General features: G+C 31.5%; 2 protein-coding genes across 2 annotated transcripts; both read right to left on the bottom strand.

The window, feature by feature from the left end:
* Nucleotides 1–38,995: 38,995 nt before the first annotated feature.
* Nucleotides 38,996–45,212, bottom strand: LOC137819710 (uncharacterized). The gene is made up of 5 exons (XM_068623654.1): nt 44,806–45,212; nt 43,703–43,814; nt 39,618–39,683; nt 39,334–39,531; nt 38,996–39,239 (listed from the first exon to the last, which is right to left on the bottom strand). Exons 1-5 carry the CDS (start codon nt 44,999–45,001, stop codon nt 39,209–39,211), a joined length of 603 nt encoding a protein of 200 aa, XP_068479755.1. The 5' UTR covers nt 45,002–45,212; the 3' UTR covers nt 38,996–39,208.
* Nucleotides 45,213–59,015: 13,803 nt separating this feature from the next.
* Nucleotides 59,016–61,469, bottom strand: LOC137809163 (protein CURLY FLAG LEAF 1-like). Its single transcript, XM_068610300.1, has 2 exons — nt 61,305–61,469; nt 59,016–59,528 (listed from the first exon to the last, which is right to left on the bottom strand). The coding sequence occupies exons 1-2, from the start codon at nt 61,467–61,469 to the stop codon at nt 59,016–59,018; spliced, it is 678 nt and encodes a 225-aa protein (XP_068466401.1).
* Nucleotides 61,470–72,089: the final 10,620 nt, after the last annotated feature.

Raw genomic sequence — 72,089 nt, 5'->3', positions numbered from 1 at the left:
TTCTAGGGTTTTCATTAGGCTTAGAAGTAGGAAAGGGAAATTAGTGAGAGAATCAGTCTCAATTATGAATACTTCATTCAATTAATGCAAACTTGAACACATGGTGATCATTTGAGATGAAGGTAGCTTGCTCCTTAAGCTACTATAACCCTAGTCAAGCAAGCTTAACTATGGTGAGGTTTACTGGCTTAAGGAGGTGTCGTGTAGGTCCTCTTAAGATGCTCTAGAGACACTTGCTTATATGTCAAGAGTTTCTAGAGTGTCTTTATTTACAAAGTACTTTTGAAACTAGTTTAAAATACAAATCTTGAGCATCACTACTATACTATTTGTATTTATTGTACATATAATTCTTCTGCCTTTATTCTTGTATATGATGGCTTGGATGGTCCCCCATTAGGCTTTCTCCCTTCAAAAGGATCTGCCCTCAGATCCGGTTAAATTGATACCTTATTTGTAAACACTGGATTCAATATCCACTCGATTTGTGGATCCACCTAAAAAAGATAACAAACACAAGGAGCCTATCAAATGCTCTAGAATGGATTAGAAAAAAACAAATATTCTAGAATTGACTAGTAGTGACTGTTCCAAAAATTATGTAAATTTTTTACATTGTCTTTTATGATTAAATTTTATGGTATTTTTTCATCTCAATAAGGAACGAAATGCCAAAAATTTGAAGGAAATTGGATATGTATGTTGAGTCTATTAATGTCTAAGTTCAGGAGGGGAGGGGTGAATTGAACATATAAAAATTTTCGCAAACACAAACTGGTTTTAGTATATCAGAGGTAAAAGAACAGATTGATTTTCGAATGAACAGATTGATTCTTCAAAACAGACTAACACAAACAGAACTGCACCAGATTGAGATTAAGATCAAATAGTGAAAGATAGCTAAATCAGATTGGTTCACTTTTACCAGTTTTGAAGAACACACACTATACAAAAAGAGCAATCAAATTTATTCAACACAAAGCTTTAAAGGCAATGAATCTTTAACATGAATTTTATGAAAAACTGTTAGTTCTTAATTCAATTGCAAACTTATATTCAAAAGCTTTGTTTATAATTGGATGCCATTTCCAGATTTAGAAGAACAGTTTTTATTAAGCCCAAAATTAACAGATTTGGTTTCAAATGAACAGATTTCGTTCTTGACATAATTAAGCAAAAAACCAGAAACAAGTGCAGGGATGAGAGGAAAAGTACAAGCAAGTTTTTATATTGGTTCACTCATAAAGAGCTACATCCAGTTTCACCTTACCCCAAGGTGGAATCCACTAAAATCAGTTTCAATCACTTACAAACATAACAGTTCTTGAACACTACAAGAACAATACAATCAATGCTGAAAAATCCTATTTCAGAACACCTTGCACTCCAAGAAACCCTATCAAGGAGTGACTAACACTTACACCTTTACAAACAAGAATAAAGGAAAGACAACACCTGAAAAGAAGATGCAAGAACTCAAAACCAGGAGTTCAATTTGCTGCAAAACTGCACCAGCACCTTTACCAAGATCAAGGTTTTCCTAGAACAAGCACACTTTAAGATTTCTTTGAAAAACCCTTCAAAAATTCTTTTCAATCCTTTTTCTCACATAGAAAGTGTTTGATCTCAGTCAAAAATGTGATTGCTCAGCATCCTTTCATGTGAGAAGTTTTTCTTTATATAGAAAACAGTTTCTAACTACTTTTCAAAAAAACAGTTGAAAAGCTGTTGTGAGAACAGCAAATTCATTTTAAACTAAACAGATTTATTTTAGGGAAAAACTGCCAACTCAGCTAACTGATATAACTGACTGAGTTTTACCTTTGGTGCCCTAACCAACTTTCGAAAAGCCTTTTAGCAAACCAAAAATAAACATATTCTTTTACAGAGAAACAGATTTATTTTTGTGCAGTATCCTGATTTTTGGGAAAACTGTAAAAAGCTTTTAGAAAAACTTTTAACCACTTAATGTGCTTGATCTAAGCTTGATTAGGCATCTAGGATAGGTCATGTAGCAAAAGGCAACCTTACACATACACTTTGCATAGCTTTGAAGAACCTGTATAACACTAGATGTTAAAACAGAATATAACAGATTCAAGTATTTATGTACCTCCCTGCAGATTTAATATCTAAATCACATCAGCAACTTATATGAATTATTCCTCAACTGCAAAACCTGTATCTATCTGAATCACATCAGCAACTTATATGAATTATTCCTCAACTGCAGAACCTGTATCAAGCTATTCTTCTCCCCCTTTGGATTCATCAAACAGAATGGGAGCACAAGAAGAAAACATACTTAATTGTTCAAAATAAAAACAGCATATAGTTCCATTACAAACCAGAAAACAAACATAAGCAGGGAAGAAAATTAGAAACCAAATTGTTCAACAGGACATAACGGAAATAGATTTGGGAAGGATCACATGTGCTTATAGTGTAACTCAGCTAGCTGCTCCTGGACTCCTGCAATCTTGTAGTCTAAGTGTTGAAACCTTGCTTGAGTCATTTTGAAATATGTCTTTTGATCATCTGTGAGTGTGTCCATCCTGTCCAGAACCTGTCTTTCAAACATTGATAGAGGTTCACCTCTATTTTCAGGTGCTTGATATGCAACAAATGCATTGTAATTTGTGGCAGCAACATCTTCATTCACGAAAGAATGAATAGGTGATTCATCCATGTGCTGCACATGTTCTTCTTCTCTATTTATCTCAGCATTCTCTTCCTCTCCATCTTCATGATGAGCAGTATTTCTTCTTAAAACCCAACCATCTTCCTCCTTGTGAAAGCCCATTTTCATGAGAGTAGAGTTGTCTATTTCACTGACTGCTTTAATAGTATCATTCCTTTCATTTGTAGTATCCACTTCAAAGTAATCAATTAGTTTGGACACAAATATTGCAAATGGAAATCGATAATCAAGAAGCCTTGTGGATTTCAGCATGTGTTCAACCATAGTACTCACCCAATTTACCTTAAGCTGATTCATTATGCAGAACAGCAGTATCAAGTCTTCCTCATGAAGAACAACATGATTACTTCCTCTTGGAGTGAGTTGCCAAGCGATGATATGTGCTAGGAGTCTTGGAATTAAAGTCAAGCTACCTGCATGAAACCTAGCCACTGGTTCAGTAGGATTCCTCACACAGCTTCTGTAAAACTGCATCTTGTTGAATCCTTCAATTCCAGCAGTGTTCCCTTTGCTCACTTTCAACCCTAAGTACTTGATTCCTCCGACACTGCTTCATATTTCCCTAGTGACTTTCAGCTTTACTCCTTTCACATAGGAGACAAGATTCTTGCCATCTTGTACAAGGTTGTTGTAAAACACCTTCACTGGGTCTAGATATACATTTCCAGTCATTTCCAAGAAGTTTTTCAGCTTTTGATGCTTGAGCAAGATTTTTGCTCCTATCAAATTTTCATCCTTCAGCCATGAGAATTCCAGCACCTTAGGTACATTGATTTGCTTCCTGCTTGTCCCATGAATGAACCTTGTCATGGCTTCAGAATCTCCAGCAAACCAATTTTCCAGGATGTCTTGGCTGCTGTTAGATTGTTCATTGGACTTCTTCTTTCTGTGTGAAGAGGATGCCATTGCTTAATCAGTTGTTACCTGCACCTAATCACCAATGGGCAATTTCAACTTGAAAGAAAGTTAGTATGCAGTTTATATGAACAATAATAACATAATCAAAACTCATAGAAAATCAGATTTTAACCTGGACAGCTTATAGCAGAAATGAGAGATGGTGAAAAGTAATTAATGTAGATCAGATTTATATAGAGTGCAATTCAAATTCTAGGGATCACGTATTTTAAAAATCAATTCAGGCAGATAAACTACAGATTTTATTCTTGTGTGGTACAACAGGTATAGATTTCGAATGATGCAAGAATATATTGGAAACATATTTTAGCTTAGCAAATCAAAAATCTGTTGCACAATCAAGATATCAAATCAATTAGAATATCCACATATGACCGTCATAAAACCAGTGGTCAATAACCATAAAAGCAGTCAATGGTCAAGAAGAGAGAGAACGTAAGTCATTTCTCTTTCCTAGTCAGGTCTGAGAATCTGTAACAGAAAAACAACACGTTAAAGCATAAAATAACAGATTGAAATTATTACTACAGGGGACAATTTAAGCTAATGATACCCAATTCATTTAGAAGAAAGTAAAACCTATCTTTAGCAAGAGGTTTAGTAAAGAGATCAGCCAATTAAGATTCAGTGCCAATGAATTTAATATCACACGTTCCATTAGCTATATGCTCTCTTAGAAAGTGATGTCTAATTTCAATATGTTTAGTTCTTGAATGCATGACAGGATTGTTAGACAGATTTATGGCACTAGTGTTATCACAATTTATAGGTATCTTGTTTAAGAGAATTCCAAAGTCACTTAGTTGTTGCCTTAACCACAATGTTTGAGCACAACAACTTACAGCTGGTATGTATTCTGCTTCTGCTGTAGAGAGAGCAACACAAGCTTGTTTCTTACAATGCCAAGAGATTAGACTTGACCCAAGCATGTGACAAGTCCCACTTGTGCTCTTCCTATCAACTTTGTACCCTGCAAAATCAGAATCTGAAAAACCAGTCAAGCTTAAGGAAACATTGTTTGGATACCAAAGTCCAACATCCTTAGTTCCTTGCAAATATTTCAGGATCCTCTTAGCGGCATTGTAGTGTGATTCCTTTGGATTAGATTGATATCTTACACATAAACATACAACAAACATAATGTCAGGTCTGCTTGATTTATGAAGATTCCATCCTTAAGTTGTTTTACTTGTAGTCCAAGGAAGAAATTCATTTCCCCTAACATTGACATCTCAAATTCACTTTTCATTGCTTTTACAAAATCTTCACACATTTCCTCATTTGTGGATCCAAAGATGATAGAAAGAGGTGAGACCAACTTTCTAGGGTTTTCATTAGGCTTAGAAGTAGGAAAGGGAAATTAGTGAGAGAATCAATCTCAATTATGAATACTTCATTCAATTAATGCAAACTTGAACACATGGTGATCATTTGAGATGAAGGTAGCTTGCTCCTTAAGCTACTATAACCCTAGTCAAGCAAGCTTAACTATGGTGAGGTTTAGTGGCTTAAGGAGGTGTCGTGTAGGTCCTCTTAAGATGCTCTAGAGACACTTGCTTATATGTCAAGAGTTTCTAGAGTGTCTTTATTTACAAAGTACTTTTGAAACTAGTTTAAAATTCAAGTCTTGAGCATCACTACTATACTATTTGTATTTTTTTGTACATATAATTCTTCTGCCTTTATTCTTGTATATGATGGCTTGGATGGTCCCCCATTAGACTTTCTCCCTTCAAAAGGATCTGCCCTCAGATCCGGTTAAATTGATACCTTATTTGTAAACATTGGATTCAATATCCACCCGATTTGTGGATCCACCTAAAAAAGATAGCAAACATAAGGAGCCTATCAAATGCTCTAGAATGGATTAGAAAAAAACAAATATTCTAGAATTGACTAGTAGTGACTATTCCAAAAATTATGTAAATTTTTCACAATGTCTTTTATGATTAAATTTTATGGTATTTTTTCATCTCAATAAGGAACAAAATGCCAAAAATTTGAAGAAAATAGGATATGTATATGCTGAGAAACCAATTAAATGAACTTGTAAAATCGTAAACAAGTTGGTAACAAAGAATAAACTAGTTTCAACATTAGCAGAGTGGAGCGTAAGATTTATGGTAATTTTTCTACTGCGAATTGGAAGTTGATATTTTAATCAGTGATAGGTAACTTTATGAGTCATAATATGTTAAATATTTCAGGCTAAAACACCAAGGGAATTAGGTGCTGAAAATATAAATCCGAGAGAAAAACTTGCACTAAAACTATGTGTTATACAACAAAAATGTCATGGCTTTGTGATTTTTAACCTTTTTTGTAGTTGAGTTTAGGACATGCCTTTTTTAATGGGTTTTGTAAAGATGTTAAGGTACATAAAAAAAATGTTCACAATATTCACAATATTTGGATGCTTAACAAGATCAAAATAATTTTTAGAAAATAGGGAAAATCATACAATTATGAAAACTTAGCAGAAACCAAATAAGCAAAGACCAATTGAACAAAACTTCAAGACAATGATTGAAAAAATAAGTATAAACTTACTAATGAAATAATAGAAAGTAGAGGGACTCAAGAATTGGAAAAATAGAAACGCTCTGAAGCATATATTTAGGAAAAACACAAAAGAACTTTTAAGAAATACTAGGTGTGCACTTGTTCAAACACTTAGCATGCACAAAAACACTTGAATGGATTGAAGAAAAAAAAAGCAAAATTTGGACGTGACATCGAACATGCAGGGACTAGGAACACTAAACAAAACCTGAATACTTGGGATTGAACACAAATACTGGTAGCCCTAAATCGGTGGAGTTGAAACCTTGACCACCATTTTTTGTGAAAGTTGAGTTCTATGGATTTTTTTTATGTTTGTTTTTTAATTTGGAATTTGATTTTGTATTTTGAAACTTTTTGTTGGCACTGACCTAAGTGTTCATAATAAAGTATAAATTTTGTTTAAACTATTTTGTAAATTATCTCAACTTGTTTCATAGGTAGTTTTGTCAATTATGTGAACTTGTTACATACTAATTTTGTGAATTATTTGAACTTGTCTCATAGTTAGTTTTATCAATTATGCGACCTTAACTTAATTAAGTAATGATTGTGGGTATTAGCATAGAAGAAAATTACTTTGTTAAATTAAAAGTAAATAATGATTCTTCACATTGGTTTTTCATATTCATATGTAGGAGTTTATGTGTGAGTTATTAGAAATGGAAAGAGAGAGGCCTATGTAAAGGTTATTAGAAATTGCATTATGTAGAATAGTTTTGCACTTTTCATTTGGATAATATATATCTAAAAGTAAGACTATTAAATTATTAAAGTAATTAAATTGATATTTTTTTAAATTAAAAATTTTAATTAATAGAATATTTTAACAAATTCTATTAGGTTTTTCAAGATTAAAGGTAATCAAAGTGAAATCGTTAAAAAAAAATAAAATTGAAAGTTTTGGTGAATGGTTTACATGTATTTTAAAGGTATTGATTTGCATTTAAATTTTTATTATTATTGTTTTAAATGAACTAATTTGTGTGTAAATTTATGTTTTACTATTTTTATCAAAATGAAAATATGACACACTTCATTTTAGTATTCATTGATAGCACAATGTTAAGTTTTTTGTTTAATCAACATTAAAAAATAATATAAATTGGAGTATTGGAGGTACTTCAACCCATGTCCAGAAAGCCAATTCAATAGAGGTGATATTGTTCGAAAAAATGGCCAAACATAACCATATTCTGGATATATAAAGTTCAAAATCTTAAACCTCAAATAAAAATATGCACATATACAACATATTACATTTACCAAAAAAGTTCAACAACATAATCCATGTCTAAGATATAAAGCATGGTAGTTCCAAAAAGGTATGTTGCTTCCTTGGTACCTATTGTATCTTCCCACACAACATCTGTGGTTGGTTATACCCAATAAAATGTCCTCTCATCCAAATCAGAAACTAACAAAAAGAGAAGGAAGAGCATTAACCGTCAATGCATTGATTTTAAGCATTCATATACATTAACCCACCAATCTTAATGTAAGATAAATTTGACTTTAAAAATTTATAAGTTACTCATGTTCATGCCTTTACTTGAGCCATAATAATTAGATTTCAGTAGTTATTTCCAAAGTTCCAATTTTTGATATAGTGATGATGTATTGTTAAATGGTAGTTATGGTGCTATTAGTGATAGGGTAATATTAAATTCAATAGTGTTTACTAAAAGAGTTAAATATGTTTTTTATTTTTTATTATAATATAAAATTAATTTTTGTTTTTCATTCAAACTTTTGAACATAGAGTTCCGTCCTTGACCGCATATAGCGTCAAGGTTTAACAGATTGCCAACTTATTGTATTATATTTTATATCTTATAATTATAATAAATATTATAATTAATATAAATTTTGTGTTAATTATTATTCATTAAATTTATAACTTTATTATACCCTCTGCTAACTTATATATTTTAGGATTTTATTAACTGAAACCAAATTTTTGACCATACCTAACGGGTGCAGATTCATTTCTTCCACATTCCCATCTCTCTGTGGTTTACTCGGAACCTGGTAAACCATAAATGAACATGAACCATTCAACTTGAGAGATCGATAGGTGACTGCGCACTTCAATGCATGGTTTGAAGGAGGTGTTTCGAGAAGTGTAAAAAGGTGACGGTTGAAGCAGGTATTACTATTGAGGAGAAGAAGCTAGTGCAACATTTCCTCTAAGTTGTGGAATGTACGATTTTCGTATTACAGGTGCACACTTCTTATGTCTATTATATTAAAGAGAAGAAACATTAATAAGGCTCCATCTTCTTCTTACTCCAGCATTGCTTCTTCCTTTACCTTACTGCCCCCACTCGGGTCACAAGCTATCGTTACCTAGCTCAGCAACAACTGGTGTTTATCATTGCTTTATATACACTAAATAATTACATTATCTGTAAGGTGTGGGCTAATCTTCAAAGCTAGCCAGCCATGTGTGTTGTTGGGGTTGTTTGCATGGCGTTTTTCATCTGCCCTAATTCTCACCAACCTACCAATGAATGAGATTCTGCATTACAAGAGCTCAAGAATGTCACAGGGATCAAAGCTGTCACAGGGATATAATTAAGAAGCAATGGATCTTCCATAGAAAGAAAACATACAAAGTTGAATGAATTCCAGAAATCTGGAAAGTTATTGCGAGGAGAAGAAGATCATTTTCGTTGAGAACTTAACTTCAGACTTCCGCAGTGAATAGATTAATACTTTTAAATTATATCAACTTAACTATTTTGACATCTCTTATAATTTAAATATTTTAATTTATATTTAAACTTTATGTAAATTCAAAAAAATTCTAAATCTAAATCCAAAAACAATTGTACAAAATACTTGCTGATAATGTCAATGGATGTACAACCGTATATAAAAGGATATAATTTGGCTAAACACCTTCAAAAAGAAAGAAAAAAAGTTAATTCGATTTAAGAATATGTTATTTAATATTCTTATTTTTATTTCCTTCGCTATTTTTAAATATTTCTCAAATAATATATAAAAAATAAATTGTTTACCCACAAAGTGAAAACTAGGAACAATTCAAAGAAATTAATTGTTTACACACTAATCATTATAATGTTATGATGTAAAATAATTAGTTTTTTTAATCCGCTTGTAATATAATACATGCTCTCTGTTATTAGATCAATTAACCATTAATTTATAAGATTCGACAATGATTAGCATATTTATGTAAAATATGGCTGAAGCAATATTCTTAATGTTAACAGGAGAGAGACCTCGAGTGCATGAAAGGGTTTCGCATGATAGGGTTAGCTGAAAGTAGAACCGTTTCAGAGTTATCAGAGTAAATTTTGGGCATGGTACAAGAGATATGGAGTTCAGTTAATAAAGATTGAAGCCATATAATATCAACCAGGACAACAACAATTCCACGATACTCTGCTTCAGTGCTGTTTCGGGAAACAACCTTTTGTTTATGAGAAGACCATGAGACAAGATTAGAGCCAAATACACGCAGTCTCCTATTGTAGACTTTCTGTCATCTATATCACTAGCCCAGTCTGAGTCACAGAAGCCCTGGATTGTATTATTGGTGTTGTGTTTGATAAGAAACCCATGATCTAATGTGCCTTTGAGATACCGTAGGATCCGTTTAATTGCCTTCCAATGATGCTTTTGAGGACTGTGCATGAACTGAGAGACTTTATTCACAAAAAAGGTGAGTTCTGGGCGAGTGATGAGCACATATTGAAGAGCACCCACTGTGGATCTGAATAAAGAGGGATCAGAAAAGGATGCAAAAGCATTTTGTGGAAGCTTTAAGTTGGTAATCATAGGTGTAGGTTGTGGATGAGACTCAACCATTTGCGTTCGTTGAAGAAGGCTTGGAACATATTTACGTTGTGATAAGTGCAAAGATCCATCTTGGAGAGTGGAGACATCAATACCAAGGAAGTCATGTAGAGGGCCCAAGTCCTTTAGAGCAAAAACAAAACTGAGAGTGGAAATAAGAGCAATAATATCAGTAGGTACAGATCCAATAATAATTATATCATCTACATAGATGAGAACAAACAAAGATGAAGAATGAGTAAACCTAACAAACAATGATGGATCACTAGTAGTGGAATTAAAACCAAGACTTTGAAGAGTGATACTTAGCTTTTTATACCATGAACAAGGTGCTTGTTTGACACCGTAAATAACTTTGTTAAGCTTACACACTAGTTGTGGATTGGTAAAGATAAAGCCTGGTGGTTGTTGCATGTAGACATCCTCATGCAGATCACCATTTATAAAGGCATTATTGAAGTCGATTTGATGAATGTTCCATTGAGCAGACACTGCATGAGCAAGCACCACTCTGATAGTAGTATGTTTGATTACGGGACTAAATGTCTCTGAATAGTCAAGACCTTCGGTTTGACTATATCCCTTGGCAACAAGCCATGCTTTGTGTCGCTGAAACGTGCCATTTGCATTATACTTATTCTTGAAGATCCATTTACAACCAACAATGTTTGCTCCTAGTGGTAAAGGAGTCAAAGTCCAGGTTCTATTTTCAATCAGAGCATGGTATTCATCTTGCATGGCTTGATTCCATTGAGGAGATTGGAGTGCAACTTTGAAATTGACAGGTTCAGAAGGCACAGAAACAAGAGATGTAGTATATATTTAGGGCTTGGAAATACCAGACTTAGCCCGAGTAATCATAGGATGAACATTTTGATTAGATAAAGGAACCAAACAATCAGAAGTGGTGACAACAGGTGAGGATGTGTGATTGTGTAAAGGTGATGTGGGAAAAGTAATGGAATCGGAAATAGGAATGAAAGAAGGAGAGGAAGAGATCACAATTAAAGCAGGAGGAGTAATTTGAGACACAGGGGCAACATCAGTTTTAGATAAAAAAAAACATATTTTGGAATAGAATATGGAAAAATATCTTCATTAAAAACTACATGCCTAGAGATATATATTCTACCATCAGGTGAACGACAAATGTAGCCTTTATTACATTGACTATAGCCAAGAAATAAACAACAAGTAGACCTGAAATTTAATTTGTTAAGATTGTAGGAACGAAAGAGAGGATAACAGGCACAACCAAAACTTTTAAAAATAGTATAATTAGGTTTCTAGTGAAAAAAGAAGTTCATGAGGAGTCTTACCTTGTATGAAAGAAGAGAGAAGAACATTGATAATCTGACTAGTAGTGAGAAAAGCTTAACCCCAAAAATTCATAGTAAGAGAAGTCGTAGAGAGCATAAACAGGCCCATGTCAACTATATGACGATGCTTCCTTTCAATGGCACCATTTTTCTGATGTGTATGTGGACAAGTGAAGCGGTATTGTATACCAGATTCATTAATAAAATATTTAAAACAGTGAAATTCTTTTGCATTATCAGTCTGAATAGTTTTAATTGTAAGACCAGTTTGATTTTCAGCCAATAATTTGAAGGTTTTGAAGGCAGCAAGCGCTTGTGATTTAGAGTGTAACAAATACAACCAAGTGAATTTGGAATAAGCATCTAAAAGCGAAATATAATATTTTTCACCATTCGTAGCATGCATAGAAGCAAGACCCCATACATCAATGTATATCAATTGTAAAGGAAAAGTATAAACACTTGTAGAGGAGGAAAAAGGAAGTTTATGAGCTTTCCCTTGAACACACGCATCACAAAAACAGATTTAGAAGTACAAGCAATATTACATTGATTTAAAATGTTCTTGACTACATTAAAACTGCAATGACCAAGTCTGTTGTACCACAACTGCAGAGCAAGTTTTTCAGATTTAAAGGATGCGTAATTAGCAGAGTAAGGAGTGGATCTTAGAGCAGGAAAAACGTATAGACCATCTTTAATGATGCCTTGAAATAGAATTTGCTTGGTTACCTGATGTTTAACATAACAAGAATCAGAGTAGAACTCAAAGAAAACATTATTATCTTTGGCAAATTTGGAAACGCTTAACAAGTTTTTATTGAGAATAGGGACATGTAAAAGGTTTTGTAAAGAAATAACAGGGTTAGTAACAGGAGAAACACAAGATGCAGAACCAATATGAGAGATAGACATACCTGCACCGTTACCAAGTTTAACATTTGCAGAGCCTTGATATTCTTGATTATCAGTAAACAGAGTTGAGTCATGTGTCATATGCTGAGAGGCCCCACTGTCCGGATACCATAGCGGGTCTTCGATGGTGGAAGGTGTGCCAAGAATTGATGGTTCACCATCATCAAGAGATAGGGTAGAAAATTGGTATGTGTTGGCAGTGATCATGGAAGAAGATGGCTTATCAGTCCAATGCCAACATTGAAGCGCATGATGACCAATTTTTTAACACAATTGACAGCGAACCCGATTAGGTTTCTAGGATGCAGAAGGAGAGGAGGTCCAAGAATCACGGTGAAAAGGGCGAGCTCCATTAGATCAAGAATACTTGCTTGAGGGTTTATGCGGAAAACGACCACCACAAGAGTATTGATTGAACGATGGACGAAAGGATGGGATTTGATGATACTGAGAATGAACAGAAATAGCATTAGCTTGAAAAGAGGAGTGAGCAAGCTTATACCTCTGAAATCGTTCTTCTTGAGCAAGTAAGAGGGATTCAATCTCATTGATTGAGTAAGGATCTGTGTGTGACGTAACAACAATAATAAATGCATTGTATTCTTCTGGTAACCCTTCAAGAATACTTTCAATGTGATCTTTAGTAGTAATTGGGGAGCCGATTGCAGCAAGCATGTTGACAGCCTTTTTAATGTCATGAAGGTAAACAAAAAAATTTTTGTCATTCTTTGGAGTCTTGAGCAGCAAGTTCATCTTTTGAATTTGAGCACGCGTATGAGAGGCAAATTGTTCTTGAAGGCATTTCCAGATTTGCGCTGAAGAATCCAAGCCCATGACTTTTGTAAGAATCGGTGTAGTCATTGAAGCAAGAAGCCATGCGATGATAAGCTGATCTTGCTGTTGATATTGAAGAACTTCCTCTGATGGTTGAGAAGTAGAAGATGAAGGGGACGAAGAAGGAACCTGATCTCCTTCAAGAAACTTCAAGAGTTTGAGACCACGTATAGTGGCAAGAACTTGATGACACCAGAGAACAAAGTTGTCTTCATCAAGTTTGAGGTTTATGAGAGTGGTAAGTTGCTGAACAGAGCCCATCGGAGAAGAGGATGAAAGGAAAACAAAAGAGGAAGAAGAGGAGGTTGGGGATGAAGACATGTGTCAAAAAAATAGGCTCATGATACCATGTTAACAGGAGAGAGAATGCGTAAAGGCATAGAGAGATAAAAGAGTAAAATATTCATATATTCACTTATGTGTAAATTGATACAGAGGTATGAAATATATAGACAAAGATACACTTGGAGACTAACTGAAACAAACTTAAGTAATCTGCTTGACAATTAATGAGGACATTAACTAATAAAATATTATAAAATGCAACAGTAATATAATATCCAATCCAATAGTTTTAGATATTTATCCTACTAAAAAAAAATGTTGATAAAAAATATGGTTAACGCAATATTGTTAATGAGGATAGGCAGGAAGTGCACCTTCTTCAAGACTAATAATAGTCACCACCATAATCTTAATTCAATATTGCTTATGTTTATCATTAATTTATATACACTCAATAATTCAATTATTTGTCAAATGTATTATTGAAATACTTATTATCCAAAGTTATTTTGCTAAGTTTTTAAAATAATTTTTTGAAACTTTAGAAAACTTATTTGTAATATAAACTTACACTTTCAAAATTTTAGAGAATTTAGTTATAAAATATATTAAAACTATGTAGTTTTTTGTTATTTATTTATAAATAGATTTAATTATATTTATATGTTGAACTTTAAAAACTCTAGAGTGTTTTATTGAGGTTGTAAAATAAATCTTTGGAATTTAACTAAGGTTAAAATAACAGGTTATTTTGTTGAGATTTTAGAATAAACCTTTGAAACTTAACAAAAGTGAAAATGACTTTCGTTAATTTGCTGAGGTTGTAGAATAAACCTTTGGAACTTATTGAAAGTTAAAAAATAAAATTTATTTTCATGAGGTTAAAAAAATCATTTGAAATTTAAAAAAAGGTTAAAAAAACCTCTTTTATTTTGCGGAGGTTTTAGAATAATGTTCCTTCTATGTTGCAAAGATAAAATCAAGCTTGTTCACCATCATTCTTTTGAAACTGTAAAGAGGTTCACCTCTTTCAACTAGAGGAACATTTGGTATATCAAGGCTTGTAAATTGAAATCTTCAACATATCCACTTGTTCCAATGGGTCTGTCATTGTGACTTGATCCAGCCATAGGGTTGTCATCTTCTTTGCTTACCCACCAACACAAGATATTCTTCGATTAGAACTACATGATTACTCCCCTTAGGTGTAAGCGTCCATGTTGTGATGAAGGCTAGAACCTTTTCTTCTAGTTTGAGTGCACCCACGTGAAGACCTTTGACTTGAGTATTTGGATTTTTTAGACAGCTTTCATAATACTACATCTTGTTGAAATCTTCTATGGCACCATTGTTTCCCTTTCCCACTTTTGCTCCTGAATATTTCAATCCATTGATCGTAGTCCATACAACAGGAGTGATTTCCATGTCCACACCTTTGACACATGAGAGGAGATGTTTTCTCCTTCAAAGGAGATGATAGTGTAGAAGACTTTGACCATATAAGGATTGATATCTCCATTCATTTCAAGAAATATTTGCAACTTTTTTTGCTTCAGTGCTCCAGTTGACAGTGTTTATAATTTTCCTGCTCATCTCATGAAGAAAAGCTTCAATTTGTTCATTATCAACAAAAAACCAAATATCCAGGTGACAAACCCTTTATGTGCCTTTTGAGGCTCGTGTTTTCTTCCTTTTTGCAGGGTGAGAGGAAGCGATTTTTTAAAAGATTTCAAGTATACCAAAGAAAGAAACGTGTGTCGAGTGTGTGTTTTGTATGATTTAATGGTGAATGAGAAATTCAGTGGTGAATGATCTTGAGAGTCAACCATTATCTTTATCATTTTTCTATTGTCTATTATGTTTTCTACTAAAAAATCTCAACGCCTCTTTACTTTATTACTATTGTTATCTTTTATTGCTTGTAGACAAGTTCCAAACACTATTTGACAGCATTCACCATTGGATTTGTAGGGTCATGACTTGGGGTCAATTGATCTTATCTATATATCATCTTTTTGGTGTTAGATAGTATATCATTGCGATAGATTGTCTACACTGAAATTGTTTTAATTGGGTTGAGGAACGATAAAGATCAGATATTTAAAGGTTATAAACTCCTATAGATAACTGTGGAACTCAATCCTTGTTGTTACAAAGCTTATAACACACAAATTTAAGGTTTGAGTGTTAAGATTGACAACATTTCAATGAATTCTACTTGAGAGATTTCTTTATATATAAAGGTTTGAAGAAAATAGTCGTTGCAAATCATTTTTATCCATTGAGAAGATTCAACTAAAGTTTTCATCTTCAAGATTGCATCTAACCACACAAATATATATATGCATTAAATGTGATCCATGTAATATAAAATGTTAATCTCCTCTTTAAGCAATATCCCTAAAGTTAGCATGGTTTATTAATCTCAGGTTAGATTGTTTTTACCTAAACTAAGTAAAGCAAGAGAAAGTACAAGATAACCTTGTTGAGTGTGAAGTCATAACCAATTGTGTTGGGCTGACTAAACACCATGTTTTATTGAGTGAGCTTAATTACTGTGTCCCCTCTATAATCTCTACTTAAGAGATCTTTGTGCTTGTAATAAAAGTGTAATAAACAGAATGAAAACCTAGTTAATTGTTCGTGGACGTAGGTTGCAGGTTGGCGACCAAACCATGATAAATCCTGTGTTGTTTATTTTTTGCAGTTGATTTGTGATTGTGTGTGTTGCTTCCGTGCGTTTTTTCCCATCAACTAGTATCAGATTTTGGTTCGTTTACACACCAGAGATCCGATCAGCAGAAACTAACAAGAAAAAAAGTCACCTGAGTTCTTGGAGAAGAACCGTGCGCAGCAGCAGAAGCCAGATAGAGAGTTGTTGTTGTCAGAGCACCACCGTCGCCGCCATGTCGAACACCTAGAGCAGAAACGCTTGTTGAATCGCCGCTGTCTGGTTAGGGTTCGCGAGCAGAGACGTTGCAAGCTCTCCGCGCCGCAACAGCCACTGTCGCCCATGCACTGGATCTGCACCAGGTCGCAGAACCGCCGCGTCACGACCACATATCGGTTCCGGTGCCGCAGAATTCAGTTGCAGAGAAGAGGCAGAAACTACTTGTGTGTACTGTTCTTTCCGATAGAAGGATACCTCTCCCTTTGCGGATATAGGTATGAGTTGGTGCTTGTCTGAACAAACTTGTGCAAATGACGCACTTGGATAAGTTCTTCTATTATGTCCTTTAGTACTTGACACTCTTCGGTCGTATTACCGAAGTTATGATGGTACTCACAATGCTTGGACATATTTGCGTTTCTTGGACTTTGTAGTTGCTTTAAGGCCCTGCTCAGTTTGACCTGTAGTGCCTCATTCAGAATTTTACCCCTTGCATCATTTAATGGGGTGTAATTAAGAAACTGATGTCCTCGATCTTCTCTAAATTTGTTCGACCAACCAGATGTAGATCGATTTCCCTTGTCTTTCTCCTTTCTTTTATCTCCTCCATTCTCGGATTGAACACTTTTGTCGAAGTCGCTTAATTCCTCTATGTACATGAACTTTGTTTCCCAGTTCGTCAATTCGTCAAGATTTTTGGTTGGTCTCTTGATCAAAATTTTGGTGAATCAGCCTGGTCGGATTGCCGAGACAAGGTGATGCATGGTTATTTCTGGCATGAGATATCTGATACACATACAAAATTTAATGAACCTTTTCATTAATGTCTGCAAGGACGCTCCCTTTCCATGCTTTATGTTAAAAAGGGTCATTAACGACATATGATGTGATCGGCTCGTTGCATATTGCATAGTAAATTTAGCCGTTAAGGCTTTGAAACTATCCACAAATTAGGTAGGAGCAGGGTGAACCACTGAGCACCTCTTCTTGGAGAGAGGTGGGGGAAACCTTACATTGTTCATCGTGTAGAGGTTTATCTATGTCTTGAAAATGTTCAGGTACTCGTTCGGGTTTGTGGAATCGTCATAAAGCCTGGTAGTCAGACTCTTCCATTTAGAGGGGAGTTGTGCTTCCATTATTTCATCCGTAAAAGGATATTTTTTCGAATTCTCATCACCATCGACCGAATGGGACCACTCGGTTCTCCAAGGACCATAATAATTAGATTTCAGTACTTATTTCTAAAGTTCCAATTTTTCATATAGTGATGATGTATTGTTAAATGGTAATTATGGTGTGCTATTAGTGATAGTGTATTATTAAATTCAATAGTGTTTACTAAAAGAGTTAAATATGTTTTTTTATTTGTGTATTGTAATATAAAATTAATTTTTATCTTATTATAATAATTATACTATTATATCTTTATATTAACATTTTCCATGTCACGTGAAAGTTACGAGAATAATACTAATTTTAACTTTTTTTTATAAAATAAAAATAAAATAATTAAAAATTATCTCACTATGGATATTTTTTTTATACAAAATATGATCTTATAATTGTAATAAATATTATAATTAATATAAATTTTCTGTTAATTATTATTCACTAAATTTATAACTTTATTATACCCTCTGCTAACTTATATATTTTAGGATTTTATGATTTTATTAACTGAAACCAAATTTTTGACCATTCCTAAAGGGTGCAAATTCATTTGTTCCACACTCCCATCTCTTTCGAAGTATATTATGCATGGTTTGAAGGAGGTGTTTAGAGAAGTGTAAAAAGGTGACGGTTGAAGCAGGTATTACTATTGAGGAGAAGAAGCTAGTGCAACATTTCCTCTACGTTGTGGAATGTGCGATTTTCGTATTACAGGTGCACACTTTTTATGTCTATTATATCAAAGAGAAGAAACATTAATAAGGCCCCATCTTCTTCTTACTCCAGCATTGCTTCTTCCTTCACCTTACTGTCCCCACTCGGGTCACAAGCTATCGTTACCTAGCTCAGCAACAACTGGTGTTTATCATTGCTTTATATACACTAAATAATTAGTGTATCTGTAAGGTGTGGGCTAATCTTCAAAGCTAGCCAGCCATGTGTGTTGTTGGGGTTGTTTGCATGGCGTTTTTCATCTGCCCTAATTCTCACCAACCTACCAATGAATGAGATTCTGCATTACAAGAGCTCAAGAATGTCACAGGGATCAAAGCTGTCACAGGGATATAATTAACAAGCAATGGATCTTCCATAGAAACAAAGCATACAAAGTTGAATGAATTCCAGAAATCTGGAAAGTTATTGCGAGGAGAAGAAGATCATTTTCGTTGAGAACTTAACTTCAGACTTCCGCAGTGAATAAATTAATACTTTTAAATTATATCAACTTAACTATTTTGACATCTCTTATAATTTAAATATTTTACTTTATATTTCAACTTTTAAATTTATATTTAATTTTATGATGTAATATAATTAGTTTTTTTAATCCGCTTGTAATATAATACATGCTCTCTGCTATTAGATCAATTAACCATTCATAAGATTGGACAATGATTAGCATATTTATGTAAAATATGGTTGAAGCAATATTCTTAATAACGACATTAACTAATAAAATATTATAAAATGCAACCGTCACTAACACAAATTTTATAAACAACGAGTATTTATTTAATGCGGTTTTGAGAGTTAGTCTTTTTTCATTCAAAATGTGGTGGCATTTTTTAAATTAATTTCACTTACGAATGCAGCTATTTGTAATATTCGCATTCCTATATCAAAACGCATGATTTAAGAATGCGGTTATTATTAATAGTCGCATTCTTAAATCATTTTTTATCCTAGTTTTGAAGCGTGTCACTTACATTTTCATACTTTCTTTCTTATTGGCTTCGTGTTTTCTCTTTGTTTCTGCTCTGGTGTTTCTCTCTTCTTCTGCGAGTTTCATTGCGTTCTCGTACCATTGTAAGTTCATTTTGATTCGCTCTCTTTCTACTTCACTAGTGGTTTATAAAAAAAAATTGTTTAACTTATTTGTTTGTTTTCTTGCAAAGGGTTCTCTGAAGCTTCATTTTCTCTTTTGTTTCTGTTCTCGAGCTTCCTCTCGTTTTCTACTAGCCTTCATTGTCTTCTTTGTGCCATTCTAAGTTCGTTTCGAGTTCTCTTTCTTCTTCACCATTGGTTTATATATATTTTTTCATTTCTCTTATCTATTTGTTTTTATTGCCTGCTGTTTGGATTTTTGTTATGTCGTATTTGCTCTATTGTTGTTGTTGCCACCGCTATTACTGCCTTAGGATTTAAGGTTTTAATTATTTTTTAAAATAAATAAATAAGAATGTGGATATTTACCATAACCGCATTTATAAATCACATTTACAAATGCGGTTAAATAGTTGCACTTGTAAATCTTCGATTTAAGTATGTGTGTTGATCAAGTGCGACTATATAGCCGTTCTTATAAATGTAAAATAGCCGCACTCGTTTTGTCTTTCTGCACTAGTGAGTAATATAATATCCAATCCAATAATTTTTTATAATTATCCTACTGAAAATTAAAAAAAAAAATTGTTGATAAAAAATATGGTTGAAGAAATATTGTTAATGAGGATAAGCAGGAAGTGCACCTTGCTCAAGACTAACAATAGTCACCACCATAATCTTAATTCAATATTGCTTATGTTTATCATTAATTTATATACACTCAATAATTCAATTATATGTCAGATGTATTATCGAAAAACTTATTATCCAAAGTTATTTTGCTAAGTTTTTAAAATAATTTGTTGAACCTTTAGAAAACTTATTTATAATGTAAACTTACACTTTCACAATTTTAGAGAATTTAGTTATAAAATATATTAAAACTATGTAGTTTTATTTATTTATTTATAAATAGATTTAATTATATTTATATGTTGAACTTTAAAACTCTAGAGTGTTTTATTGAGGTTGTAAAATAAATCTTTGGAATTTAACTAAGGTTAAAATAATCTCCATTATTTTGTTGACATTTTAGAATAAACCTTTGAAACTTAACAAAAGTTAAAAGGACTTTCTTTAATTTGTTGAGGTTGTATAATAAACCTAAGGAACTTATTGAAAGTTAAAAAAAATTGTTATTTTCATGAGGTTTTAAAGTAAATCAAGGTTAAAAAATCTCTGTTATTTTGCTGAGATTTTAGAATAAAACTTTGGAATTTAACGAAAGTTCAAAAAACTCTGTTATTTTGCTGAGGTTTTAAAATAAACATTTGGAATTTAGCAAAGGTTAAAATCTCCTTTATTTTGCTGAGGTTCTAGAATAAACCTTTGGAATTTAATGAAGGTTAAAAAACCTCTGTTATTTTGCTAAGAATAAACCTTTGGAATTTAACGAAGGTTAAACAAACCTACGTTATTTTGCTAAGGTTTTAAAATAAACCTTTGAAATTTAGCGAAGGTTAAAAAAACCTTTGTTATTTTGCTGAGGTTTAAAAATAATCCTTTGAAAATTAACAAAGGTTAAAAAAACATTTGTTCTTTTGCGGAGGTTTTAGAATAACCTTTTGGAACTTAACGAAGGTTAAAAAAATCTCTGATAATTAAATCAATTCCTAGGGTTATATTAACCTCCGCTAAATAACCTTCGTTAAAACTATTTTTTCTTGTAGTGCATCTACAACTTTGCAGACTTTAGTGTTGAGCTTTGAGAGAATCAAATTCATCCACTTTAGTCAACAATATCACCTTATTTGATGAAGAAAAAGCACTGGTGTTTTGTAGATTTTGCTAAAGATGAAGTCCTGCAAAACAAGGAAATAACCAGGCAAACCGTATATGCAGATAACACATAACATTCAAAATATAAAACATAATCCAGCAAGAGTGTTTAACAACAATAGTATTTTTCTCCCCCATTTGTCTTCAACAAATAGATCAAATGTGGAGATACTAAAAACAACAAAGAAAAATATTTGTTCTATGTTGCAGAGATAAAATCAAGCTTGTTCACCATCATTCTTTTGAAACTAGAAAGAGGTTGGTGTTTTGTAGATTTTGCTAAAGATGAAGTCTTGCAAAACAAGGAAATAACCAGGCAATCCAAACAGTATATGCAGATAACACAACACATTCAAAATATAAAACATAATCCAGCAAGAATGTTTAACAACAATAGTATTTTTCTCTCCCATTTGTCTTCAACAAATAAATCAAGTATGGAGATACTAAAAACAACAAAGAAAAATGTTTCTTCTATGTTGCAGAGATAAAATCAAGCTTGTTCACCATCATTCTTTTGAAACTGGAAAGAGGTTCACCTCTTTCAACTGGAGGAACATATGGTATCAAGGCTTGTAAATTGTAATCTTCAACATATCCACTTGTTCCAATGGGTCTAGCATTGTGACTTGATCCAGCCATAGGGTTGTCATCTTCTCTGCTTACCCACCAACACATGATCTTCTTCGATTAGAACTACATGATTACTCCCCTTAGGTGTAAGCATCCATGTTGTGATGAAGGCTAGAACCTTTTCTTCTAGTTTGAGTGCACCCACGTGAAGACCTTTGACTTGAGTATTTGAATTTTTGAGACAGCTTACATAATACTACATCTTATTAACATCTTCTATGGCACCATTGTTGCCCTTTCCCACTTTTGCTCCTGAATATTTCAATCCATTGATCGTAGTCCATACAACAGGAGTGATTTCCATGTCCACACCTTTGACACATGAGAGGAGATGTTTTCTCCTTCAAAGGAGATGTTACTGTAGAAGACTTTGACCATATAAGGATTGATATCTCCAGTCATTTCAAGAAATATTTGCAACTTTTGATGCTTCAGTGCTTTCCTCACTTCCTTCAATTTTTGCTTTTTCAACCAGTTGAAAGATAGGACTTTGACAGTGTTTATAACTTTCCTGCTCATCTCATGAAGAAAAGCTTCAATTTGTTCATTATCAACAAAAAACCAAATCACCAGGTGACAAACCCATTATGTGCCTTTTGAGGCTCGTGTTTTCTTCCATTTTGGAGGGTGAGAAGAAGCCATTTCTGAAAAGATTTCAAGTATAGCAAAGAAAGACACGTGTGTCGAGTGTGTGTTGTGTTTGATTTAATGGTGAATGAGAAATTCAGTGGTGAATGATCTTGAGAGTCAACCATTATCTTTATCATTTTTCTATTGTCTATTATGTTTTCTACTAAACAATCTCAACGTCTCTTTACTTTATTACTATTGTTATCTTTTATTGCTTGTAGACAAGTTCCAAACACTATTTGACTGCATTCATCATTGGATTTGTAGGGTCATGACTTGGGGTCAATTGATCTTATCTATATATCATCCTTTTGGTGTTAGATAGTATATCATTGCGATAGATTGTCTACACTGAAATTGTTTTAATTGGGTTGAGGAACGATAACAATCAGATATTTAAAGTTTTTAAACTCCTATAGATAACTGTGGAACTCAATCATTGTTCTTACAAAGCTTATAACACACAAAAATTTAAGGTTTGAGTGTTAAGATTGACAACATTTGAATGAATTCTACTTGAGAGATTTCTTTATATATAAAGGTTTAAGAAAATAGTCATTGCAAATCATTTTTATCCATTGAGAAGATTCAACTAAAGTTTTCATCTTCAAGAATGCATCTAACCACACAAAAATATATATGCATTAAACGTGATCCATGTAATATAAAATGTTAATCTCCTCTTTAAGCAGTATCCCTAAAGTTAGCATGGTTTATTAATTTCAGGTTAGAGTGTTTTTACCTAAACTAAGTAAAGCAAGAGAAAGTACAAGATAACCTTGTTGAGTGTGAAGTCATAACCAATTGGGCTGGGCTGACAAGACCCCATATTTTAGTGAGTAGGCTTAATTATTGTGTCCCCTCTATAATCTCTACTTAATATAGTCGCAGAACCGCCGCGTCACGACCACAAATCGGTTCCGGTGCCGCAGGATTCAGTTGCGGAGAAGAGGCAGAAACTACTCGGGGCATTGCAGAGAAGCGATGAGGATCTCAATGTGTTGAAGAAGATAACCGAGGTCGTGCGTTTCACAGATCCTTTGTTGCAGTCATCGTCGCTGGCGGTGGTTTCCATTGGCTTGGAAGATAAGTTGAGAACAGTGACAGAGGTGTGCTGGGGTGAAGTGGAATGGAAAGTGTGGGGGTGCCCTTTTTTTAATGGTGGGTCCACGTCGTGTGTACTGTTCTTTCCGGTAGGAGGATACCTCTCCCTTTGCGGATATCGGTATGAGTTGGTGCTTGTCTGAACAAACTTGTGCAGATGACGCACTTGGATAAGTTCTTCTATTATGTCCTTTAGTGCTTGACACCCTTCAGTCGTATGGCCGAAGTTATGATGGTACTAACAATGCTTGGACATATTTGCGTTTCTTGGACTTTGTAGTTGCTTTAAGGCCCTGATCAATTTGACCTGTAGTGCCTCGTTCAGAATTTTACCCCTTGCATCATTTAATGGGGTGTAATTAAGAAACTGAGGTCCTCGATCTTCTCTAAATTTGTCCGACCAACCAGATGTAGAAGGATTTCCCTTGTCTTTCTCCTTTCTTTTATCTCCTCCATTCTCGAATTGAACACTTTTGTCGAAGTCGCTTAATTACTCTATATACATGAACTTTCTTTCCCAATTCGTCAAAATTTTTGGTTGGTCTCTTGATCAAAATTTTGGTGAATCAGCCTGGTCGGATTGCCGAGATCAGGTGATGCATGGTTATTTCTGGTATGAGATATCTGATACACATACAGAATTTACTTAACCTTTTCATTAATGTGTGCAAGGATTCTCCCTTTCCTTGCTTTATGTTAAGAAGGGCCATTAACGACATATGATGTGATCGGCTCGTTGCATATGGCATAGTAAATTTAGCCGCTAAGGCTTTGAAACTATCCACAAATTAGGTAGGAGCCGGGTGAACCAGCTGAGCACCCCTTCTTGGAGAGAGGTGGGGAAAACCTTACATTGTTCATCGTGTAGAGGTTTATCTATGTCTTGAAAATGTTCAGGTACTCATTCAGGTTTGTGGAATCGTCATAAAGCTTGGTAGTCAGACTCTTCCATTTAGAGGGGAGTTGTGCTTCCATTATTTCATCCGTAAAAGGATGTTCTTTCGAATTCTCATCACCATCGACCGAATGGGACCACTCAGTTCGCCTAGATCTTTAATGAGTCTGTGTTTGAGCAGTTTTCTTCCTTTTGGTGTAGATAGTACCTGGGATTGTTGTACAGTTGATAACGTGTCAGTGATCTTCTTATTCCTTCCTTTGAGTCTCCTACCGCAAATGCTGATACTCGGTCAGGGGTGACCTGAAAAAGGTACTTCGACGATCAAGTACTCTGTGTATAGAGTGTATGTTTGTAATTTATAAAAGCGTACCTTACACCTCTACAAAAGGTTTATTTATAGTATTGGTTATGGATCCTTGTTGTGATGGGTCGGATATCAGTCATTCACTGATGTGCATGGTGATCCCTGATTAGTAGGGAGATATATCAGTATAGAGGTACGTTGGAATATCTGAAGAATATTTGTACCTTCTTTCAGTTAATCAGTATTTAGCTAATTTGTCGGAGATGTTTCCCACATATTCTGAGATATGAATGCGACTCATTAAGTGCTACTATAATTGTCGTTACCATCATTTATTGCATGTATTTAGGTGTTCTTTGACTTGGTCAATCGGTAACCATAATCAAGACCGGCTCGTTCAGTATCGACCGGTACACTTTCGAAGACGTTTTGATAATAAATTTGAAAATTACGCTCTCTCCAGTATGGCCTCCATGATGAAGCATTCCAGGTGTTCGATGAAATGCAACACTGGGACCGGTAATCTTTTGAGGTGGAAATTGCGGAGTCCACATTCACTAGATGGATGCATGACACCCCAAGTGTTGATACCCTTCAATCTTTGCCCATTTTTTAAAAGTAGAAAAAAAAGTGTTTATAATAACTCAACCTTTTGTGAAACTTGGTTTTAATCAGTCCTTCTTTTGTGAAACTTAAAGTTCAAAAGCAACCAAGTCCACATATTTTCTAGAGTTTGTGATTTAATTCATGGATTTAAAAGCATAAGAACCAAAACCAAGTTTGTTTAAAAGTTCATGCACTAAAAAAACACATTTTGGTAATCTATTGTTTTATGGTTTCGCTCGTTCATGACGGTAGAATTAAAGTTACACCCTCAATTTATTTCTTAAAAATTAATTAACATAAATTTTAAGCTTTTCCTAAGATTACTAATCAGTTGTCGTTTTACTCGTGAAATTGCAAAAATAAAGACTAAAAGGTTATTCATATATTTCTTAAATTTAAACATTGAAATTAAAATGAAACATAGGATGGAGTAATTTAAGGGGAAACAAAAAAAAAAGTACAGTAAATGTTGTATGCATTCACATAATAAATAGTTTTTACAGTATTATTATACTATATCACAAAACATTGGTGTACTTTTATAATAAGTATTTTAAAAATCCTTTCAACTATTGTTTGAGCACTATATTTTACACCAATAAATTCATGGAAATTGAACTCAAAAAATATTTATTCAATTAAAGGAACTTTAGATTCCACTAAATTTTGCTCCCCTAGTGATGGAGATCAAGTTCAAGACCAAATGGAGGCCAATACTCAAGGACAAGAAGAGGGAGAGGCTCAAGTGCTAGACGCTCAAGGAGTTGGTAGCCCACCTCAATGGCTTACAAGAAGTAAATTCAAAACATTAGGAAATAATGGAAGGTTGTTTTCTCTTTTTGTAATATCTTTGTTAGAAGGTGCTTAGAGGGAAACATAAGAAACCTCTTTTGTAAAAGCATCTTTAGGTCTTTAGTTTAGGAAAATAGTAGGAAGCTTGGGGGGTGTGAGCTTAGTAGAGGGGTGTAGGTGTAATAGGGAGGTGCCAAACTATGAGAGGAAGTCACACCTTCCTCATGCTCTAGGATTGACGCCACTTTTATGTCATTTGGGGGGAATTTTGAATTTAATTAGATTTTCATTTCAGCACCTCTTAGGCTATAAATAAAGGTGCTTGCCTTTGTAAAATTCAGATTGGAAATTAGCAATAGAGAAACTCTACTCAATTTGAGAGAGAATTTGTGAGAGCTTGTCTTCTCCTTCATCTTGTCTTATCTTGAGTGCATTTGGTTCTCTCATGTGGCGGCACTAGCTCACTCATCTTGGAGTCTTCATCCTCTAAGTGGCGTGATCATCAAACCAAAGCATCCATCTCCATAAGTTCTTCTTTATTTCATCTCCTTATTCATATGAAATTCCTAAAACATGTTTAGCTTCCTTTTTGGTTCGGCATTTCAGTCTATTTTCCAGCTTTGCTTCGGTTCTTAGTTCATTGGCTGTTTATAGTTGTTTCTTCTTCAATTCTAGCTGAATTGTTCGGTGCATTTCTGTTCTTGATCATTTTATTCGGTGCTTTTGCCTTTTTACACAATTTGTTCGGTTCAATTGACAATAGATTGCTCCTCCATATGAGTTTGGTATTTGGTGCAAGTCTTGGCGAATTCTTGAAACATAGAACCTTGATCCAATTCTATTATAAGTGCCTAAGCTATCTCCAACTCAAGTTGAGTCCATAGAATGTCAAAGAATCATCTCTTCTTTGCTAGTGGATTCATATCATGTGGTATCTAGAGTTTAGGTGTGTTCTTGTTTAATTTTGAGTTGTGTTGCACTTTAATTCAAGAGCTCTTTAATTCTTGTTGTTTACATTTCTGTTTTTAGGCTTAATTTTGAGTTTTATTGCTGTTTTCTTAATTGTGTCTATCATGTGTTTGTGTATTTTCCTTTTTGAATCCATACAAGTTTTGTCATAGTCATGTTTTTTCCAAGATTGTCATCACTTCTTGTAGTACTTTTATTGAAATTTTTTTTTCTTGCTTTGGTATAATACAGTTTTCTGAATTTGTATCTTGATCCTTTGTGTATTTTTTCTTTTTTAGTATTGATTTCATACTTGTATTTTAGACCTATACAAGTTCCTATACATCATTTCCATTATGTTTTTGCTAGTTCTTAATTTTGTTTTTCATTCCTGTTAGGATTCCTCTATTTTTCTGAAAACGTGCTTACTGCTTCGATTTATTGCAATTGATTTACTCACTGGAAATTTCTGAAATTCTGGATTTGTGTTCTTCAAAGTGTTATAAAAGCATAGAAAAAATAAATACTCAAAAATTCAAAGTACAAAAAAAATGATAAATCAAAAACAAAAAGTGTGCAATTCTGCCGAAAAAAATAAGGTAATCTGGCAGTGATTTTGAAAACTTTATCTCAATTAATTGGCTTACTGTTTTTGAGTAATTCCAGTGCCATTGTTGAATTTTTTGTGGTTAAAATTTCATAATCCAGTTCGCTTTATATTGTTCCAGTTAAATCAGTGAACATCAAGCACAGTTTGATTAAAAAAATATTTTCCAATAGCTTTGTTTTTGTTTTCTTCATCTACTCTAGTGCTTTTCTTTAGGTATCTTTTGTGTGCCTTCTTTTTCATTGAGTTCCTTATTTTCTTGCTTGTCTTTTATTCATTATTCTTTGAGTTTGTCATACATCTAGTTCCTTTTGTTATAGCCTTTTATTGCTTATACCTTTTATTGCTTGTCCTTCATTATTCTTTGGTTTTGTGGTGAAGTGCTTTGAAGATTGTGTGCTCTTGCTTTGGCATCTTTCATTTGAGGATTACTAAGGCCTCAAGATAAGCTTGGTGCAGAGAGTATTCTTTCTTTGAGAGTGATTTTTCAGTACCACTTCACTTCGGCAGTTGGTTCCAAATTCTTTTAGCTAACTTTGTTTTCTTAACTTTGTTTGCTATTTTGTTGTTTGCTGTTTTCTTTTCCAAATGGCTGCATATTCCAATGATGAGTATTACAACAAGCATTCTCCTACCAAAGCTTCTGTCCTTGGTGAATTAAAGGAGGCCAAGCGAGCCATTACACAAAAAGATGAAGCTATTACACAACAAGCTAAAGCTGACGGTTGGAGGAAAGATTGCAAAGCCTTGAAGTGCAGCAAGCTAGACCTTCTCATTCTCACCATGGTTCACGGCATTCTCATAGACCTTCATCAAGAGGCTCTTCCAATGATCATGGACGTGAAGAAGAACATAGAAGAAGGAGACCTCAACCCAACTTTCATGGATATAGACCACCTTATGCTCATGAAGATAAACATGAAGATGGCTACTACCGTGATGCAAAGGCCAAGCTACCTTCGGTGAAAATTCCTAGTTTCAATGGGGATAGTGATCCTAATGTGTATCAAGATTGGGAGGCTAAATGTGAACAGATTTTTGACCTCCATGAGATCTTAGATGAGCACAAATATAAGCTAGCCACCTTAGAATTTAGTGATTATGCCATGAAATGGTGGCATGGTGTTGTAAAGGACATTATCTATCACAAGGGTCCTCCCGTGGACTCTTGGAACTCTTTAAAGGATCAAATGCGCCATAGGTTTGTGCCACCACACTTTAGGAAAGACCTCATATTGAGACTCCAACGGTTTCAACAAGGCACGCTAAGTGTGGATGCTTATTATAAGGAATTAGAAACACTTTTGCTTAAAGTTGATTTGAAAGAAAGTGATGAAGCTATGATTGCTAGGTTTGTGAGTGGTCTAAGGAAGGATATTCAAGATGTTGTTGAGTTACAAGAGTATTCATCATTGGGTTCTTTAGTTCATCTTGCAATGAAGGTGGAAGCCCAACTTGCTAAGAAAAATTCTTTCAAAAATGCTCCCAATGATGGTTACTACAACAATTCTTGGAAGAACAAAAAGTCTTTTTCTAAATTTCCTTCCAAAGATTCTTCTTTCAAACTAAAGGAATCTAAGCCTTCTACTTCTAGGCCTAAATCCCCAACTAAATCGTCTAGTAAGAAATGCTTTAAGTGTATGGGTTATGGTCACATTGCGGCTAATTGTCCTTCTAAAAGGAATATGTTTGGCATAATGGCATTGTCATGAGTGAGCATGATTCGGATTCACCTAGGCATTCTTCACCTTCTAGGGCGTCTAGTGAGAATGAGAGTGAGAGTCCACTTGAAGGAGATTTGTTAGTTGTGAGAAGACTTCTTGGACAAGTTTCACAACCTTTTGATGAAAGTCAAAGGGAAAATATTTTTCATACAAGATGTCTTATTCAAAACAACATTTGTTCTTTAATAATGGATGGGGGTAGTTGTGCTAATGTGGCTAGTACAAGAGTAGTAGATAAACTTGGATTGCCTACTATCTCTCACACAAAGCCCTACAAATTGCAATGGCTTAGTGAAGTAGGAGAAATAGTTGTGAATAAACAAGTCCTCATCCATTTCTCCATTGGAAAATACAAAGATGAGGTATTATGTGATGTTGTGCCCATGGAAGCAACCCATGTTCTTTTGGGAAGGCCTTGGCAATATGATAGAAAAGTTTTTCATGATGGCTTTACCAACAATCTTTCTTTTGATTTCCATGGTCACAAGGTTACTTTAAAATCTCTCTCCAAAAGAAGTCCACGAGGACCAAATCATTATGAAGAAAAAGAGGGAGGGTGAAAAAGATAAAAAAAGTCTTAAGCCTACACTTCTTGTGTCTAGGCATGAGGTTCAAAGGGAAATAGTAGCTCACAATCCTATCTTTTTAGCTATCCCTAGACCTCTTAAGTTAGAGCCACTTGTTGATAGTTCTCATGACTTGGATAATTTGGTAAAGGAGTTTCAAGATGTGTTTCAAGATCCTCCAAAAGGCCTTCCACCTTTGAGAGGGATTGAGCACCAAATTGATTTGATTCCGAGATCTTCCTTACCAAATCGTCTGGCCTATAGAACCAATCCAAGTGAAACCAAGGAAATTCGCCAACAAATAGAAGCTTTGATGAAAAAGGTTGGGTCCAAGATAGCATGAGCCCTTGTGCTATGCCTATTATCCTTGTCCCTATGAAAGATGGCACATGGAGGATGTGTTCGGATTGTAGGGCTATCAATAACATTACAATTAAGTATAGGCATCCCATACCTAGGCTTGATGATTTGTTGGATGAATTGCATGGTTCAAAAATCTTTACAAAGATTGATCTTAAAAGCGGCTACAATCAAATCCGTATCAAACCGGGTGATGAATGGAAGACGGCTTTTAAGACCAACTTTGGCTTATATGAGTGGTTAGTTATGCCCTTTGGCTTAACTAATGCTCCAAGTACTTTCATGCGCCTCATGCATCATGTTTTGAGACCTTTCATTGGTAAGTTTGTTGTTGTTTATTTTGATGATATACTCATTTATAGCTTATCTTTGAAAGACCATAGGTTGCATGTTAGGCAATTTTAGAAACCCTTAGGAAGGAACATTTGTATGCTAACCTTGCTAAATGTATGTTTGCACTTGATCATATAGAATTCCTAGGGTTTGTTGTGAGTAGTAAAGGGGTCCATGTAGATCAAGCTAAGGTGGTGGCCATTCAAAATTGGCCTACACCTAAATCCATGAATGAAGTCCGAAGTTTCCATGGACTTGCTTCTTTTTATAGAATATTTGTACCTAACTTTGGTACAATAGCCGCACCACTCAATGATATAGTAAAAAAGGATGTGGTTTTTCAATGGGGAGAAGCACAACAAAAAGCTTTTGATATTTGGAAGGAAAAATTGACTAATGCTCCCATCTTAGCCCTTCCTAATTTTGCTAAAACCTTTGAGATTAAGTGTGATGCTTCAAGTATAGGCATTGGGGCTGTTCTCGTTCAAGAGGGCCACCCCATAGCTTATTTTAGTGAGAAATTGAAGGGAAGTCATCTCAACTATTCCACTTATGATAAAGAGTTATATGCACTTGTTAGGGCTTTGTTTACTTGGCAACATTATCTTTTTCCTAAAGAGTTTGTGATTCATAGTGATCATGAATCTCTTAAATATTTGAAAAGCCAAAACAAGCTTAACAAGAGGCATGCTAAGTGGGTGGAATTCCTTGAGCAATTTCCTTATGTGATCAAACACAAGCAAGACAAAATAAACATTGTGGCCGATGCACTTTCTAGAAAATATGCCTTGATTACTCTTTTGGGTTCTCAATATCTTGGCTTTGATCACATTAAGGATCTTTATCATGATGACCTTGATTTTTCTCTTATCTGTCAAGAGTGTCTTAAAGGAGGACACAAAGACTTTTTTATACAAGATGGTTTTCTTTTCAAAGGAAAACATCTTTGTGTTCCCCAATGCTCAATTAGATTATCTCTTGTTAGAGAAGCATATGAGGGAGGATTAATGGGTCACTTTGGGATTGCTAAAACTTTGGATGTGTTGCATGAACATTTCTATTGGTCTCATATGCATAAACATGTTCATAGTTTGTGTGCTAAATGCATAGCTTGCCGCAAGGCTAAATCTAGGATGCATCCCCATGGTCTATATACTCCTCTCCCTATCCCTTCAATGCCTTGGGTTGACATATCTATGGATTTCATCTTAGGATTACCCAAGACATCAAAGGGAAAGGATTCCATTTTTGTGGTAGTGGATCGTTTTTCAAAGATGGCTCACTTTATTCCTTGCCACAAAGTGGATGATGCATGTCATATTGCAAACCTCTTCTTTCAAGAAGTGGTTCGTTTGCATGGGATTCCTAGAACTATTGTGCCCGATAGAGATCCAAAGTTCTTGAGTCACTTTTGGAAGACCTTGTGGGGTAAGCTTGGTACTAAGCTTTTATTTTCTACCACTTGTCACCCACAAACCGATGGTCAAACCGAAGTGGTAAATAGAACTTTAGGGCAACTATTGACATGCTTCATTTCTGGGAATCCTAGAGTGTGGGAGAATTTACTACCCCATGTTGAGTTTGCATATAACCGTGTAGTAAATTCTACCACCTCACATTCTCCTTTTGAGGTTGTCTATGGGTTTAACCCCTTAACACCTCTTGATCTTCTTCCTATTCCCATCCTTGGAGATGTCTTGTGCAAAGATGCTGATGAAAAGGCTTCTTTTGTGAAAAATTTGCATAAAGACATCAAGATGAGAATTGAGAAGAAGGTTGGAAAGTATGTTGAACTTGCCAATAAAAGGAGAAAAGCATTGTTGTTTGAGGAAGGTGATTGGGTTTGGCTTCATTTGAGGAAGGATCGCTTTCCTACTGAAAGAAAGTCCAAACTAATGCCTCGTGGTGATGGACCTTTCCAAGTCCTCAAGAGGATTAATGACAATGCTTATGAGTTAGATATGCCTGATACATACCTTGGTAGTCGTACATTTAATATCAGTGATCTAACTCCTTTTTCTGTAGGTCTCTAGAATTCGTGGTGGAATTCTCTCCAACTCGGGGAGTATGATGGAGATCAAGTTCAAGACCAAATGGAGGCCAATACTCAAGGACAAGAAGAGGGAGAGGCTCAAGTGCTAGACGCTCAAGGAGTTGGTAACCCACCTCAAAGGCTTACAAGAAGTCAATTCAAAGCATTAGGAAATAATGGAAGGTTGTTTTCTCTTTTTGTAATATCTTTGTTAGAAGGTGCTTAGAGGGAAACATAAGAAACCTCTTTTGTAAAAGCATCTTTAGGTCTTTAGTTTAGGAAAATAGTAGGAAGCTTGGGGGGTGTGAGCTTAGTAGAGGGGTGTAGGCGTAATAGGGAGGTGCCAAACTAAGAGAGGAAGTCACACCTTCCTCATGCTCTAGGATTGACGCCACTTTTATGTCATTTGGGGGGAATTTTGAATTTAATTAGCTTTTCATTTCAGCACCTCTTAGGCTATAAATAAAGGTGCTTGCCTTTGTAAAATTCAGATTGGAAATTAGCAATAGAGAAACTCTACTCAATTTGAGAGAGAATTTGTGAGAGCTTGTCTTCTCCTTCACCTTGTCTTATCTTGAGTGCATTTGGTTCTCTCAAGTGGCGCCACTAGCTCACTCATCTTGGAGTCTTCATCCTCTAAGTGGCGTGCATCAAACCAAAGCATCCATCTCCATAAGTTCTTCTTTATTTCATCTCCTTATTCATATGAAATTCCTAAAACATGTTTAGCTTCCTTTTTGGTTCGGCATTTCAGTCTATTTTCCAGCTTTGCTTCGGTTCATAGTTCATTGGCTGTTTATAGTTGTTTCTTCTTCAATTCTAGCTTAATTGTTCGGTGCATTTCTGTTCTTGATCATTTTATTCGGTGCTTTTGTCTTTTTACTCAATTTGTTCGGTTCAATTGACAATAGATGGCTCCTCCATATGAGTTTGGTATTTGGTGCAAGTCTTGGTGAGTTCTTGAAACATAGAACCTTAATCCAATTCTATTATAAGTGCCTAAGCTATCTCCAACTCAAGTTGAGTCCATAGAATGTCAAAGAATCATCTCTTCTTTGCTAGTGGATTCATATCACCTAGTGGGTTACAAGCCATATTTACTTAGTTCAGCATATAGTTATGTTTATCATATAGTTATCCTAACTTTTCTAAATATACTATTCAAGTTAGTGTAATGTTTAATAAAAATGTTAACATTTATCAACTTAACTATTTTTATATCTCTTATAATTTATATTTAAACTTTATGTAAATTCAAAAAATCGTTGATAAAAAGATGATGGTTGAAGCAATATTAATAGTTAGGATAAGCAACGAGTGCAGACCTTCCTTGACGAAAGAGTAACAATAGGCACCACCATAATCTTAATACAACATTGCTTCTTGCATCACCTTAATGCCCCCTAGTGGGTTACAAGCCATATTTACTTAGTTCAGCAAATAATTATGTTTATCATTGCTTTATATACACCTAATAGTTCAATTATATGTAAGATGTGGACCTAATGTTCAAAGTCATGTGTGTTCTTTGGCTTAGGGGTTGTTAGCATGCCTTTTTTTCATGTGCTATAATTCTCACCAAAGTAGTATAACAATATAATTACTTCCTTAAAAATATTTATTGGAACATAATTTATGATAACTTTTTACTATTTTACAACATTTTATATTTCTCGTCCCATTTTATAAATTATCTGAGTAAATCATTAAGTTGATAGCATCATAAAAGAAAACATTATTTCAAAACAAAATTGTGTATTTGGTCGACAAAAAAGAAAAAAAAAAGTATTTTAAATTAAGTTTAGGTCACGCATAAGGAGATGTTATATAAATTTATAGAAAAACAATATTGTAGCTTGGAGCAAATGAGTGAACATATGACCGTATAAAGTTTTTTATAAAAAAAAATATGGTTGAAGCAACATATATTAAGGGACAACCAGGTAGGGCAGTATTTTCTCAAACACTAATTAAGGCTCCACCCAGTACTAGGTCCAATATTGTTTCTTACATCACCTTAATGTCCCCACTCGGGTTACAAGTTAAAGTTACCAAGCTCGACAATTACGATTTTTTATCATTATTTTATATACATTATCTGTTTAATGTGGGACTAATATTAAAAGTCATGTGTGTTCCTTGCTATTATTATTGTTTGCATGGCTTTTTTCCTGTTCTGTAATTCTCACCAAGGAGCATGGATCTTCCATAGAAAGAAATGTGGAAAGTTATTGCGAGGAGAAGAACATAATTTTCGTTGAGAAAATCAACATAATCACCGTTAAATTATTGTTATTATATCTTGAAAATATTATGTTCATATGAAAAATAAATATGTATTTATGTATATTATTGGAACACTTTATTAGGTTGACCACACATAGTTATAAGTAATATTTGACTTTTTTTTCCATCATGTAGGATGCTATGTCTACCTTTATCCCATTCTTATACATATTATTGTTTTAAATTACTAATACATGCATTACTTCCTCCTATAATCCGGGTATAATAATTACATAATAGAATATTTTGTTGATTTGAAGATAATGTTCATTAGAAATTTCCACCATATAACAATCATAACACCTAAAATTCAAGAATTCATTTAGAACCAAATATTATTAAAAGAAACAATTATAAAAAATTTATAAGATGGTAGGGATCACTTTAAGATGTGCAACTAGAATTAAAATGATTTGTGTTTAAAAACTAAATACAAAAGAAGGAGCATGTGAGGGATTGGCCAACACTAGTGGTTAGGTGAGGTGTGTGGGCTAGACTGGTGCTAGTTCTTTAGTGAGTTGTGTGTGGGTTAAACTGACGCTAAAGTTCAGGTAAGGTATGTGTTGGCTTGACCGTCACTAATTAAGTGCTTTATGATAAATTTTGATGCAATCCAAGGAGATGGATCAAAGAATTCATGGAGTGGCAACGGAATGATCGAAGCTTTTGCACCGAGTTTAAGAGTGCATTGGTGAGTTTGATAGTGATTTAGGTTATAGGAGGTAGAAAGAGGTGAGACCAACTTTCTAGGGTTTTCATTAGGCTTAGAAGTAGGAAAGGGAAATTAGTGAGAGAATCAATCTCAATTATGAATACTTCATTCAATTAATGCAAACTTGAACACATGGTGTTCATTTGAGATGAAGGTAGCTTGCTCCTTAAGCTACTATAACCCTAGTCAGGCAAGCTTAACTATGGTGAGGTTTAGTGGCTTAAGGAGGTGTCGTGTAGGTCCTCTTAAGATGCTCTAGAGACACTTGCTTATATGACAAGGGTTTCTAGAATGTCTTTATTTACAAAGTACGTTTGAAACTAGTTTAAAATATGGTATCAAGGCTTGTAAATTGTAATCTTCAACATATCCACTTGCTCCAATGGGTCTAGCATTGTGACTTGATCCAGCCATAGGGTTGTCATCTTCTCTGCTTACCCACCAACACATGATCTTCTTCGATTAGAACTACATGATTACTCCTCTTAGGTGTAAGCGTCCATGTTGTGATGAAGGCTAGAACCTTTTCTTCTAGTTTCAGTGCACCCACGTGAAGCCCTTTGACTTGAGTATTTAAATTTTTGAGACAGCTTACATAATACTATATCTTATTGAAATCTTCTATGGCACCATTGTTGCCCTTTCCCACTTTTTCTCCTGAATATTTCAATCCATTAACCGTAGTCCATACAACAGGAGTGATTTCCATGTCCACACCTTTGACACATGAAAGGAGATTTTTTCTCCTTCAAAGGAGATGTTAGTGTAGAAGACTTTGACCATATAAGGATTGATATCTCCATTCATTTCAAGAAACATTTGCAACTTTTGTTGCTTCAGTGCTTTCCTCCCTTCCTTCAATTTTTGCTTTTTCAACCAGTTGAAAGAGAGGACTTTGACAGTGTTTATAATTTTCCTGCTCATCTCATGAAGAAAAACTTCAATTTGTTCATTATCAACAAAAAACCAAATCTCCAGGTGACAAACCCTTTATGTGCCTTTTGAGGCTCGTGTTTTCTTCCATTTTGGAGGGTGAGAAGAAGCCATTTCTGAAAAGATTTCAAGTATAGCAAAGAAAGACATGTGTGTCGAGTGTGTGTTGTGTTTGATTTAATGGTGAATGAGAAATTCAGTGGTGAATGATCTTGAGAGTCAACCATTATCTTTATCATTTTTCTATTGTCTATTATGTTTTCTACTAAACAATCTCAACGCCTCTTTACTTTATTACTATTGTTATCTTTTATTGCTTGTAGACAAGTTCCAAACACTATTTGACTGCATTCATCATTGGATTTGTAGGGTCATGACTTGGGGTCAATTGATCTTATCTATATATCATCCTTTTGGTGTTAGATAGTATATCATTGCGATAGATTGTCTACACTGAAATTGTTTTAATTGGGTTGAGGAACGATAACAATCAGATATTTAAAGTTTTTAAACTCCTATAGATAACTGTGGAACTCAATCATTGTTCTTACAAAGCTTATAACACACAAAAATTTAAGGTTTGAGTGTTAAGATTGACAACATTTGAATGAATTCTACTTGAGAGATTTCTTTATATATAAAGGTTTAAGAAAATAGTCGTTGCAAATCATTTTTATCCATTGAGAAGATTCAACTAAAGTTTTCATCTTCAAGAATGCATCTAACCACACAAAAATATATATGCATTAAACGTGATCCATGTAATATAAAATGTTAATCTCCTCTTTAAGCAACATCCCTAAAGCTAGCATAAAGCTAGCATGACTTATTAATCTTAGATTAGAGTGTGTTTACCTAAACTAAGTAAAGCAAGAGAAAGTGCAAGATAACCTTTCTAGAGTTGAGATAAGGTGTGTCATGGTGGTTGTCAGCACAGAGTAATTGTAACACGTCTTTTAAGAGATCATAGATGTAAACGTGAGATTTAAGAGATTTTGTTGACAAATGTAAGATGAAAAAGTTCTTTGAAAAATAAAATAAACATGTAAAGTATTTCATGAAGTGCAACATTAGTTTAAGTGTGTATTATCTGAGTGAGACTTTACTTATAAGACAAAGCAAAATGTGGTTGTGTCTTTTTAAATGGAACACTTGTATCCTATAAGATTTATTTAAAAAACTTACCTCTTTTTAAATGGTTGAAGCAATATTTTTAATGAGGATAAGCAGGGAGCATAACAATATTACTTCTCGTATCACCTTAATGCCCTCTCTTGAGTCACAAGTCACATTACTTATCCCGCCAATTACTTGTGTATCATTGTCTTATATACACTTAATAATTCAATTATTTGTCTGATGTGGATCTAATGTTCAAAGTCATGTATATTTTTGCCTATGAGAGTTATTTGCATGACTTTTTTTTCATGTTCTATAATTCTTACCAAGAAGTATAACAATATAATTAATTCCTTAAAAATATTTATTGAGACATAATTTATCACAATTTTTTAATATTTTTCAGCATTTTATATTTCTCGTTCAATTTTATAAATGAACTCAGTAAATCAATAAATATGTTTGTAGTATTAATATATTCAAGTATATATTTTTTCTTTTTCATTTAATGTTAGTTACTTTTCATATAGACTTGTCATTTTTAATTTAGGATATTGTTCAGGAAAAACGCTAATCCTTTAGGATTTAGGGTTTAGTGACCAAAACCTAATATCACAAGTTCCTTACATAATCTTCAATACATGGGATCTATTGATACACAAGTAACCTCTCATCTAATTCCGCTGTTGCATCTCTTACCATGAATCTCATACTATAAATCAATTAACAAGCTTTAAACACTAAATTCTAAGTCCTTATCTATCTACCTCTTTGTTCAAACTTTTTTCAATTACACATGAAAAGTTTAAAATTACTATTGAAGAACTCACATTGATTAGAGAAAATACTAAATATATTAGTGAGGACAAATCTTATCTTGCAAATTGGTTTTGAGAAAATAAGCTAAGTTTAAATTTTATTTCTTAATATGGTATTAGAGTCTATCCTAATAAGGTATTAGACCTCTCATGTTACCTTTTATTGGGTTCTCCCCTAGTCCCTTGTTTGATTTCTAGTCCTCAACGTGAGATGTGTGTTGAAGAGCCCACATCAACTAGAAATATAGTTAAATTATATATATAAGTAGGTATAAATCTCACCTTACAAACTGGTTTTATGAGGATGTGTTAAGTTTAAAGTTTACTTCTTAAGGATAACCTATACAACAAACTAATTAGAGTTTATCAAAACTCCGTTTACAACACAGTTCATTTAATTATGAAGTGAATATCCAGAGTTCAACAAGCAAGCAAAACTATCATAGAAAAAGTAACTAACCTAAACACATTCCATAAAGGGACTATTGCGGTATCCTCTGGAGTAAAAACTTTTAACAGTGTCAGAAAACAATGGTAAGTTCATGCTGACACTTCAAGAAGTTCATTAGTATGAGAATTTGAGACTTCACTATAGTAATTGTGCTTCTACATTCAAAATATTTTATGTGTTTTATACATCCCCAGTGCAGGACAATTTTCATTGCCCTCCCCGAGTGAGGAAAACAGTACAAAATATGAGATATAGATCATTTACAATTTCTCAACAGTCACAATCTCTTGCATTATTACATCTTCTGAATGACAGCTATTTCACTATCTACTGCCTTGGTTTGAGCTTAAGGGAAGCACTGCAGGAAATTCAAGAACAAAACCATAAATTCTAGGACAAAGGTGAAATGTGAGATTGAAAAGGAGGCAGACACTGTTCAAGTGATTACTTACCTGTTGATACAGTAGCGTTTCCCAGTAGGAGGAGGACCATCCTCAAACACATGTCCAAGATGTGCATCACAAGCAGCACAAAGAACTTCCTGGCGAGGCATGAAAATGATTGACAAATCCATCTTTGATTTCACATTGTTGCCCAGAGGCTGGTAATAGGATGGCCACCCAGTTCCACTGTTGAACTTGGTAGATGATCTGTAAAAAGACAAAGTGAATTACATGACTGAGTCCAACGTAAGAAAATGACACTAGGATTTCTGTACGGATAGAAAATCACTTACTCAAATAAGGGCGTGTCACAACATATGCAATGGTAATTCCCTGGGGTTTTAGTATTCCAGTACTCCCTAAAATGAATTGAAAGAAAAAGTTAATAATGACATGAGAATACAAATTCTAGCTATACACCTAACCATCTGTTCTCATGTTAGAAAATTACACAAATTTCCTACGATCAAATTTATGAAAAACAAAACAGAGAAAAAAATTATAAAATGGGTGTTTAGAAAATATTCAAATTGCAACTCAGTTACAACCAAACATATATAATCTTTTTCTTCTTGTGGGAATTGTGTTTATTGTAGTATTTATACAAACACAAATAGATTTTGTTTCGGTCATCTAATTTTCTTATTTTTATGCAATCTCTTTTATTCTATTGGCTATCCTTCTTTTCTCTCAATACAAATATGTTACTATTCATTTGGATGACCAAGTTCAATAATCTCCCACTTGAAGACTGGTTTCAAATTGTCTTCAGATCTTGATCAATGCAACAACCTTCTCCGAATTATTATTCTAACAAGCAAAGATATGATGAAGTGATAGCAAAGACCAGTGTGTTTTGTTCTAAAATGAAATGTTGAACTTGTTGCTAGATATATTACAGCATTACTATGCAAAACACTTTTCTACTGGATAAATCCCAACTGTATTAACAATTCTTGAAGTCACATAAACTCTTTATTGGCTTTTGTTACTGCAGTATACTTAGCCTCTATTGCGGATAAAGCAATGATCTATTTTATCTGTGATGTCCACCTAACAGTTGTTGTACCAATAATGAAAATGTAACCAGTGGTACTTCTTCGATGATCAACTTCACTTCCAAAGTTTGAATTTACGTAGCCTTGTAAATTCACATTTCTAAAGTACCAACACTTCTTTGTGGTGCCTCATAAATACCTTAAAATTCACTTGATTGCTTCCTGGTGAGCTTCACTAGATTTGACGTAAACCTGCTTATAACTCCCACGACATGGCTAATAATATTTGACCTCATACAAACAATCGCATACATCAAACTTGCAATGGCTGAATCTATGGAACCTTAGCCATGAATTCTTTTTCTTCTTCTATTTCAGGTGATTGATACTTAGATAGGCAAAAATGACTAGCCAAAGGTGTGTTAACTAGCTTGACATCTTCCATGTTAAATCTTTGCAAAACATGATTGGTGTACTCTAGTTGAGATAATTGGAAAATTTCCTCTTTGTTTGTCTCTTATGATTTACATTCCAAGGATCTTTTTCACTAGACACTAGACCCAAGTCCTTCATGTAAAATTCTTTTGACAGTGGCATCTCCAAGTTTTAATTCACCCATATCCTACTACTAGAATATTGTTGGGTTGGGCTTAGTCGTACAACTAAAATCAGGAATGATGCAACATTCTTTTATTGAGAGAAAAAGAAGAAAATCCAATAGAATTAAAGGGATTGCACAAAAATACAAAAATGAGATGAACAGAACAAATCTATTTGTGCACGTATAAATACTATAGTTGTAATTACTATAAAAATAATTCCAACAGCAAGAGAAATACTGTATGACAAAAAATACTATTTATATTTTCTGGGTATGACTGGTTTATGAGTTGATTGTTTTGTGAATACCTATTTTATAATTTTCTCTTTCAATAAAAGGTTGGTAGCAATCTAAAGATGTAAGCATAATTAGTTAAATTCCTTTATCAATTTTGTGTGTGATTATTCCCCATTTTTTTTCATAAATCTTATAAGGGTTAATAATCTGTTAAGTACAACAAGTACGGGTATATTTCGTTTTTAGTACAATAAGGAAAAACAAATTATAGTCTTAGTACAAAAATTTCATTTTGTTTGAATTTCATTAATGGTTGAAGTAATGGAACACGTGTTTGGTCTTTAATAATTATCATATGTGTTTATTAAAAGAAAAATTAACATTAATATACAATTAACCTTGAAGGGAGTCTTTTACATTAATATACAATTAACAATAATAGTTTTTTTTTCTCTCAATGTACTAAAAACAAAATACGTCAATACCTGTTGTATTGTACTAACTATTTACCCATCTTATTATAGGAAATTTGCATCATTTTCCAGCAATTGGTGTCAAACCTTTGATTGATACTATTGTTTTTTACTATCAACGACCTAGAGGGAATTATATTTGAGTGGGAGTAATGGTGGTAGAAGATAGAAAGGTGAAAATTGAGAAATTCAATAGTGTGAACTTTGACTTTTGGAATGCAGATTATATGTATTAGTAGAAGTTGTATCAACCTCTCTCAGTAAACAAACCAGAGAGTATGAAGGGTGAAGATTGGGCTTTTCTTGATAGGCAAGCCTTCTAAGTTATCCATTTGACATTATCCCACAATGTTGCTTTCAATATTGCAAAAGAAACATCCATGATGAGTTTTGAGGTGGCTCTTTCTTGTATGTATGAGAAACCTTTAGTCTTAAACAACTTTCATCTAATGAGGCAGATAGTTGTTTAATTTGCTGATGATAGAAGGCAAATCGGCATCATAACATCAACAACACAACATCTTAATGAACTCAAAGTATGTTCTTTAGAGAGCAAAGAAGAATTTGAGTGTTAGATTTTGGAGCATCTTTTCATACCACATTACAAAGAGAAATCTTTGAGAATTATCTTCCCGGTAATCTTTGAAAAGTTTACCTTAATGATGAACAATCTTGATTAATTGTTGACAACGGTTTGGTAAAGATTAAGTTCGATGGGCTTGTTTGAAAATTGAAAAGTGCCATACATATATACCTAATCTAACGAAAAACTTAATCTTAGTAAACCAATTGGCAACAGTCTTCCACAACAACTATTGTAAGATTTTTTTTAAAGGGTGCAATGAAAACTTTAATCTATAGCATTCAAATGAAAATTACTAGGACTTGAATTAGTTGAAATTGACATGTGTGAAGATTGTATATTTGGAAAGCATAAAAGAATTAGCTTTCGGACAAATAATAGAACCCCAAAAATGGGAAAAAAGACTCGAGTTTGTTCACTCTAACATTTGGGGTCTATCATTTCTATAAACAAATAATATAAAGTGGGAGCTTTCTATGAGAGACGAGTTGAAGTCGCCGGTCTTTAATTACCTATGGGAAAGAAGGCACTTCAAAACAAATAGGTTTATTAGATGATGGAGGAAAATGATGGCTCAGAGAGATATTAAGCCTAACTAGTTGTCAAAGGATTTCAAAAAGAGGAAGGAGTTGACTATACTAAAATATTTGCCCTAGTTGTGAGGCAAAATACTATCAGCTCAAGCATTGCAGAACTCTTCCTTGAGCAATTGGGTGTTAAAAGGGGAAGGAGAATTTGGTGTGTAGATTGAGTAAGAGTTTGTATGGCTTGAAACAAACACCAAGACAGTGTAATGCCAGAAAGATTCCAGAAGTGTAAAGCCAACCATTACTGTTTTCTCAAGAGATATAAATCTAATCATATCATTTTGCTATTTTATTTCAATGACATGTGTACTTCTTTGATTCATTGTGGATGTTTCTTTAGCAATGTGGAAAGCAACACTGTAGGATAACGTCAAACAAATAACTTTAAGGAATTGCCTATCAAGAAATGTCAAATCTTTGTCTTTTATACCCTATAGTTTGTTTCCAAATACAAGATGATACAATTTCATATTCAGATAATCTTCTAACTACATCTTTTGAAAGCCAAAGACCAGACCATTGTACTTTTCAATTTTCAACCTTTTCTTTTTATGCAGCCATTGCTCCCACTCAAATCTGATTCTAATAATTCTAATTAGTGGAAACTACAAAGCTATTTCAAACCAAAAGCACTCAATTTCTCAACCAACTATGTAACATTATGTTCTGTCCGGTAAAATCAGATGGTTTAAACAGAACAGAGCAAACAAACCTCAATTAATTAGATTGGCATCAAAATAAATAGGACTCCGGTAAACGAGAGTAACAAACAAGTCATAAAAAGGTCTGGCAAACTGATTTTGAATATTGCAAGGCAATTTTCCAAATGCCTGTGTGAACAACTAAGCATTACTTGGAAGCACAGTGTCCTTAATTCCTAATAGAGTTCAAGAACATACCCACTGAAGGCTCTTTCAGTTCCCTTCTGACGAGTAATATAGAATTGCTCATTTGTGAGCCGCTTCTTCCACTCTTCATCACTTAAAGATTTATAGTCAATAGTGTCAGTTCCTGCAAGGGTCAGAAAGAGACTGTTATCCCAATCACAACTATTATTAAGACGTATGCGATGTTGTTTTCAACTCAGTTAAACATAGTGGTGATGATGTTGTATGAAAATATAAAACCTTAAGAAAATGAACATTCTTCAACAAATGTATACCCAATCAAATTATGTCAATTAGGACTTAAGAATGAGAGGAGACTCCAACCCAAAAGACTAGTGCATTAGGTGGATTAAATACCACATTAAGTAGCCCATCCTACTCCTCAAAGTGTGACAACTATCATTGCCACCCTCTTCTAAGGATCAACATCCGCAGCAGCTTCATTCTATCGCACTAATTCAATTTTACTGAAAATATTAAACCTTAAGAAAGTAAACATTCTTCAACAAAGAATATGTATACCCCATTAGATTATGTCTGTTAGGACTTAAGCACGAGAGAAGAGTTCAACCTAAAAGTCTAGTGCATTAGGTGGCTGAAATACCACATTAAGTAGCTCATTCTACTCTTCACTCTGTTGACACTAAACTGGTATTCAATTCAAACCTTAATCTAGTTTATAAGCAGTCTTTTTGGTACCCAACTTTCAATAAAAGCACCAACTTTTAAGACTTAAGCCAACAGGGGAAGAGTGAAACTCAAGACTAGTCCATTGGATCATTAGATTGGAGATTCTCAAAGCTTAACTACCAGGTTAAGTAGTTCATCAGATTCAATGTGACACTCCTATCGGTGTCACACTGTACCTTAAATAAAAATAAACAGTACTTCTCAACATCATCTTTGTGACTATCCAAACTCTACACAACAACTAGAAAGAATTATTGCATTATTAAGAGAGATCAAGGGATTTGCAATTAACATGAACTGAGATTCTTAATTTCACCCAGCAAAATTCACATGTTCAACACAGTTTTCTCTTTGTAAACTCAGACAACAAACGTAATCAACAAATAAAAAAGTGAAGAAAACCCATTTGAGTGTATAATCTATACCTGCTTCAGATTCAATGCTGTCTGCGTGGTGTGACTGGGAAGAGGCGGAAGAACCCATTGCCCGAATCGAGGAAGAAATTCTTCTGGGTTTGGTATGAGATGGTGAAGGCCACAACAAAACCTTGGAACCAAGCTTCTGAACTACGCGATTGCAAGTAAAATGTGCTGTTGGAAAACTCAAACTTTGAGAAGCCATTCTTCATAAACCACGAATACAACGACTTAATGGCCCTCCTTAAAATAATAGATTAAATGATGGTACTGTTAGTGGTTGGATTTGGTGCCACGTTACGAAACATTGATTCTATGGAATATGATGTCTCAGTTTCATAACATTTGATTTAGTCCATGTAACAGAAAAGGGACATAATTGCATGACGATTCATATTTCTTTGTGGTTCAGAACTGAGAGCCATGTGCTGGCCACCTCGAGATTTATATGCCCCAGAAGATTGGTCTTCTTCCTGCACCCGTCAACTTTCTTCTTACACCCCGTCAATTACGTAAAATCACCAAATGTTTTATTTAAGGCAGTTTCTTCCTGCACCTCTACGTTTTTCTTCCTCCACCCCCATAATATAATGCAAAGAAAAAAATATCCCGACTAATTTTTAGAAACCCCAAAATACACATAAGACTCACACTACTCTTTCTTTTTCTGGACAATGCAATTCGGTAATTTTACAAAATGGGAAATCCACATTTACTTTTTTGCATTCCAGATTGAAAAATCCATAAATATTCCGAATTGGTGAATTCGGTAATCTTCCGGATCCATCAATCTGTAACAAAAATTAGACTTCTGGATTCAGCAATCCAAAAATCAACAAGTTGCTTTCGAAACACCCCTTTATTTAAAAAAGAACATGAATCACTTCTGGATTGATGAATCCGTAGCACACTTCTGGATCCCGATATCCGGTAACCTAAAAAACTCTAGTTTTTTCAAATAAACGGTGAAGGTCAGTTTTGGGATTTACAAAATTGTGGAGGTGCAGGAAGAAAAACGTAGGGGTGCAGGAAGAAGAAGCCTTTATTTAATTCATCATAATTCTGAAAAGTTTTTTCTGGAACAAATCTTAAAAACCTTATTCTGAAAAATACATTTCAATCTTAAAAACCTTATTCTGAAAAATACATTTCGAAACGAATAATATGTTCCAGACTCAGAAATATATTTCATGACTTTCAGAAAATATATTTCAAAAATATTTCCAAAAAATAATATGAAAGTCATTTTTAAAAAGGGTAAAATAGTCTTACAAAGTTGATGGGGAAAAAAATCAATTTATTGGGGTGCAGGAAGGTCTCAAGATTATTAAATACATTTTATAACAAGTTTTTCAAAACACAATTTTCTAAGCAAATTTTAGAAAACATATACCTTTCGGAATGTGTTTTTTAGAACGGATTTTATGAAACAAATTGTTCGAGATATGTGTCTTGAAACGAGCACTCCAAAACGTGTAAGTGACGGCAAGGCAGAACAAGAAAGAATATTTTAGTCTTTTCACCTAATATGGGTGCATTTAGTATTATGGGGTGCATTTAGTATGTAGTATTATGTGGTGCATAAAGCGAAAACCTAAATGTTTGGAGCAAATAAACTCTGAATTTATATTCAAAATTGAAATATTTGTTTTTAGTGTTGAAATATTTAGCTGAACTTCATCAGGAGAAAGATAAGAAGAAGAAAAATGAAATTCACGTCTTATTAAAGAAAAATAACTTATGTCTAAATTTAAAAAAAGTTATATATGAGTTTTTATAAAGTAATTATAAATTAATTTTAATTGTTTTACTGATTTTTTCATTTCTCTCTTAGAACTATTCAAAGAAAAACTCTTTTAATATTTATTCAACTTCTTACGGAAAATGTTTATGTAGTCAGTAACTCATCTTGAATTTTCGCATCATTAACAAAATTCATAGAACTAGGATGTCAATGAAATGTCTATAATCCAAAGACTTAGTGTGTAAGAAAAAAGGAATTTAATCCATTGTGTACATATTATGTGAAAAATTAACAATTATTCTAAAAATAATTTAATTAGTTTAAGTTCTAAACTTATTTGCTCACTAGTTGTGTAAATATTCAATTTAAATTTTTATATTATTAAAAAATTTTGTGTAGTTATTAAAAATTTTATTAAAGTTTTGGAAAAATGTTTATATACAAAAAGAATTTTTTTTCATTAACTTTTATAATATTATAATTACATAATACACTACAAGAAAATAACAATTTAGTCACTGAATTCAGCGACCGAAAATAAATGGTCGCAATTTGTGACCGAAATAGCCAATAAACACCCTTAGTCTCAAATCTGCGACCGAAATAGCGACCGAATGAATTGTTAATGATGCTGGTTAGTTTAGCGACCAAATTAGCGACTGATCATGAAAGTGACAAAACCATTGGTTGCTAAAGTGGTGGCTGTTTTGAATAAATTGAAAAAAATATATTTGCGACCAAATTAGCGACCGAAAATGTTTATTTTTTAGCCACCGATTTTCTTTCAGTCGCTAAATGTAATTGCTTATTTCAGTCACCGAATCAGTCACCAAATATGTTTATTTTATAGCCACTAATTTTATTTCGGTCGTTAAATGTAATTGTTTATTTTTGTCACCGAATTAGCCACCAAATATATTTATTTTTTAGCCACCGATTTTCTTTCGGTCGCTAAATGTAATTGTTTGTTTTTGTCACCAAATAGGTTTATTTTTTAACCACCAATTTTCTTTCGGTCGCTAAATATTTATAATAATAATAATATTATTATTATTATGGTTATAAGATTGCGTTATTACTTTTAATATGTTATTATTTTATTAAAAATACAATACATTAATAAAATATATATAAAAAAATGTAGACAGATTCTTCAAAATTAATAAAATTAATGGTAAATATGTAGTTATTATTTTTCAAATATATACTATTTAAAAAAACATCGAGACTTAAAACTATGTAAAGTTTATTTTTCTTCTCTAATTGTATATTGAGTTAAAATAATAAAGGAGCATAAGACTTGTGCGTATCGTTGGGCACACATCATGGAGCTTGACATTTGTTCACTCCTCAACTCCGCCACTTCCGATTCCTCCTTCAACACCGACGACGACGCTCCCCACCGCACCATCGATGATATTTTCAATGACTGTGACAGTTCATCTTCCTTAACCTCTCCACCTTCCTCTCCGTTTGACTCCCTCTTTTCACTCACCAATTCCTATCCTCAACCCCACTCTTCAACCAAAACCGCTCCAACCCGCACTCGATTCAATTTCTCGGTTCAAACTACCCGTATTCTCTGACCACACACGCGTCTCACGCACGTTCTCTTCTCTATTACAAGGCATGCGGTCCAATGCGAAGTCGGGCGCCGTGCTCGCGGCGGCTACAACTGCGTCTCAATCCGTTCCTACGCCGCATGCAACGACGATCATTTCCAGGAGGTGTGGTGTGATTCTTCTCTTCCTCGCCACTATTCCCCTGTCTCCATAACAAACCAACTATACATAACACCAGCACTCCACCTCACTCACTCATTCTATTCACAATTCGAGATCTGAATCGAAATCCATGAGAGAGAGAGATATAGAATGTGGGAGAGATTGAGAAATGAAGGAAGCATACTCAGAGAGATTCGAAGGTAATATCGTTGTTTCTCCGCCGCCGCAAGCTCTCCTCGAGAGACTCAAAGACTTCGGTCAGGAAGAAGCTTTCGCCCTCTAGTATGAGCTCTCCCCCGAGGAACGCGATTTTCTCGTCAAGGACATTGAGGTAATTTACTTTCCTGCCGATCCAGTTCCATCTCTTCACTTCCGATTACAATTCTGAGCTTTAGATTCCCAACTCGACTTCAAAGCATTTCTTGTTTCTAGAGGATTCTATTTTTTATTTTGTTTGATTAATGTGTTATGTGTTGTAGAGTTTAGATCTTTCGGGAATTGACCGGATTATTCAATACTCGTTACGATCTCAAGGTTTCGATGTTATTTAGTGATTGCGTGTTTGATAATTAATCCAAAGGATTCTTCTGATGATGATTGCGATACTATAGATAATCACTAAAACAAATTATACTACCTCTATCCTATTTATATTTCTAAGACATTGGAAAAATGTTTGCATTTCTATATAAGATTATTTTGTAATTAAATGGAGTATTGATTATTTTTTTTTAAATATCTTTAGTTGAATATTTGAAATAAATTATAAAAGATTTCTCTTATAATTTTAGAATATAAAAATTTATGAATATTAATGTCTCTCACAAATATTTTAATCATGTATATATACATAAATAACTTTAAATTAATAATGGAAACTGATAAATTTATTGTTTCTATTAATCTAATTAATTTTCTTTAACTAATGTGAATAAATTCGTCGTTATAATTAAAAAAAAATATTTAGTCATCGAAATTAATTTTGTTGCTATAGGGGTTTTCATTTAGTCACCGAATTAGTAACCACAACTTTTTTTTAATCAATTATTTTAATCCATTAGCGACCGAAAATGGTAGTCGCTATCACTTTTTATTTCAGCCACCGATTTAGTCACCGATTTTTTATAATAATTTGGTCGCTAATTGGTTCTTGAATTCTGGTGACCAAACTTTCTGCGACTGATTTAGCCACCATTTTTTTTATAAGAATTTGGTTGCTAATTTGGTTGTTGAATTTTGGTGACCAAATTTTTTGCAACCGATTTAGCCACCGAAATTGCGGTCGCAAATTTGCGACCAATTTATAATTCGGTCACTAAACGTTTTGCGACTAGGGTTTTCGCTTCCATCTTTATTCGGTGACGATTTCGGTCGACCGATTATAAGGCTTTTAGCAACCGAATTTGGTGGTCGCTAAAAGTGATTTTTTTTTAGTGATAAGTGTATTGGAGTGTTCCATTACATACTCATTGGAAGTTCTTCCATATCATTAAATTAATAAAGTCTGTTATGTTTATGAAGATAAGAATTATAAAAGAAAAGGTTGTTTAAAAAATAATCCACATTATTAATTGGTATAAAAAAATTTATTTTTTGGAATTATATGTTAATAGATATATAGTTATGGGAACACATACTAATGCATATATTCAAATTTTAAAATAATAAATTTATAAATATATTTTATATATGTATAACTTAAATTTATAAGTATTTTATAAGATATATTGATAATAATTTAAATTAAAATTTGTAATTTTTTATAAAAACTTTTCTATAGAGACAGATAGAATTTGTTTTCATTAATCAACTATGAAATTGAATAAAATTATAGAAGAGATTCAATATGTAAAACCCATTTTTTTCCTCCAACACCCTTTCTCTTATTTCTTTCTACAATTCCTTTTCTTTCTCAAAATTTCTTCCTACCTTTCTCTCTAATTTATTTCCTCTAAATTTTATCTTTTTTATAAACTGATCACACCCTCACACTAGTTAAGGAATGATATACACAAAATCTAAACCATAATATTTTTCTAAACCATAATATTTTTTTGATATCCTTGAAGCAAAAAAAACTTATAAAAATATACAAGTTGTAAGGAGAAATCATCAAGCTTCAGAGGTTGACAATGGTGTTCAAAGAGCAGAGCATTAGGATTTTCTTAGTTTTTATTTTCTTTGTTGTAATCCTTTCGTTTTGTCTCTGTATGGAAGGCTAAACTCCTTAGGGTTGGTTCTCTTGTGAATTCACAATAAATTTTGAGGTTTTTGTTCGATTAAGGTTTACTCTTACATCTCTACAATATTGTACTTTATGATTCGTCTTTTTGAAATTTGGTTTCTATCAAAACAGGTGTTGAGAATTTAATTTTGTTTTCTTAATAGGAGTTCTTGATTAATTTACTTAGTCTTAATCAATCTCTTATTTGCTTAATTCAAGAGTTAAAAGATAAATATTTCATGAGTAGAGACACTTGGAACCACTGAGATACTAAATACATACATAAGTAGACATTTGTTTTAATGATAAGATTATGTTGAATTTGATTGACGTTTATTTGATTAAGTTTGAAACTATGTGAGAATTGAAATAGTGAAAATCTTAAGAAAATCGATGATGAATTCATTGTGGAATAAATTTGAGAGTCAACCTACTTTTTTATTATTTTATAATCATCTATCTTAATTTTCTGCATAACAATCTCAAACCCCCTTTTTATTTTCATTGTTATTTCTAACCTTTTTTTACTACAAATAAGTTTTGAATACTGATTTAACTGGATCTATTATTAGATTAGTTGAGAAACGACTTAGGATCTTATGACCACAATTATATTATCATTTTCTTAGTGTTAAACAACTTATCATTGTGTTAGAAGTCTAAGTTGAATATCATTTTAATTTGACAACATTGCCTAAAGTAAAAAATAGTGTAGTGAATTCATGCAATTTTCCTCTCCTCCTTTCCATAGTCCCACATAAAATTCCTCGGTATTCTAGTTATTTTCGTATTTACAAGGTACATGAAAAAATATAATAAAATGATAGGTGACAAATCTGATTTTATCAAGCAAACTCTGTTAGCAAAAGAGTTTTCTCTGCATTCATATCATCATAAAATTTGTCAAACCTAAATTTATTATTTCTTCTATATAAGAAGAATACTTCTTTCACTCTCTTCCATCTTTAAAAGAATTTTAACATATTATACTCACTATAATTACTGAAGTAGTGAGAAAACAAATACGTTATGTAATTTCATCCTTTAGGTCCATGCAAAGACTTGCATTTTCCATCTTTCACAATAGAGGCCAACTAGATACACTTGAGAAAAAAAAAATACAATGTAGGTAAGTGTTGTTTACATTATTAATGCATTGCCTATCAACTACAATTACATAAACATATATCTATGGAAAATTAAAATCTACATTAAAATATAAATAGATTGTAAACTTACAAGGGAAAGTACAAATTTATGCGAGTTGAAATGAAATAAAAGTTGAAGGTGGCATTACAAAGTATTTGAAAATATCTTAATCTTTTGTAAAAGAAAGAAATAATCTATTTAATAAATAATTCATTAGTTTCAATTAACTAAGTTTTTTTAAGAATAATTTTCCATTAAAACTATTTGCATTTGATGAAATTGGTATTATTTTTAAAATGTTTACAAAAAGTGTTATGTTTTTTAAAAAGTCAGATTAGAAAGCTCATGTATGAACTTGTCAATTCATATCAAACCAAACCATTGTAATAAAAATAGTTACGAAACGGATTCTTTTTAAAATATTTACCAAAAGTGATATATTTCATTTTAACATGAGATCAAAATGCTATTAAGATTTTTTTAAATTCAAATTTTCAATTGATTTGGCACTGTTCTACAAATGGCTAAAACATTAATACCATTTAATTTTTTTTCCAAAAATAATTAGGGAAGTAATAGTTTTTATTTAAATTCATTTAATTTGATTAAATTAATATTCTCTAAAAAATTACTAAAATGATATCATTCATACTAATTTTAAAATATTAAAAAAACAATTTTTTTGATAAAATATATAATTTAAAGTGATGATAGTACGACCTATAAATTAAAAAATATTACCAAAAAGATTCAAATAAACAATTTTAATTAGATCTGGAAACTATAAATTCGTTTCTAATAACCCAATTTTACATGATCTAGCATTATGGTTCACCTTAGATCTTACACACCACCATGTTTTTAGGCATGCATGATTCCCTAGAAATTAAAGACAATTTACACAAGGTGGGTTATTTTAGAACCAAAATGTATTTAGAAGTAACAAGAGTTTTGCACCAATGGCAAACATCAAAACTCTTTGAAGAATCCAAAAAAAAAAAGATATAATCTAGATTCAATGTTTTGCAATAAATTCACAATTTTTAGTATAATTACTTTCAAATGAATTAAAAGTAGAATATAATTAAACCTTTTGTAAAATTAGAAGAACATTAAACTCTTTCTATATTAGTAAAACTAAGTTGAAAAGGATTGAAGGATTCATAAGTAGTATTAGAAACAATGTATCTATTGGTGTGTGTGTATAAAGAGGGGGTGTGGAGGTAGGTGATAAACTCAACCTCTGCAATAAACCCTATTTGCAGAGCTTTTTCTTGTGTTCTCTTTCAATTTGTGTTCAGGTCAAGGAATCATGGGTCGTCGGAAAATTCAGATTGCGAGAGTGAAGGACCCCAACACGAGACAAATCACGTTTTCAAAGCGTCGAACAGGTTTGTTCAAGAAAGCGAACGAGTTGTCCATCATGTGTGGTGCAAAGATTGCCATTGTGGTGTTCTCTCCGGGGAACAAACCTTACTCGTTTTCCCACCCTGGAGTTCATCTTGTTGCTGCAGAATTTCTTCAGCAAGATCTTAGACCAAACCAACTCCAAAGAGGACCCTCTTTTGATGTTTATAAGAATCACTACTTTAATCTGCAGAATCTTGATCTCATGAGACAGTTGGCTGAGGAAGAAAGTAAAAGTGCAATGCTTGATGAAGCTATCGGTCATGGCAAAGGAACTCGACTCTCTGAACTTCAAAAACTACACACTTCTCTTGCTGATATCAATTCAAAGGTGAAGAGTGAGATCGAGGCTGCAGAAACTATGATACTCTTTTCACAGGAGGGAGTAGAATTTCCTTCTGCAACAAGAGAGGAAAATTAGTGTGTGATGTTTCTACAAACCCTAATATTTTATCATTGTATGTTCATCCAAACAACCTAGGGAAAACAATTGGGGTGAGGGAATAAGGTAAATCTGGGTGAAAAAATATTCTATTTAGACTTCTTTTGTTGAAATTAAAAATAATATGTTAAATAATTCTCTTGCTTGTTTCAATCACTTCTTGTTATTTGTCCATCGAAATCTAGACACCATTGTTACACTAGAATTCATGTCGATAATTATTGTTTTCTTTTTTTCAAAATAATTTATTAGTGAATCAAACACCAATATATACATGTGTGTATTGATGTAAGTAAAATGTTCCAAAATCTCTAAAAGCATGTAACTCTGATTTTGATGTTAGAATTCATATGGATAACAAGATTAAGTAGCCACACAATATCTCAAAATTTTAGTTTTCTACTCAATAAACGGTACTCAAAACCAAAAGAAACGTTGTTAATTTAAAACATTATTATTGATATATATGTGTGTGTATTTTGATTTATTTAAAGAAAGCATTTATCCCTGGTTAATAGACATTTGAGCGAATAAAATCTTTTACTTTCCAACCTATATAAAATGTTTAATGACATTTCAACGAGTAGAACATCAGTCTTTTCTATGTATTCAATAAAGTGACACTCTAAAAAATGAAAGTGGAAAACGTGGTTTAATAATCAATATATAGTTAGTCAAAGTGTTTAAAGTTATATGATATTTGGAATCGAAAAGAAAAGTTTATTTAAGATATCTCATTAATTTTTTCAATATAAAGTCAATTTGAATCATCCTAGTTTGTATGTTATGAAATATATAGATAAAACCTAGTTAGTCTGGTTGATCTTTTATTGCAGGTGTTGGATAACAAGAGATTAACAAGAAAGGGTGAAAATATGATTCATAAATGGCTTTGGAGGGATGTAGAATCTATAGACTTCTCCATGAAGGTAGCCTATAATATTCTCTTGGGGGAGGAGTCTGCAGTATTTGGGGACCCATTCGTGGAGTTCTGGACATTAAAGAATTTACCTTCGTCACAATTTACAGCTTGGAGAGTGTTATATAATGTGATTGCCATTAAGGATAATCTTTTGAGACGTGCTATGTCGTGTGGAAGAAGAGATGGTAAGGCATATATTTTTTTAGTGTAGGGTCTCTTGGAGAATTTGGGGAATGTGTTTCGAGTGGTTGGGGTCCTCTTTGGTTCTACATTGTGATGCACAAATGCATTTTAAGATGTTTAAACCTATAGGTTTAACATGCTATTATTAGGTGTTGGGGGGCATTTGGGTGGTAGGTATTGTAAGTGAAATTTGGAATCATAGGAATATGGTTGTTTTTTAAAATGGGCACGAAGATCTAGTTGAGGTTTTTACTATGGTACAAAGAAAGACTTGGTCTTGGGTCACGGTAAAGGAAATATTGACTGATTTCTCGTAATCAGACTGGTGTTTGGAACCTCAATGTTGTATGAGGTATTTGAAAGATTAATATTTAGTGTTCATGTTTAATGTTTTTGTCCAGTTTTGGAAGTTGTGGTATGTTTTGTGCAGGTTGCTGGTTTTTTTTTCTATCTGGCAGGGTCGGGTTGATGATTTTTGCTCTTAGATTGTGATAAAGGAAAGTGTATTTGACTTATTATATTCAATTTGGTGTTGGAATCTTTATGGTGTTTGAGTTTTGAGAGTTTGATGTGTGGTGTTTATGGTTATTAATCTGTCCAGATTGGGAAGTTGTTGTGTGCTTTGTGCAAGTTTTCTTGGTTTATGTATTCTTCTCGTAGGACCGGTTTGTTGATGTTGACACTTGGATATTTGGAGTTTTTCAACCTGCTGGCAAAGATCTTGTTTAGTTGTTAGACTTTATGTCTTAAGGGTGTGTTCTCTTTGGTGGGTTGATGTAATTGTATTTGTTGAGCTTATGTATCTTGATCTGGTATATTATTATGGTTAATGTGTTGTAATGTCTATTGGATCCTTAGCTGGTTGAGTGTTAGAAAACTTGTTTTGAGTTTTTATGTATAAAGATTGAAATGTCTTATTTTATTTTATTTATTCTTTGTTGATAAAAAGAATAAGAAATTTACAGATAAAGCATACATATTCATTTTGCAATTCAACCCACTTATTTATCAGTTTCGTCTTTATTACTGTATCCCTTGAATTAAAATGCATATTGTTAGCATTTAGGAATGAAAGAAAATTCCAAACAAAATTTGGAATGAAAAATTAAAGTAGGAATAAGCTAGGCTATTTAGTTCAAGTTCATTCACGTAGACGACTTTAGATAAATTTATTTATAAGTTAAAATTATTTTATGTATAAATTAAAAAATATTGAAAAAATTTATAAGAAAATTTCTATAAAATAATTTGTGTGGGCAACAAGAGAAGTCTCTTTCTCATCTCTTTCTTGAGTGTTCTACTTTCGAGATATCAAATTGTTTTCAAGAAGTTTTTACTGGATTTTATAATTTTTATATAAATGGTTTAATTATTTTTTTAAGACGGACCTGTACTTTAAGAAGAGCATCTGCTGCTAGAAAAACTATGACCTAAAATTTAACAATACATCAAACCAAATTAAATTCCACCCTTGGTTTAATCTCAATTCACTAAACCATCAACACATTTTTTTTCTTTTTTTATAAATAAATAGGAGAAACAACAAAAAGTCATGGAGAAAACAAATAAAGATATTAAACTTCTAAAAAATAAACTTTAAGTCTAACTCAATCTCGTAAAACTGACAGACTCTCTCACACTCAGGCTACTAACTCGTGTGAGAACTATATATTATGGGTGGTCCAATAACGTCTGGGTGGCATGATAAACCCAACAAATAATCACTATGATAGGCTCAAAATGACTCTGATATCATATTAAGAAATGGACTTTAAGCCTAACTCAACATTCCAAAACCGACTTATAAGGTAAGGTTTGCATTCACTTATATACTATGAAATATCTTAATCTCTAATCAATGTGAAATCTCCAACAATAACATTATTTGGACAACTTCATATGAAATTACTTTAAAATTCTAAAATCTTCTATACATTTAGTCATGCAGCCCATAGAAATATGACCAAAAGTTATTCAATATCACATTGGGTGTATAATCTCCATTTTTTATTTATAATAATACAGTAAGGGTGAGCTGATTTTAGCAGGGTTTGTATGAATGTTTGGTGTATGAAGTTTTGTACCTTCAATTGAGTGTTCAGTTATTATAGTTAACAACTACTTCATGGTCACTGGCTCAATATCTGCATAATTCTGAAATTATGTGTTAATTCATATATATAACTTAGATTAGCTTCTTAGTTACGAAGATTCTAATTGTTATAGATTTCTTTAGTAAATATAAATAAATTTGGATATTTTAGGTATGTCTTAGTTTAGTAATAGCAATTTCATGTATCTAATAAACCAAAATCCCATTGATTTTGAATAAATTCCTCCTTCTCTGTGATCACATATATAAATTTATAACTAAATGAAGTTTCATTTTAGTATTGTTCATTATGTTAAGATATCCATTGTGTTATGGCCAAATCTCAGGGTCACTTGCTCCAATTAGAAGTTGTAGATATTATTGTGGAACCAAAGCCCAAATAATGTTAGAATTTTTCATATTAGAAGCAGAGTGAAGTCATCCAAAAAGCAAACACAACACCTTCTATATCTTGATCTTCTGCATAACATCTTTTCTTTCTCTTATATACATGAATCTTGCTATATATTACAAGTGGTGATTACATCATAATAATACTTTGTCAATTACAAGTTAATAATGTCATGTATTACAACCATCGAAAAAAAATTCATTGACAATTTTTTTTATATAAATAAATTATTTACAGTATTTCAACCCATATAAGAAAAAGAAAATATGTATCAATTTATTATATTAATTAATGCTTGATGCAAGAAGTATCTTTTTTAAACCTTGCTCAAAACTATGTCATTGCAAAAAGTAGTATATATGGTGGTAGTTATTTTTGTTTGACGTTTATAAACGTCACATTATATATGTGTGACGATTCTTCAAACTGTCATAGAACTGATCGTTACAAAGTTTAATATGACGGTCTTATACTACATGCCGCAACACCCGTCATTTAACGTTTTTTATAAAGTGGCGGTTTTTGTATGTAATTAATATCAATCAAAATTGTCACAATTTATTTCATTGAAAGAATTTTAGCACAAAACACAATGCATGTAAACGTCATTATAATGTGATGTTTTGAACTGTCAGTATTATAATAAATTTTTAAAAAATAATACGTTGATTTCAACTGACATAATTTTAATTCTAAATAAATAGAATTCAGTCACCACAGTGATAAATGGATTTCTAGTGTAAACTAGGATGTTATAATATCAATTAGGTCTAAAGTTTGGATTAAGAAAAAAAATCAATTTCACGGTTATAGTATCAATACCCTTATCATAATTATCCAAAATGCCTAAAGTTTGGATTAAGGATAAGAATCAATTTCACGGTTACAATACATGGACGAAAAATATATTTAATCTTATTTATAATGAATGTTATCGTTTATATTTATAATGAATTTTATCGTGCATTTTTTTGTTGTTGTGATGTGATGTATTTATTATGTGCTTGAATATTAGGGGGTTAGGAGGTAACGTCAAAAGAAGATATTTAAAAGAGTTATTTCATGTGGAACAAGTAGACATGATTTGTTTGGAAGAGACAAAGTGTTCTGAGTTCGGAGAGGGGGATTGTTTTCTTTTGTGGGGTTGTAACAATATCGATTGGGTTGAAAATGGAGCGAGTAGTAATATTAGTGGGATTATCACGATGTGGAGAAAGAGTTGTTTTCATCTGTTGAGGTCCTTTAACGGGAACAATTTTTTGTTATTGAAGGGGTTTGGAAGGTTGGGGGTGGAGTGCAGGTTACATTTGTGAATGTGTATTGCCAGGGGTCACTAAAGCAAAAAAAAAGGTAATATGGAATGACTAGTGAGATCTGGTGTCATAGGAATAAGATAATTTTTAAAGAAGGAGTGTTGGATGTTTCTGAAATCTTTTCTCTGGCTCAATTGAAGGTTTGGGCTTGGTTCACGTCAAATTTTCCCTCAACTATTTTTTCCTTCTCTGATTGGTGTCTCGATCCTTTGGTGTATCTTTTTTCTCTTTAGAATGGTGTTGGAGTTAGATTTTGTCAGGATTAGTTTTTTTTAGTAATTGTTTGGAAGGTGATTTGTGGTTAGGTCTTTCTTATCTTTTTGTATAAGGATTGAATCATCCCTAAAGTGATTCTTTTGTATATATTCTTTATTGTTGATAACAAAATAAAAAAAAATATTATTATGTACATGCTATTATTATAATCACTTTTGACTTTTTGCTCGTTATATTAAATATTTGTATATATAGAAAAGAATTGAAATTTGAATATAAGTATCTAAAACACATTAATGTAAACATTATAATCACAATAAACAGGGTGAGTAACTGATTCAAAATTGAAGGACATAGTACATACTACATATATCACTAATTGGCACCAATCTTAAGGTGTATTGAGATCAATCTTAAGTTTCTTCTTCAATGGAAAAGGAATAACATGGTTACACATAGGGCATTTGGGATTGTGCTTCATTATGATCACATATGATAAGCAACCAGGGCACCCAGCAGCAAGTGGTGAAGACAACTTCTCTTCATGTTCATGTTCTTCCTCTTGAGTGTCTCTAACCGAAGAAGATGAAGAGGAATAGGAAACAGATGGGGAATAGAAGTATGATGAATTTAAGGGTGAAGCCCTCTTCTTTGTTTCCTTTTTCTCTACTCTTTCAAGAGCTGATTTCACCTTGTCAATGGTGCACACACTTTGATAGTTGCTTGATGGCAATGAATGTGAGGCCAATTTCAAATCCAAGCTTGTTCCATTGAAAGGGTTGAAAGAAACTTTGGTTGAAGGAGGAGGAGAATTCAAGTCTTGAAGCTTTGGATCCACTTGGTTCATTTGGGATTTGTGTTCAGGCACTGAAGAATTGCATCTTTCAATGTACACTTTCCCTGACTGCAATTTCACTATGATCATCATTAACAAATAACAATTTTTCCATCACCAAAAATAGTTTAGATAGTATGAAAAAAAAAAATATTTTTTATCGATAATAAAAAATAAATAAATATAAATTATTTTACGAATGATCTAACATTTATACATGAAACTTAACTTTTTAATCTTCGCTCTTATTTAAATTCGGAAAAAAAATCACCTAAATAAAAATTTCACATAAGGATGAAAAAAATTATAATCATCATGAAGCAAAATACGAATGAATGAAGATAACCATGACACAGAAAACGAATTCCAATTTTCTTTTCCACTAAGAACTCAAAGAGAGCAAAACAAAATGGCACTCTAATTATTTTTAGAAAAAAAAAAGTTTGTTTACCTCTAAAATTTTAGAAAAAAATTGGAGGTAAAATTTTTTTTTTCTCAAATTATTAAAAAAAATAACTCCCCTTATAAATTTTGAATTGGTTTCAAAATTGAGAAACTAAAAACATAATTAAAACTTTAAAAAATTATAGAAAAATATTTCAAAAGATAATTATGATATTCTATACCACACACCTTGTATCATATTAATAGAGTGAGTTTTTATTAAGAAATCATTGTTAACATTCTGTTTTTTTCCCCATAAACAGATTGCAGACATAATATGTAATGCGCATACACAAGATAAATTCAAATTCAAATTTTATCAAAAATATATGTGCATATTAAATATTGACACTATTTCAATTATATTGACATTCAAACTTCTGAAAACACATTAAACTCCCTCCAAAACAAAGTAATTTTTTTTTTCAAATTCTTCTCCTTTTAACCTTGATATTCAAACTGCTTTTTCATAAAGCACTGTGTAAAAAACTTCAAAAATTCAAAAAGAAATAAATTTAAAAAATTTAAGAAACTAACCTCAACAATGGCGGAACTTAGTATTTGAAGGGTCTTAGCCTCCCAATTTTTTTTTACATATATAAATTAGTATACAGATAAAAAAAATTAATTTATTATATATTTAACACTTTAAAAAAAATATATTTACTATTACGAAGTGGATTTTAAGACTAACTTAACTCCATAAAATCAACTCATGAGATGAGGTTTGCACTCACTTATATATCATGAAATGTTTTAATATCTAGTTGATGTGGGATCTCCAACACACCACTCTCACGAGAGTGACGGCTCGTGTGTGGGATAACATATTATGGGTGGTCCGGCCTGATAGTGGGTAGTCTGATAAGTCCAACAAACACCTATAGGCTCCAAAATATTTTCTAAGGTTGTAATATATAAGACTTAAAAAAGGGGAACATAAATAAATTTTATATCTACTCAAAAGAAAAACTTGTAAACTTGTTATAACCTATCAACTCAAAACCAACAAAGACACATAAAAGAACACTATCATCCAACTAAACTACTCAAACTAACAAATTATCAAATATTTTTTATCATAAAAAACAAAGTGAACGGATCAACACACCAATCAAGATAGTTAACCCTATCTATCTATTTTGTTTTTCAAAGTAAAGAATAAATAAAATGAAATGAAACACTTCAGGAGTGTCCTAACCCTTATACAGACACTTTAGGGATATTCCAACCCTTATACAGACACTTCAGGAGTATCCCAACCTTTATACACAAAGTGACAAAAACCAACATGTTCAATACCTGATCCATCAGGCTCAAAATATCTTAAGACTTAAAATGGGAACATGAATAAAATTTATATCTTTTAATGTAAAAAAACAAATGAAGGGTTCTACATACCTTAAGGTCTAGGTGTCTCTTCCAGCCAGAGGGCACATGGAAGTCGAGATCCAATTCCTGGGGTTGTAGAGAAGATGATGATGACCCACCAAAGAAGTCATAAGTAATCATAGTTCTTGATTTCTCACTCTTTGAACCCAATGAAGAGTTTGTTTCAGAATCCATTGATGTTTATGTTTCCTCTTCTTCTTGATCTGCAGAGAACAAAGACAGAGAGTGTTCTAATGGTGGTTTGTGTTTTTTTTATAGAGCATGCTAACGTCATTTATATATAGATAGGTTGAAGAAAATTCAAAAATACATAATATTCTTAATTATCCTTGGAGGGAAAATAAAAAAAAATATGGATCAAGAAGATTTTGATATTCATTAAATAATAAATAAATGTAATCAAATTCATTTATATTAATGTGTACAATGACTTTATTTATTCCTATAAATAAAATATATAAATGCTGCTAGTTTAGATTTTAAAATTATTTTAGGGGGCATTTAAAACTTGTTCCGATTATAAGTATTAATTAGTCCATATTCTTTATAGTAGTAATATTTGGATCCTCAATTATTTCAAATTCCTTGTATTTTCTGCATTATTCAAAGTTGACATTAAATGTGTTATAAATTGTAGAAGATTATGTATTTAATCTCTTGGCTCAAAATTCTTTCGCTTTTAAGAATGATATTATATACGTTATATTATTGTAGTAGAATTTAAGGGAATAAATTAATATATACTAAAACTATTTAAAATATCTAATTGATGGGATTAATTATAATATTGATTGATTAAATTAATGTTTGGTTTGTTTTAAAATGTAAGTGTAGTTATTCAAATTTATATTCAATCTTTGAGAAAAACTATTACCCTTGTTTCCTTAAATTTGAGTTTTGTAGTTGAAGAGAGTGGATTAAAGATGGGAATTTTAAGACAATATTTAACATTTTAATCCGTTTCTAATTATTTTTTTTACAACTAAAATATTTGGTTGGCCTCTAGTTTTTTTACCACTGAAGTAAAATCACTCAAAACATTAATTCAACAAATAATATCACATTATTAATTTTAAATAAATAATTTACAAAAAGTTGAATAGTGTAGAACTCAATTAAACACATAGTTTAGCATACACAAAATAATTTGCATGTTAGAATAAAATTAACAGAGTTCACACTTTTTTTTTCTTATGTCATATAATCTAAGACTACAACATTCAAATAAAATATTATAATCAAAATTAAAACAACATAAAATATGAGTTTTTAGTGTACAATAAACAAATTACAATTTAGATCAATTTTAAAAATTTATATAAATCTTGTTCATATTTTGAATATCGATCTCTTGGTATAAATCTTTTATGTCATCATTGTAAAAAATTTACTCATAATATTTTTTTAATCAAAATCAATCAAATATCGAAAGTCAAACTCAATGATTATAATATTAATAATATTAAATAATGATTTTATGGTTAAAATTAAATTTATTTACAATTCAAAATAAATTGTATTCTTTATTAATTATTAGTTTTCTGTGTAATAAGAAGAAGAAAGTTGAAATATCATCAAATTAAAAAAAGAAGGAAACACTTCCAAATCAAACAAAATATTCATAACCAGATGAATCAATTTAAAGGATAACATTTTTCACATCAGATGAATCAGTTTAAAGGATAACATTTATCACATGATAAAATTAATGAAAATTTTGAAATACTAAAAAAATTATATATAATAAATGCTTAAATGATTCTATGATTTAATTAATTATATATTTAATGACATTAAATATTTTCTAAAATTTAATTATTTATCGAACCCCTTTCTATTGTATAGCTTTTAATACATTTTAATTATTAAATAAAAAGCGTGCTAAAAAAAAGAAACAAAAATATTCTTGCTACTACCTTTCTTTAACAAATTAAACTTTAGAAATGTATGCTGTATATATTAAAATGAAAAAAAAATTAATATGTATTTAATAAGTACTCTTATTATAGAATATCTTAAAGGCACTTATTAAAAGGCATTTAAAATATTTTATTTATTATTTGAATTACATATAAAAATAAATATTAATTAAATGACTTTCATCTTTTGAATACAATACATATTTTTAGTTTTACCTCTTAAATTTTTCAAATGTTTATTAATGAAACTATTTTAGAAAAGGAAAAAAAAAATATTACAACTGTTATTCTATAAAAGTATAAAACTTATTTGATGTTTTCCTTTTAAAATTTAGTTTTGTTATATAATACTAAAATATATAGACTTTAAAAGGTCAAAATTAATACAGTTGTAAAAAGTAAATTAATAATAAAAAGAATAGGTTATAACAACTTTTTCTTATGACTTATTTTGTTGAATCAAGTTTCGTAATTTTAAAATACAAACATGAAATTTTAAAGTTTATTTTTTAATTTAAAAAATGTAACAATATGATGATTTTATAGGATGAAATAAATGTCTTTAATTTTATAAATTATCATTATGTATTAATTATAAATTTTATTACGTATAAATTAAAACCGTGAATATCTATTTATTAATAATAAATTTACTATTGAATGGATGGAAAATGGTAATATTATTATTTCTTAAATTAAAATACTCAGTTGAATTTTTAATTAATAATGGAAATAAATAAATAATAAAAATAAAATTAAGTTAAAATATTATTTAATGTTAGAGAATCTCTAATAGAGATTTCTTACAATAATTATTTTTAATTCCTTTTTTATGATAGTAATTTGTGTAATAATTATCAATTTTGTTACAATAGTAAAGAATTTTAAGAAATTTCCAAAAATTTATATTTTTTATACTATTTTTTATTTAATTATGTTTTAAATAAATTTAAATTAAAAAAATGTTGACTTTATTTGAGAATTGGGTTTTTTTACTTGGAAGGAACTATTTATTGGAAAAAAAAATTGTTTAAGTTAAGAAAGCTGGATTCATCATATAAAATTTCTTCAATGATGTCATTTTTTTTTTTTTAATCATCCACCATTGGAGATAATATAATATATCTATACCTAAATATTTTTTTTCTGTTAAATGTTGTTAATAATTCTTTTCAAATTAATATGTCGACTACATATCAAGATTTCTCATTATTTCTCGTAGTACATAAGTGAGGGTAAATGTCATCTTATCAATCAGTTTTGTGAAAGTATAAGAATTAATGTTTAGACTAATAGATCACTCGTTATCGAGTCACGTCACTATCGGACCACCCATAAATATATACATACAGGAGTTGGTAGTCTCGACATGATATATGATCAAGTAGAGATTATTACCTTTTATAAAATATAAATGAGTATAAATCTCATTTTATGAATCGATTTTATAAGGTTGAGTTAGAATTAAATTATGTCGGTTTGTTGATTTTTTAACATAGTTTTTATTGGTTGTTGAATTATGTAATAGTGGTTCTCCATTAATGAGAAGGGAAATAGTTGAAAGAGAAGTGAAAATTTGGAAAATATGTATGGCAGACAAGTAATGCAAGCATTTATTGCATGAAATAGTGTAACAATGGATGCTTTTAAGTACTTAGTTGTATTGGTATTTGAAGCCTCAAATTTAGGTTTTTCAAATATGAAAAAGAATATTAAACGTGCAATATTTGAGTAATTTAGAATTCAAACCCATTCATTTAATTCCTTTTGATTTTGGGTACTATAATTACTATAATTAATCGTTTAAATATCCTTTAAACTTATTTTACTTTATCCAATTTTTAGCTGTCAAATTTTTAAAGATTTCTCTATTTAACTATGATTTAAGAGAGAAAGAAAAGGAAGAAACAAAATATTTATTACATGTAAACTTGGAACTGTCTCTTATTTCTATTTGTTCTCAACTAGAACTAAACCAAAATTAGGGGACTTCTCTTTGTAAACTCAAACATGGATAAAATTAGACCAAATATTAATTAGTCTTTTTTTGTGGTGTAAGTGAGCAAAGATGAAAACATAATAAAATACTTGATAACAGAAAAAACAACTTCAAAAAATGAAATGTATTGTATTATTTTACATTTTTTACTTATTTTTATTCATCTTAAAAAGTAGATTTCAAATTTAATTTAATTTTACAAAATTATTTTATAAGACAAATGTTTGAGCATAAAGGATGTTTAATAGTAGATGATGCACTAGTCCTAATAAATTTTTAATATCATCTTACATTATAAAAAAAATCATTAAATAAAAATATATTAATTAAATTAGATACTTTTTAGAAATTAAATAAATTATTAGTATTTAAAGGAAATAATTATTATTAATAATAAAATTTATAAACAACCACGTCATCTTATATTATAAAAAATCATTAAATAAAAATATATTAATTAAATTAGATACTTTTTAGAAATTAAATAAATTATTAGTATTTAAAGTAAATTATTATTATTATTAATAAAATTTATAAACAACCACATCATCTTACATTATAAAAAATCATTAAATAAAAATATATTAATTAAATTAGATAATTTTTAAAATTTAAATAAATTATTAGGATTTAAAGTAAATAATTATTATTATTAATAAAATTTATAAACTGGTTGTTAGCTAAAACCTTGTAATTAATTACATACCAATTTAAAAATTATTTATTGATAATAAAAAACCACTTTAGATACCAATAACTTTTTAATGTCTAAAACCGTATTTAATTTAGTTAATATAGTAACTAATTATCTTTTGTCACTAAAATTAGTTTTTATTTACTAATTTTCTTGTAGTGTAAAAAATAAACTTTAAATATTTAAATATGCACTACAAGAAAATCATGAAATAGAAACCAATTTTTAGAGACCAAAATAATTAGTTGCAATAGTAACTAAATTAGAGATATTTTAGAAACTAAACAAAATTTTGGTTTCTAAATTAGTTTATATTATTGTTAAATAGTTTCTAAATTGATATCTAATTAGCAACCAAGGTTTTAGAGACCAAATTTAGAAACTAAATAATTGGTAGTTAAAATCTTGGTAGCTAATTAGATACCAATCTATAAACTATTTAACAATAATAGAAACTAATTTATAAATCATTTTTTTTTAGTTTTTAAAATGATTTCTAATTTAGTTACTATTGCAACTAATTATTTTGGTCTCTAAAAATTGGTTTCTATTTCATGATTTTCTTGTAGTGATGACTGAAATTGTAGTTTGCAGGAAAAAAAATCATTTCCAATATATGAATTTGATATAATTTAAGCATATATCTATAGATAAATGAAACCTCGAACCCTTGAAATAAATTCATATAATTCCAACTTTATTTTTCATATATATTTACATTTAATGTATTTATTCTGATCATAATTACATTTGTCGTGTGTTCCCAACACAGTCTTACATCTTCTGCTGGGCCAAGCAAGGATGAGAGCTGAACATCGTTGGCAAAGGTACCTTTCATGGCATTAACAGAAGAGATTCTTTCTGTGCCAATTCAGGAAGCATATCTTAATGAATATTTTCGACCAATGATTACCAACATAAGGTAGAACAACCTGAGATAAATGTAAAATTCCATGCACTCCATTTGGAATGAAGGACAAGAGATAAATTCAGTTGGTTCTGTCTTTTGGAAACATCAGAGCAGAAATCTTAGCCTCTTTGCCACAACAAGAAGATGAACTTTCATGTAATAATTCTGTTTCTTACTTGTCATGAACAGGATTTAGTGCATGTATTTTTAGGTTTGCAGCTTTGGATCACTCAAAACTAACAGTTCTGTAAAATAGTTTTCAAAATTGTACATGATATATATTTATTTATATTTCACTTGATTCCTGGGTTAAATTAAACGTAATTTTATCAATATCATTTTACATAACAATTAAAATACTGAAGTAAAATTAAGAGGTAATATTTTTTCTTAACTTTATTTACATCAGTTGTTCGTAATTAATATAAAAAATATGACGTGAAATACTGTTTTTATATGGGTTATGTGTACAGAGGACATAAAAAAGTGTTATTTATATAAAGTGTATTTATAGTGCTATAGTTGATGAAAAATAATTTTTATTAGATGTGCCGTATGTGATTTTTTCGTAAGAATTTTAAGAAAATTTCTATTTTTATTTTATTAATTAAGTTTTACAGCATCTCACTAATGTAGAATGGTCAATGACGCATTTAGACAACGGTTGTGCGACTGTGGTCTATCAGCTCGGGTTCTATACTATTGGGATATAGACAACGATTCTTCAACCGTCGTTTATAAGTCACATGTGGATGATGGTTTCTTACAACTGTAATGTATAAAAAAAAATCAAATATAGATATACAGAGTGTCAGGAAGGATATAAACGATGGTTATGGTAATTACGTCGTTCATCTCATACCCTTCCCTGACACAGCTCAAAAAAGTGAATATGGTTGATGTATAAATGACGGTTATAACCATAATTGTCGTTTATACCCCTTTCCTGAGAGGTATAAATTATGGACATTTTTTTAGTACATTTTGTTTTATGCATTTTTCTTTCTTAATTAACTTGTTCATTTAAAAACCCAACCAACCAGAAACATAAATTTAGACACATTCATTCAAAGAAGCAAATTATATATATATATATATATATATATATATATTCATTAGCTATCCTAGAGTTATAGTAATTAAGGAAATATGTGGCCCAAACATTTCTCACATAATCTAGGGCATCCAAAGGCAGTGGTTGCTCATCCATAAAGAACTGCATTACAAAATAAGGTTCAAATTAGTGTTAAGATACATATACTTTAAAGAATTATAAAGAATAATTTAAATATTATTACCTGCTCCCAATCTTTTTGAATGTCTAGTCTTACAATGTTAATCATCCATTGCATAAGTAGTAACCACACTCATAGCCTCTCGGTTGTTTATTACACTACAATTCAATATAAATTAAAAGTTAATATTGATATTTTGATAAAATTAACAAATTCAATCATACAAACAACTGAATAAAGAATATTAATTAAAAATCAATAAATTATTTATAATGTAATTACAAAATCTAATTAAAAATCATTAAATTAATTATAAATACTAAATAATATTATTCTAATTATAATCTAACAAATTAATAATTATAACCTAACAATTAACATAATATAAATTAATAATAATAAAAATTAACATAAATACTAAAATATACAAATTTATAATAAATACTAAATTATACGAATTCATATAAATACTAAAAAATGTATTTAAAAAGAAAAAAAACCTGCTGCAGTAGCGATGGTGGTGAAGGACAGCGACAACAAAAGAACGCAGGCAAAACAGTGGTGGCAGCATCGACGGTGGTGGTAGTGAGACAACGAAGGCACTTGAACGGAATGCCATGAGAACCATTAATTTTTATTTTTTTTATCAACAATAGACACATGAATTAAAGGGGAACACTTTAGGGGTGTCTCAACCCTTATACAAAGAAAGTTACAGAATAACAAGCATAAAGATTTAGGTTCCTTTGGCTCTTGTTTTAACATAATAAAAAAGAACATTAAACTAAAGAGATCATCTGCATAACAAATGACTACAAACATCCTCAAAGAACAAGGATACACACTCAAACAAACTATGCTTAACACCTTGCTACTAAACCTAAAAACATCAGTGCCTAGGCTCCAAAAAGAACATCAAAAGCACTTTAACTGCAACAAAAACAACATCAAAACAACACCAAACCAGCACCAAAATTGCAGCATAAACCAAAATTGCAGCATAAACCAAAATTGCAGCATAAACCAACATTTATACAGCATAAAACCAGCTAAAAACAGTACCAAAATTGCAGTAGAAAACCAGCATTTGTACATCATAAAACCAACACCAAAACAACACCAAAACTGCAGCAAAAAACAGTACCAAAATGAACCATTAATGAGAACCATTAATGAACTGAAAAAAGCAATGAGTGTGAACTTACAAAGAAAGAGGAAGAATGCAACAGTGAGTACTTACAAAGAAAGAGGAAGAATGCAACAGTGAGTGCAGTGAAGAGGAAGGAAGTCGCGAAGAAGATGAAATATCAAGAACGAGAATGAAAAGGGTAAGTGGAGCGCCCTATTTTAGGGTAAAAAATGGTGGTATAAACAATTGTTCTTAGGTAAAATCGTCGTTTATACCTAAGCATATGCGAATATACAACGATTTTACTAAAATCGTTATATAATTCACACGAATAAACAGTGGTTGTGGAGTGAAACTGTCGTTTATTCTCCCACATGGGAATAAACGACAATTATGTGAGGAAACGTTGTTTATTCACGCGTTTTAATTTCAAAAATGTCACCGCATTTCGATGATAACGTTTGACAATAAAACCGATGTATATTTGATGTCGTAATTGGGCTTTTTTGCACTAATGTTTCTTGTAATAAAAAAGTATGCGAGTAAGGGTTAAACTTAAATAATATGAATAAAATCTTTAACTTTATGTTTTGGGTTAGACAATTTGTATTAGATGGTTTGTGTTAAATTAAATAAGCTAGATATTATGTTCTAATGTTGTGTTAGATGATTTAATTAGGATTAGACAATCAATGTCTACTTAATTTTTAGACACTTTACACATGATTAGAGAACAGGGTATATTCAGTATTAGATTATCTATTCCGTATTAGACGGTCAACTTTAGGTTAGACAGTTAACATCGATCTTCTTTTGGAATATACGGTATTTGTCTTGTCTTTTTAATATTTTGTGTTTCACTGTTCTTGTACATACGTTAATTATTAATATTTTTTTTCTTTCTTCTCTATTCTTATCATGATATCGATAGTAAGTGATATAAAAGGTGTTATTTATATTGACTATATTTATTATGCTATAATTGATTAATAGTAATTTTATTAGATGTGACATATTTGATTTTTTCGTAAGAAGAGAAAATCTCTATATATATTTCATTAATTTAATTTTACAACGTTTCTTGTTATAGAAGGGTAGGTAAGTAAGGGTTAAACTTAAATAACATGAATAAAATAACAAAGTTTAGTTAGGAACTTAAAGTTATTACAAAGTTAGTTAAGTTCAAGTGGATGGCATGACATCAAGTATCAATTTCACTACTTAACTTATAAAAAAAAAGCCAAATAATCTAAATTGGTAACGTGTGTTAAGAATTCAGGTGTTAATAAAACTTAACAAAAGACAAAAAAAATATTTATGAAACTATAAATTAGGAATTATTAAATGTTGGTTGGAGTGCATAAATCTATGAACTATGAATTATGACTTCCTTATAAAAATGTTGAGATGTAAATGATTAATTAGTGGATATGGAAGTTTGGTTGATACCTTTGTTTACCACGTCGAGGATAAAAAAAAATCATTAAATAAAAATTAATTTTAGAGAAAAAAAGTAATTAATTACTATATTAATTAAATTAGATATTATTTTAGAGATAAAAATAATTATTAGTATCTAAAAATAATTTTTATTATTAATAAATAATTTTTAAATTGGTATCTAATTAATTACCAAATTTTTAGCTACTAACTTTCATTTATTTATTTTCTCACTTGAATGTCAAAGGACATTCATTCAATAATAAGATATTTTATCTATCAAAACTCATATCCCACGAACAATTCATCCTCCATCGAAGGTTATTAAAAAAAATAGTTAGTTGTTATATTAACTAAATTAAATACTATTTTAGAGACTAAAAAATTTATTAATATCTAAATTATTCTATTATTGATAAATAGTTTCTAAATTAGTATCTAATTAACTATCAAGGTTTTACTACCAACTTTAGAATCTAAATAATTGGTAGTTAAAACTTTGGTAGCTAATTATATAGATACTAATAATTTTTTTAAGTATCTAAAATAATATCTAATTTAGTCAATATAATAAAAAATTATTTCTTGTCTCTAAAATTAGTTTTTATTTAATTATTTTTTAGTAGTGTTGTATTTATTATCATTTGTGTTTATTTATAGTTGACTCATTGTCTACTGACTCTGAGTGCAAATCCTTGAAATAATTAGATTTAATTATCTTTCAAGATATTGAAAAGTAAGTAGGTACACAAATTTTCTGAAACATGAAAATCTAATAATTTATATTTAAAGAGATTGATAATTTAATTGACTCCTTTTTGAGGATGAAGAACATTTTACTTGTTTTGGAACATGTAGAGTAATTAACTCGAATCTTTATTTTGATATATTCAAATACAACAAATTTATTTTTTAAAATGTGAACTACTTACCAATCACTTATGAGTCTTTATGAATGATCATTGTAGGATGTATATTGATACTTTTTACAAACTCCAAAACAACATGACATTTAAATTGACAACTATTTTGAGATAAGCTTGTTTAAGATTGTTTCTCTTATAAATATTTTTTGCTCTTTTGTTTAAGACTAATTGGTTCATAACCGTATAAGAATTAAGATTGAATTGCTGGTTTTGTTTCACTATCATGCGTTAAGAATTAATATGCACAATTGTGACAAAGGAGAGAAAAAAATGGAGAGAGAAAAAGACACATAATTTAATTTTAATTGAGTTTGATTTTAAGAGTCAAAAACATTAATACTAGTAAAATTCAAGTTACTTATTTAGTCATGTTACATAATGAATGAGAAGTTATTTACATATAACTTTGTTGAAAACACCATCATACACTAAAATATCAACTAGTTTTTTATTTTCTTCCGTACTTATATATCCACTAACTAATCATTTTGAGATGAAGAATTTTCTAGGGTTTGAGATGGAGCTTCTTATTCAAGCCCTAA

The sequence above is a fragment of the Phaseolus vulgaris genome, chromosome 11, assembly GCF_000499845.2.
Source record: "Phaseolus vulgaris cultivar G19833 chromosome 11, P. vulgaris v2.0, whole genome shotgun sequence".
Taxonomy (NCBI): Eukaryota; Viridiplantae; Streptophyta; class Magnoliopsida; order Fabales; family Fabaceae; genus Phaseolus; species Phaseolus vulgaris.
Note: the sequence above shows the minus strand (reverse complement) of the source record. Positions and strands in the feature narration are given on the sequence as shown.

Bases quoted from the DNA above. Each gene is read 5' to 3' on its own strand.
- LOC137819710 (XM_068623654.1), bottom strand. From the start codon at position 45,001: ATGGCTTCTCAAAGTTTGAGTTTTCCAACAGCACATTTTACTTGCAAT. The intron at 39,684-43,702 runs GTATGTTCTTGA...AATTCATTTTAG, and splicing joins ACTGAAAGAGCCTTCAGTGG to GGAGTACTGGAATACTAAAA. The intron at 39,532-39,617 runs GTAAGTGATTTT...GTCTTTTTACAG, and splicing joins TGTGACACGCCCTTATTTGA to ATCATCTACCAAGTTCAACA.
- LOC137809163 (XM_068610300.1), bottom strand. From the start codon at position 61,469: ATGGATTCTGAAACAAACTCTTCATTGGGTTCAAAGAGTGAGAAATCA. The intron at 59,529-61,304 runs GTATGTAGAACC...GTGAAATTGCAG, and splicing joins AGAGACACCTAGACCTTAAG to TCAGGGAAAGTGTACATTGA.